A 72089-nucleotide genomic window follows, 5' to 3' on the forward strand; every position below is an offset into this window, starting at 1 on the left:
CTATGCGCCAACTGAGTTCCTCGCCGTAAGATAGACTAGATTGTCAGTACCGTACGGGAAAACCAATGTCGTGAGCAATTGAGCAGCGAAAAATGAGCAATTGATGATGAAAGCTGATGATTGTATTGATGATGATGAAATCTATTACAAGATGCAATGCGGTGTCGGGGGGGAGAGACACCAATACAGAGAATTGTTTGAATGCTTGAATGTTTGAATGCTTTGGTCCCCCTTAATAATGCTTAAAAAAAATAAACCAAAGTTACATGAGTTGATCTAAGAAAGCTGTAGAAGTACACTGACAATGAATAAAGTAAAACTACTCTATAATTACAATGAAAAGGACTTAGTCTTCTATGGAAGCAAGTCCGATGGCAGCAACTTTGTCTTGAGCATCAAGGTCTGCGCGCGCATTGCTGTGGGCGCGCGCGGCACTATTTTGATCTGCCAGTGGCAGGGCACTGGTGCTTGGCATTGGGTCTGCATGCGGAGCACTGTCTGTACGTGCGGCGTTGTTAGCAACATGATGGTTTTTGCGCGCGGCATTATCGGTACGCGCGACACTGATGGCATTCGCCAGCCGCTGGGCGCTGGCACTGATTATCGGTAGGGCGAGCATGCTCACTTGTCACTTGGCGCTGCCGAGACCACGGGGCCGACCGTGGCGCTAGGCATTGGGAGGCTTGCCGGGACGCCACGGGGAGCGTCCAAGGGGTCATGGGTCGATGATGGAAAGCAGCCCATGACATTCTCCCCCACCTGAGTTGGCGACGTCCTCGGAGCCTTACCTCCCGGATGATGATGATTGGTCAGGCTCTCGTTGGCTGGGAGGTATGTTCCCCTCAGTGTTGTGAGATGTCTTTCTGAATGATCTTCCATGCATTTCTGAAATGGCCTGAGGCAGCTGACATGGAAGACTGGATGGATTTTCCACCAGGCTGGTGTGTTCAGCTTGTATGTGGATTTCCCGATGCGCCTTTCAATGGAAAAAGGCCCGATGTAGCTTTGAAATAGGCGAGGATCTTGGGTCCTCTTTGCAAATAAGTTCCGCCTCGGGGTTCTTACCATCATTTTGTCCCCTGCTTGATGTTGGGCAAAGCGACGGTTTTGTTCGGCATACCTCGTTTCCCTCTCTTGGGCTTTGACAAGATAGCTCCGCACTATCTTCAAAGTTTGCTCCCATTCTGTCGAGAAACTGGCAGCTCGATGAGATGATGGCATGTTTGGTGCATTCACATTTTGTGGGAGTAGCGGTTGCTGTCCGGTAACAATTTCAAAAGCGCTTTTGTTTGTATGGGCGCACTTTTGTGAATTGAAACACAGCTGAGCAGCATCCAGAAGCTTCACCCAATGTGTTTGTGACCCGGTTGCAAATTGGCGGAGATATTCCTCCAGCATGTCATTGAACCGGTCTGTTTGATCATATGTTTGCTGATGATGATGGTTTGAGTTGTAACTCAATTTGGATCCGAGGCAACTAAAGAGTTGGGTCCAAAACTTGCTAGTGAAGCGTGGGTCGCAGTCACTAATGATGTTGCTGGGCATACCCCAATGTTTGACAACATGAGAGAAGAAGAGTCGAGCTGTATCTTCTGCCGATATGTTCTGTGGGGATGCGATGAAGGTAGCATACTTGGAAAATTGGTCTACTACCACCATGATGGTTGCATGATTTCCGACCTTGGGTAATCCTGTGATGAAATTCAGGGAAATGCTTTCCCAAGGTCTCTGTGGGACAGGTAGCGGCTCCAAGAGTCCCGCTTATGCTGAGTGATCCGACTTGTCCTTTTAGGATGCTTGACAAGTCTTCACACAATGAGGGGCGCCATGAGCTGTTGGACCCCGATGATGTGATGTCTGTTTGATGATGCTGAGGGCAGCCGGAACCGTGGGTTCAGGTCTATTGGTTCCCTCCTTAAACTGCATGGTCGTGATATTTCCAGCGGCCATCTTCTTGGATATGCACGGTATGGTGTGGGGTTTGGCCCCGTTGTCTCCCATCATTAGGAGCATGTTGGCATATGGTACTGGGATGGTGTTGGTCTGCCTGAGGAATTCCAATCCCACTATCAGTTCGAAGTCATCGATGATAGCTATGTGTAGGTCGAACATTCCCTTGTATGGGCCAAGCTTGATTGGCACTTCTTTGGCTATTCCACTCACTTGCTAAGATGGAGAGTTGATAGCCTTGACACGACCCTTGCATTTTTGCACTGCTAGACCGAGGCGTTGCACCTGAGTTGAGGCCAGGTAGTTGTGGCTAGAACTCGTGTCTATCAATGCCCGAATAGGTCTGCCGTTTACTTTCATGTCAACGAACATTAAGGTCCTCTTTTGTGATGTGGGAGGCCTCTCGTCCGCCTTTCCTTTCCCTTTCTTGTCGATTGGGAATGCCTTCTTCTTGGGGTTGCCAGTACTGGTTCCTGCCAAGGTATCATGAATGGAGCCAACAAATACGTTGAAGGCCCCTACCTGTTCTTCGCCGACTGAGCCGTCCTGATCTGACTCATCATCGTCAACAGTTTGTTGAGCATTGATTTGTGTATTGGGGCATTGATTGCTCCAATGTTCCCTGCCGCAATGACGGCATTCTGATGGGGGCTTTCTCCCCTGATTGTTGTTGACTGATGCAACAGTGTTGCTGCTTGAGGAAGGAGTCTTAGATTTGGATGCACCTCGATCTCCTCCGTTTCTGTTGGGGCCACCGTTGCTAGGTTGGCTCCCGTTGTATCCCCCTCGGACAGGCAGCTGGGGCCTATCCTTCTGAGTTTCCAACTGGTAATCCCCAAGGCACTCTGCAGCTTGAATGGCCTTGGGCAGGGTATCTACCCGTTGTCTTTGCAGCTCCATACGAGCATGAGGTTTCAAACCTTCTATGAATGCGAGCAGTTTGTCTTTGTCCCCCATATCCCGTATGTTTAGCATGAGTGCGTAGAATTCACGCACGTAGTCCCGCACCGACCTGGTGTGGCGGAGTTCACGCAACTTTCTTCGTGCATTGTATTCCACATTTTTGGGGAAGAACTACAGGCGTATGGCGGCCTTCAGTAATGCCCATGTCTGGAGAGTATCTTCACCGGCCCTGATGGCTTCGTATTTGACTCGCCACCAGAGTTTTGCATCGCCTTGAAGATACATGGCAGCAGTTGCTACCTTCTTGGATTCCTCCAACTGTCTAACGTCATCGAAGTATTGTTCGATGTCGAAGATGAAGTTTTACACTTCTTTAGCATCCCGGACTCCGTTGTATGGCTTGGGCTCCGGAATTTTCAGCTTTTGTGACATGGGGGCAATGTTCATGGCACCCCTGATGTGGTTTTCGCCTCCTTTGAGCAGGCTTTGAAGGGCAGCATTGACAACATTGAGCTGGCCTGTCAAGTTGTCTATAGTTTGCTGCATGACGGTCAGTCTGTCTGCCTCTAGTTCCCGATGGGCTAAATCCTCGGCACGCTCCTGTTGGAGGTCCTCGAATTTGCCATGAATTTTGGTTGCCTCGACGGCAGCCGTTTCTCGGTCTTCCTTAGAGTCTTGACTGATGTTTGCTATGTAAATTTCTGCCTGCCGCATTCTGCGGTCCAGGTCGTCCAACCTTTCCACTAGGCTGGTTTTTAGATCAGGCAACGTATCCATGATGGGCCGTAATGTGTCAACCGTCTCTTCTAGGGTCGTGATGCGATCCCCGTAATTCACCATGGTCAGAAATGGTGATGATGATGGAAATGAGTTCCCTCGTCCGATGTCGAGCCTAGGCTCTGATACCAACTGTTATGCGGCGCCTTCGTGAAGTTCCTTGGAAGGGCGGCATAAGGCTAAGCAACCGATGTCAGTGCGGTTGCTATGCGCCAACTAAGGTCCTCGCCGTACGCTAGACTAGATTGTCAGTGCCATACGGAAAAACCAATGTCGTGACCAATTGAGCAGCGGAAAATGAGCAATTGATGATGAAAACTGATGATTATATTGATGATGATGAAATCTATTACAAGATGCAATGCGGTGTCGGGGAGAGAGACACCAGTACAGAGAATTGTTTGAATGCTTGAATGTTTGAATGCTTTGGTCCCCCTTAATAATGCTTAAAAAAAATAAACCAAAGTTACATGAGTTGACCTAAGAAAGCTGTAGAAGCACACTGAAAATGAATGAAGTAAAACTACTCTACAATTACAATGAAAAGGACTTAGTCTTCTATGGAAGCAAGTCCGATGGCAGCAACTTTGTCTTGAGCATCAGGGTCTGCGCGCGCATTGCTGTAGGCGCACGCGGCACTATTTGGATCTGCCAGTGGCGGGGCGCTGGTGCTTGGCATTGTGTCTGCACGCGGAGCACTGTCTGTGCGTGCGGCGTTGTTGGCAACATGATGGTTTGTGCGCGCGGCATTGTCGGTGCGCGCGACACTGATGGCATTCGCCATCCGCTGGGCGCTGGCACTGATTATCGGTGGGGCGACAGAGGCACATGCTCGCTTGTCACTTGGCGCTGCCGAGACCACGGGGCCGACCGTGGCGCTAGGCGTTAGGAGGCTTGCCGGGATGCCACGGGGCGCGTCCAAGGGGTCATGTGTCGATGATGGAAAGCAGCCCATGACACAAACACATGCAATTTAGTTGTACTTTATTATTTTTTTTCAACCAAAACCAACTTTAATCTTCACTAAACTCCCTAAATATTATGATATAAACTCAAAAAGATATTCACAATCATTTACAACAACACCTAATTCAAATAAAAAATCATTTTACCAAACCCAATTTTCGAATTTAGAGGGTTGAAACTTTTTAATGACTGTAAATAAAGTTCTTAACGATGTTTATAACATATATGAACTAAATAGTCATTTTGATTGTGATGCTGATACTAAAATTAAGTCCAAAATTTTCTTTTTGCGCACACCAAATAGAATCTAAGGTTTGACAAGTTGGGTTACTCACTATTACAGACTTCAAATGAAACTACAAGATTGAAACACCACGACATCATTGTCACACACGAAAACGAATATGTAAGGCAGCTAGCAAACAACAAAAACATTGATCAACACTGCATAAAGAGTAAGGTATCCTTCTTTTATCATGATTTTGTATGTGTGTGTGTGTATATATATATATATATATATATATATATATATATATATATATATATATATATATATATATATATAATTTTTAAGAAATCCAAAAAATAATAAATATTTATCCTAATAGTATATCTAGGTAAAAATTCCTATTAATAATAATTTCAGTTTCTTTAGGCGGATGGATTTCGAAATTGACCCAATATCTAATGGATTTGGGTCATGTTTTGGGCTGATTTCACATGACCCATGAGAGGCATCCTCATTTGGGATTGAAGAACCGACCCGTTTCAGAGTCTCAACGTCGGCGATTTGCTTCTGATCTTTCTCCGGCGAATTCAATCTCTTTTTTTCCCGGTGATGTAAGTTTCCCTCTTTCTCATATTCACTTGTAATCAATTCATAACATTAAAAAAACCCCTTGTATTCGCTAACTTATATGTGATCCCTGCATATTGGCGGATGAATCAAAATACATAAATGGAATTTAGGGACAAATTTTCTGATTTTCTATGAATCAACGAACTCAAATTACAAATTAGAAACTGAAATTGAAATCTAATGGCTAAACGGTTCCCCACAATAGTTTCACTGCAAATGCCCCTCATGTGACGACCAATTAATTTGAAATTGACCTTGTCCTCAAGGTCACTGATGAGACATTCGACTTGATGCCAGTTGAGAATTGCTTGATTCAAGATAGGTAGAATTGAATGACTGTAATTCAAAGGAATCTGCTGTTCAAATGAAGCATATTCAAGGTTCAAGCTGGGCGGCGAAATAGCAAGTGTTCTCAGTGATCACTTTTTAACAATCATAATACTATAACCTAGAAACTCCTTCCTGCATTGTCTCAAGCTTTTCTCTAATCATTTCTAACTCGTTTTCCCATATCTCAATATATGTCTGTCTTAGTTTTCACCTAAGTTGCTCCGACACGGCAGTTTAGGTGCCGCACCTTTGTCGACACGACACTAGTATGGCTGTGGGTATGGGATCCGTTTCGGATCCACTCAAATAATTTTGGGTACTTTGACCATGACCGATGGAAAAATTCGAGATGAGATACAATTTGATTCCCAAAATCAGAACCAAAACTAGGATAAATTTGAAGGAAATGGCATACTTTATCTAGGAAATCAATCCTTTACTTATCTACAACTTGAGAATAAAAAAGAAATCCACACTTTACAAGCTATACGTAAATGTTTCACAAATTTTCTCATTATTTAGAGATATTTTTATATTTTTATATTTTTGAATTATTTTTAGCCAGATCCTCGCACCCGTATCCGTACTAGAATTCATATCCCTGAATCTTAGAATTTATATCTCGAAGGATCCGACCTCTAGATCTACACCAGAGTTGAACACCCGTACCCATGTCCGAGCAATTTAGGTTTTCAGAGAGTATTTTACAAGCTTTTAGAAACTAAAAAGGTGTCTCAATATATAGCGTTTTAGTTTTCCATCCTAGTAGACCATTTGCGCGAGCTACACTTTTTTGGTTGTAACTCTGTAGAGCCCTTTGGATGAGTCAAATATTGTTCTGATTTTCCCTTGGCTGCAGAACCCTTTTTACAACTGATTTTAAAATGTACAGGAAAGGAGGTGTTCACACTCGTTAGCACAGCGGCAATAAACTAGACTCTTTCTTGTTTCCATGGTTTTTGGAGTTTAGAACTTTGACGAAGTTGGATCCTACTTTGCTTTTCCTCTTTTTATTTTCTGGATAAGAGCAAATATGTTGATGTCTCCACTACAAGAAACTTAACGCTACTTAAATGTCCTTTTCTTGTGACAATGTTCTTTTCATTATACTTGTAAATTTGGATATTACAGTATCCTTTTAGCATTATTTGGTTGGACCTTTGGGTCAATGATACAGCAGGAAACTCAGTCATATGGTATTGGCAGAGCTGAGTTACAAGTTTGACAATAGAATATTATGAAATGGGGTTCAACGTTTTGTTTTGGGTTAATAATTTTTGCTTTGATACACTTAGGCTATTATCATAATCTAACTTATGTGCCATAATAACTGCAGATGGGAGAACTGCAGGTGGAAAGGCATGTTGCGTACATTTTAACAGTTGAAAAGGTACTCATCTTGTTTCACATCTACTTATTCTTTTTCCTTTTCATCTTATACCATATCTGTTATTGTATTACTTGTTCACCGGAAAGTTTCCATCTGCATCATTGTTCTGGTACGCATGTGGCTGGTAGTATCTGCTTCTTATGATCATATTTGTGTGGCACTGCTCAAACATACTACTGGAAGACAAATAGTCTCTTAATAAAATAGGCAAAAGTTAAATGGAATTCGGAACAATTAATTCATGTTGTAGAGCCTAAAGTTTGTCCAAGATATTTGGTTTATGTTAAATTGGCACTAATATCATTTCATGGCTTTTCTCCTCAAATATTGTATTAGTTGTAACTTGTGACTCATCTTTGAGTTCCAGTAGTGTTTGGAGTAGACGTCTACGTGATAGTTAGTAAGCACATAGAATGCCCAATAACTCTAGGAGAAATCAATCTCCTAACTTCATAAATGTGGCGTGACATGCAAGTATTTTACGTTTAAGATGAGTCAAATAGTTAATAATTGATTTTTTGTGGATCTGTTGCTTACTGTATCTCTATATAAGTATGTATGATATTATTTTTATTTCTAAAATGTGCTCATATAACTTCAGAGGAAAGATGATTTTGAATCTGTGGTGATGGAGCATCTGAGGTTAAATGGGGCATACTGGGGATTGACAACTCTTGATATTTTGGGAAAGCTTGATGCTGTGGATAAAGATGAAGTTATTTCATGGGTCATGCAGTGCCAACACGAATCCGGTGTGTTTTCTTGCACTTTATTTTGTTTTGTGACAGTAAATATTTGGGCCTATTTCCAACTTTACTGTCATACTTCACTGCAGCTAATCTGCCAGCTGCTCTTTAAAAGGATGCCCGTCTTTTTTTTGTTCTTTTTCTCTTTTTCTCTTTTACTCTCCCTTGTTGGATTAAGTTACTCTACATGATCTTTATGTAAAAGTTCACTTCTCCATTTGTCTAATATGCAGGTGGATTTGGTGGTAACATTGGACATGATCCGCATATGCTGTATACACTTAGTGCTATTCAAGTCTTGGCCCTATTTGGTAAACTACATGTTCTTGACATTGATAAGGTGTCAAGCTGTATCCTTCATCATGTCTGTAATTGCAGCAGAATTTCTGTCCATGGATCTCTTTAGATCTCATCTATATGTATGAACCTGTAGCACTAATAGCATTGATTGCTTTTGCCGATTACTTAGAAACCAGTACTTGGATATGTTTGGCTCGTTTGGTAGGATTGCTCTTTGATACCTAAAATGTGGTGAAACTGTTGTAGAAGGCACTCATCAGTTGATTAATATTAATTAATTAATTGGCATTGAGTCCATTAGACACCAATTGAGAATCCTGTGTAACCAAGGATAAACTTGACTTTTTCGGCCAGATATTGCAGGCCTGCAAAATGAAGATGGATCCTTTTCTGGTGATATGTGGGGTGAAGTTGACACACGGTAATAGCTGCTCATTTTGTTTACTGTTTACGTATTTCAGCATGCTTCAATGTAGAATTCGTTTCTTTTTATCCCCCTTAAATCTTTCTTATTCTAGCGGGGATTAGCTATAATTTTAGATATTCGTTGTTGGAAACTAATATTAGCAGTCATTTGAGAATGGTATGACCTAAATTAAGTCTTCTTTTAGGTTCTCTTACATTGCAATCTGTTCTCTAGCACTGCTGCGCCAGTTGGATAAAATTGATGTTGGAAAAGCAGTGAAATATATTGTAAGTTGCAAGAATGTGGATGGTGGATTTGGATGCACACCCGGAGCAGAATCTCATGCTGGGCAAAGTATGTTGAACAAAGAAATGATGAATTTTACCATACTTCCGATAGTTGTTTGAACTGAAACACGAACAAGAGCCCCTATCTTATTTGAGTTTTTTAATTTTGTTTCTATTCCACAGACGCATTTTTTTTTGCAAGATTTCCACATTTCATGTTCCACTTAAGGGTTCTGCTCCTAAGACATTGTGATTAGTGTCCCATAATAGCGCGCTATCATTTGATATCTAGATCAACAACCAAGACAATAAGCTCTTCTACCAGAAACCAGGATTAGTTGGCAATAAGTAAAGCGATAAAATCATCAGTAGAAGGTACTGGTGTTGCATGATATTTCAAGTTGTCAAAAGATTTGAAATAGTCACTGTTAATTTACAGCATGTATATAGTGTAGTATTGTCCCACATTGGTAGAGGAGTAGTATGTCCTTGTATAGTATAGCTATAAATAAGGACCTCTTGTGTAGTATTATTCATTCATTCAATATATCAATAACATATTTTCTCCCGTGCCTTCTCACATGGTATCAGAGCAATTGTGAGAGACTTATCGCTGTGCATAAATTCCAGCGATTCCGGGAAAGAGAAATCAGTATTTTTTTAAGGTTGTTTTCTATCTGCTTCATTTCTGTCAGTGTTGTGCAAAATCCAACACTACCACAAGAGTCGTCACTGTCCGGCGACCAAACCCCAGTGAACAACTCCGGCAGAAGCAGCCTCACGCGCCACCAAAAGCTCACGCGCGTGAGCTCACGCGCCGGCGCGTACGACCACTTCCGGCCATTTTTTAAAAATCTTCCTTCAGAACAGTTGGGTCGCCTGGTAATTCCGATCCTACCCCTACTGTTTTCATTTCATTCCGACAACTTTGAATTTTTTCCGGTAGCTACAGTACTATTCCGACAGCTACAGTAGATTCCGGCAGCTACAGTATTTCAGTATTCTGTTTCTGTGTTTCCGTACACTGTTTAAGTGGATTACAGTTGATTCTTTCTCCTATTTGGTAATAATTTGCAACAATGTCTTTGGGATTTGATGCTTTTGGGTCTAGAAACATGAGTTCTGGAAACTCTAGTGCTATTATTACCTCGGAACCTTTAATGGGAGGTTCAAACTACTTAGCTTGGGCTTCATCTGTCGAGTTATGGTGTAGAGGTCAAGGTGTTCAAGATCATCTAATCAAACAGTCTTGCGATGGAGATGAAAAGGCAATAGCACTTTGGGCAAAAATCGATGCTCAGTTATGTAGCATCTTGTGGCGATCTATTAATTCCAAGTTGATGCCCTTGTTTCGTCCATTCCAGACATGTTATTTGGTTTGGGCAAAGGCACGCACCTTATACACTAATGACATATCTCGCTTCTATGATGTGATATCACGGATGACAAACTTAAAGAAGCAGGAATTGGATATGTCTACTTACTTGGGTCAAGTACAGGCAGTCATGGAGGAATTTGAGAAGTTGATGCCAGTTTCGGCTAGTGTGGAAAAACAACAAGAGCAGCGACAGAAGATGTTTCTCGTTCTTACCCTCGCTGGACTTCCTAATGATCTTGATTCAGTACGCGACCAGATTTTGGCTAGTCCGTCTGTCCCGACAGTTGATGAATTATTCTCTCGATTAATCCGTCTTGCTGCAGCACCAAGTCCACCAGTGAGCTCATCACAGATACTTGATTCCTCTGTTCTTGCATCCTAGACAATGGATGTTCGGGCATCTCAAACTATGGAGTATAGACGAGGAAGAGGTCGTTTTGGAAGATCTAGACCCAACTGTTCTTATTGTCACAATCTTGGACACACTCGTGAAATGTGTTATTCCTTACACGGTCGTCCACCCAAAAATGCTTACATTGCTCAGACCGAGACTCCAGGTAACCAAGGATTTTCTTTATCTAAAGAAGAATATAATGAGCTCCTTCAGTATCGAGCAAGTAAGCAGACATCTCCACAAGTAGCCTCAGTTGCTCAGACTGATACTTCTGTTTCTGGTAATTCTTTTGCTTGTGTTTCCCAGTCTAGCACTCTTGGCCCATGGGTCATGGACTCCGGCGCTTCTGATCACATCTCTGGTAATATATCACTTTTGTCAAATATTGTATATTCACAGTCTCTTCCCACTGTTACTTTAGCCAATGGATGTCAAACTAAGGCAAAAGGAGTTGGACAAGCTAATCCCTTGTCTTCTATCACCCTAGATTCCGTTCTTTATGTCTCTGGCTGTCCTTTTAGTCTTGCATCTGTTAGTCGTTTGACTCGTGCCCTCCATTGTGGTATATACTTTATTGACGATTCTTTTATTATGCAGGACCGCAGTACGGGACAGACAATTGGTACAGGACGTGAATCAGAAGGCCTTTACTACCTTAACTCACTCAGTCCTTCCACAACATGTCTAGTTACAGATCCTCCAGATCTAATCCACAGACGTTTAGGACATCCGAGTTTATCCAAACTTCAGAAGATGGTGCCTAGTTTATCTAGTTTGTCTACATTAGATTGTGAGTCGTGTCAACTTGGGAAACATACCCGAGCCTCCTTTTCGCGTAGCGTTGAGAGTCATGCAGAGCCTGTCTTCTCCTTAGTTCATTCTGATATATGGGGTCCTAGTAGAGTCAGTTCATCCTTGGGATTTCGTTACTTTGTCAGTTTCATTGATGATTATTCAAGATGTACTTGGCTTTTCTTAATGAAAGATCGTTCTGAGTTATTTTCTATATTCTAGAGTTTCTGTGCTGAAATCAAAAACCAATTTGGTGTTTCTATTCGCATTTTTCGCAGTGATAATGCCTTAGAATATTTATCTTCTCAATTTCAGCAATTTATGACTTCTCAGGGAATTATTCATCAGACATCTTGTCCTTATACCCCTCAGCAAAATGGGGTTGTTGAGAGAAAGAATAGGAACCTTATTGAGACTGCTCGCACACTTCTAATTGAATCTCGTGTTCCGTTGCGTTTTTGGGGCGATGCAGTTCTCACAGCTTGTTATTTGATTAATCGGATGCCTTCATCTCCCATCAAGAATCAGATTCCGCATTCAGTATTGTTTCCCCAGTCACCCTTATACTCTCTTTCACCTCGTGTTTTTGGGAGCACGTGTTTTGTTCATAACTTAGCCCCTGGGAAAGATAAGTTAGCTCCCCGTGCTCTCAAGTGTGTCTTCCTTGGTTATTCTCGTGTTCAGAAGGGATATCGTTATTCTCCAGATCTTCGTAGGTACCTTATGTCAGCTGACGTCACATTTTTTGAGTCTAAACCTTTCTTTACCTCTGTTGACCACCATGATATATCTGAGGTCTTACCTATACCGACCTTTGAGGAGTTTACTATAGCTCCTCCTCCACCTTCGACCACAGAGTTTTCATCCATACCAACCGTTGAGGAGTCTAGTGTTGTTCCCCCTAGTTCCCCGGCCACAGGAACACCACTCTTGACTTATCATCGTCGTTTGCGTCCTCCATCAGGCCCAACTGGTTCTCGTCCTGCACCTGACCCTGCTCCTGCTGCGGACCCTGCTCCTAGTACACCGATTGCACTTCGGAAAGGTATAAGGACCACACTTAACCCTAATCCTCATTATTTTGAGTTATCATCGTCTGTCATCTCCCCATTATGCTTTTATATCTTCTTTGTCCTCAGTTTCCATCCTTAAGTCTACAGGTGAAGCGTTGTCTCATCCAGGATGGCGCCAGGCTATGAGTGACGAGATGTCTGCTTTACATACAAGTGATACTTGGGAGCTTGTTCCTCTTCCCTCAGGTAAATCTACTGTTGGTTGTCGTTGGGTTTATGCAGTCAAAGTTGGTTCCGATGGACAGATTGATCGACTTAAGGCCCGTCTTGTTGCTAAAGGATATACTCAGATATTTGGGCTCGATTACAGTGATACCTTCTCTCTCGTGGCTAAAGTGGCTTCAGTCCGCCTTTTTCTATCCATGGCTGCGGTTCGTCATTGGCCCCTCTATCAGCTGGACATTAAAAATGTCTTTCTTCATGGTGATCTTGAGGATGAGGTTTATATGGAGCAACCACCTGGTTTTGTTGCTCAGGGGGAGTCTCGTGGCCTTGTATGTCGCTTGCGTCGGTCACTTTATGGTCTAAAGCAGTCTCCTCGAGCCTGGTTTGGTAAGTTCAGCACGGTTATCCAGGAGTTTGGCATGATTCGTAGTGAAGCTGATCACTCTGTGTTTTATCGGCACTCTGCTTCAAGTCTCTGTATTTATCTGGTAGTCTATGTTGATGATATTGTTATTACTGGCAATGATCAGGATGGTATTACCAACCTGAAACAGCATCTCTTCCAGCACTTCCAAACTAAGTATCTAGGCAGATTGAAGTACTTTCTGGGTATTGAGGTTGCCCAGTCTAGCTCAGGTATTGTTATTTCTCAAAGAAAATATGCTTTAGACATTCTTGAGGAGACGGGGATGATAGGTTGCAGACCTGTTGACACTCCGATGGATCCGAATTCTAAACTTATGCCAGGACAGGGGGAGCCGCTTAGCGATCCTGCAAGCTATAGGCGGCTGGTTGGAAAATTAAATTATCTCACAGTGACTAGACCCGACATTTCCTATCCTGTGAGTGTGGTAAGTCAGTTTATGAATTCTCCCTGTGATAGTCATTGGGATGCAGTTGTCCGCATTATTCGATATATAAAATCGGCTCCAGGCAAAGGGTTACTCTTTGAGGATCGAGGTCATGAGCAGATCATTGGATACTCAGATGCTGATTGGGCAGGATCACCTTCTGATAGACGTTCTACGTCTGGATATTGTGTTTTAGTAGGAGGAAATTTGGTGTCCTGGAAGAGCAAGAAACAGAATGTAGTTGCTCGGTCTAGTGCAGAAGCAGAATATCGAGCAATGGCTATGGCAACATGTGAGTTAGTCTGGACCAAACAATTGCTCAAGGAGTTGAAATTTGGTGAAATCAGTCGGATGGAACTTGTGTGCGATAATCAAGTCGCCCTTCATATTGCATCAAATCCGGTGTTCCATGAGAGAACTAAACACATTGAGATTGATTGTCACTTCGTCAGAGAAAAGATACTTTCAGGAGAGATTGCTACAAAGTTTGTGAGGTCAAATGATCAACTTGCAGATATCTTCACCAAGTCTCTCACTGGTCCTCGTATTAGTTATATATGTAACAAGCTCGGTACATATGATTTGTATGCACCGGCTTGAGGGGGAGTGTTAATTTACAGCATGTATATAGTGTAGTATTGTCCCACATTGGTAGAGGAGTAGTATGTCCTTGTATAGTATAGCTATAAATAAGGACCTCTTGTGTAGTATTATTCATTCATTCAATATATCAATAACATATTTTCTCCCGTGCCTTCTCACATGGTATCAGAGCAATTGTGAGAGACTTATCGCTGTGCATAAATTCCAGCGATTCCGGGAAAGGTCCTAGATTGGTGAAACAACTGATGTAAAAAAAAGTGAGAATGAAATAAAAATCCTTCTATTTTGCTTGTCTCTTCTTTTGCATGGAACAAATAGGGTTTCCTGGAGGATTTAGTTTTTCTGTAGTAAAATCTTTTTCTTTAATCAGTCAATCTATATAACATTTAGTTAAAAGCCATAGTATTGGTGAAAAGTTAGAGGGAGGGATCAATGTTTCGGCTATTTGTTGGTTTTTAAGCTCTTTGTGTTACATTTAGTTTCCATCTTTTTCGGCTATTTGTTGGTTTTTAAGCTCTTTGTGTTACATTTAGTTTCCATCTTTCGCTAGTCTTCTTATCATATATAAGTCACTTTTTGCTGCATTATTGGACTGCAATCATTACTATGCCTCTTCATTGCAGTTTTCTGTTGTGTGGGAGCTCTTGCTATAACTGGTTCTCTGCATCATGTTGATAAGGACCTCCTTGGTTGGTGGTTATGCGAAAGACAAGTTAAATCTGGAGGTCTAAATGGGCGTCCCGAGAAGCTTCCTGATGTTAGTTACTCTTGCTAAATTGAAATTTCTATTTGCATGTTACTTGAGCTTTATTGATATTCCTGTTGTTTCCTCTCAGGTCTGCTACTCTTGGTGGGTTCTTTCCAGCTTAATCATGATTGACAGAGTGCACTGGATCGACAAGGAGAAGCTTGCAAAATTTATTTTGGACTGTCAGGTTACATCTGAATTTGACCATTTCTTTTAGTTGAATCCAATGTTGTCAAGGCTCATTTAAGGCGCTCAGCCCTGAAGCTCAGAGAAACTCGAGGAGGGCACTTTGCGTCGCTTAAGTTGCACTTCACTGTAGGCAAGGCACTAATGTGCCTCATTGCCCAGGAGTTCTATCTTGAATCGAGCAGTACTAAACAACAAATATAATCGGCAATAAGTGTATAAGTGTTAAGGAAAACATTATGAATGAATTTGTTATTTTTTCTTGGATTACATATATTTTTATCTTTTTCCTCATTGCGCCTTTTTTTTTATTACTAAAGCCCATACTTTAAGTGTGCTTTGCGCTTAAAGCCTCAATAGACCTAGAGCGGTTTTTAGAGCTTTTCGCCTTTGACAACACTACTTGAATCTTGGCCATAGATATCATATTTTCATGTAATTGTACAACTCCATCATCAACTTATTCAACTCCTTCGTGAATGTAGGATAAAGAGAAGGGTGGAATTTCAGATAGGCCAGATGATGCGGTTGATGTCTTCCACACTTACTTTGGAGTCGCTGGTAAGAGTTAGTTGACCATGCTGATTGCAAAATGCTTAGCGTATTTTTATCTGTAATGACATGGTGGACATCATGCTTTTGAGCATGCTAACTTCATATCTGATGCGAATTGAAAGATGGAAGCTTGGAAGTCCTATTTAGAATATAAAAAGCTGATCTAAAACATTTGTCAGTTACATGATGTGTTGTGGTACACGAGTCATTACCTGTAAGATTCTGAGCTAACAATGGTGTTCATAATAGGCCATTCACATTAACTTGAGCCATGATGCCAACCTTTCTGACTACTAATGTGGTATCTTGGAATAACACCCAACATGCGTTTGTTAGCCATGAACTTGATTAATGATCATGAGTTTACAAACACGCCCGCCATGGGTGCATTAGCAATTCAATCAATGATGCCAACCTTTCTGGTGGAGGGGTGGCGAGGTTAGGAATATAATGTGCATCACATGTTTGTTTCTAAAGAGATTGCAATGCGTGACTCCTTCTACATCCAAGATAATTTTAGATGGTATAAATATATGTTAAAAGGCAAGTGAGGAATAGTAAGACAGATTTATTAAGTGAACTCCTTTTGATCCATTTGATTTAAAGTTTTAACTGCATTACTAATTTCGTTATTGAATGAGCTTCTTTATACTTGCCGAGACATTTTCATAGAGACCGTACATGCATAGTTGTCAACTGTTTTTATACTGGTGCAGTATTTTACTCTTGGCTTCCATAACTTTCTATTAATTAAAGCAAAAGGCTTTGTAAGTAATAAAACTAGAAGCAAATTTTATAGGGAAGATATTTGTGGAAACTTTTTTTAACAGCTACTTCTGTTCTTTCCAATTGTTGGCAATGGCTAAATTTGACTTTTCTGACCTCAATTGTTATAACTTATTCCTTTATATTTTTTGCACTGCAGGGCTTTCACTTCTTGAATATCCAGGGCTGAAACCTATAGATCCTGCTTATGCCTTGCCTGTTAGTGTTGTAAATAAAGTTATCCTTGGGAAATAATGGATCTTGCTTTTGATATGAGATTACCGAAAATTTGTCATTTGGAGAAGGTGATTGGTGTTACTAAGAACTGAAGCATTTGTTTTCATTGCCGGTGCTGGGCAGATTGGTCTTATCTCTTTCTTGTTCTGGTGAAAGTCGGAGAAACAGTTTAATATATACATGATGTTGTCTCCATTTACATACTTTCGTGTCTTTGCGGGCTCTTGATTGCATTCTTGTGTTTTGTTTTTTATATCATCGTGGGTTTCCCTTGTGCTTCTTTCACCCTCGAACAGTAAGTAATCATAGAGTTTCTAGGACTTCCTATGTTAAACACATAAGACTATAAAATCTTTGCTCAATTAATATTCCTAGAAAAGATTTATGTTAAAGTAATTTGGGAATGGAATTTCATAAATGGAAATTAGAGTATTGATTACCTTATTTTCTCTGAAATCACATTAGAATTTTCTTGCACATCTCTCTAAAATATTTCGGCTTTTATTTAAGCAATTCGATGTCCAAATTTGAACTATCTGTTGCTTGTGCATCCTATTTTTTGAGTTTAACAGTGTTGGCAATCTGGAATTTGATATAGCAAGGAACTGAACTTGGGAGAATACACATTCTTGGAAAAGAAAGTGTGTCAAAGTATGTGCCTCAAATTGTCTAGCCTCTAGTTTATGTGACCTCTAGTTCATTTAGAAAAATATACTAAGTTTTAGTTGGTGCCAAGGTTCGTATCCGTGATTGAAAAAGAGTTTTAGAAAATATTTTTCCTTCTTTTTATAGGGAAAATATTTTTTTTCAATTGGAGGAAAATAATTTCATGATTAAAATATTTTTCAAAATATTTTAGCCAACAAAACATGAAAAAATTAGAAAATATTTTTCGAAAAATATTTTCGAAAAATATTTTCCTTCCTACCAAACACACCCGAGTTACTTATGGAGGGTTACTTGGGGGTACGGGTGAGGAGAGGGGAGTCCAAAATAAATGTTCAAACATACAAGTTCATGTTTAAACAACAAAAATCCAAACAAGTACCCAAAAAAATAAAATAAAAAATAAAAACTGTGACGGCAAAAGCCAAAAAAGGAAGCATATATTTACAAGAAATAGTTTTCAAACATACTGATATTGGGATTATTTGGGTCTGAATAGAACAAAACAATTATAAAGGATTGACATTAACCCGCTTCAATTTTGTTTGGAATTGAAAAGTATCCGCTACTAACTTTCAAGCAATTAGAAACGAAGGTGTATCCATCGATTAAGAGTCCATTACTCAAATGGTCACTCAATTATTCGAAATTACCTACTAAAGTCATCATTTTTCCATTTGTAACAGCAAAATCACGTAACTATGCCTATAACATTCGGAAGGTCACTCAACTAGATTTTCCAAACTTTTGATTGCCAAATATCTATTTTACCCTCTGAATTATCAACTTGTATCTTTTTTTAAAAAACTTTTTAATATTATTATTTTTTTCTCCTTTTAATTTATATTATGGACTTACCTATAGAATAATTAAATTTTATTTATAAATTAAAAAAATAAAATTGTTTTACCCATATATAATGTTGGAATAATAAAATATTGATCATAGTAAAAAATAATTTATTTGTAATAATAATTTTGATATTAACAATAAAAACTCAAAAATTTATTTACACATCATAATGAAAGAAAATAAATGTTTTATAATATATATATTCCATGCACGTAATATAAAAAATAATTATTTAAAATAAAGTTGTTTCTATAATATACATTATATATTCTTGAGTATTATGCTTAATTATTTCACTATTCCTACATTGTATATGCTAGAAAACTAATTTTTTATTTTATAAATAAAGCTTATTTTCTATAAGTTAGTCCATAATGTAGATTAAAATATTATAATATTAAAGGATAAAAGTTGATAATTTAGAGGGTAAAATAGGTATTTGATAATGAAAAGTTTGAGAAATCTGGTTGAGTGACCTTTTGAGTGTCACAAGCATGGTTAAGTGACTTTTCTGTTATAAGCGAAAGAAAGATGACTAGACTAAATAATTTCGGATAGTTGAGTAATCATTTAAGTAATGAACTCCACCGATTAATTGTGAGACTGCTTACCAAAAATTTTGTGTAAGCCATAGATTCCATATACTGCCTCAAATGAAGTTGATTTCTTACTCGATACAGATGCCAACAAGAATTATTGGAGATAGATTTAAGCCATTGATCTTACTCAACTGAAAACGAAGAATAATTGGATAATAGATAGAAAATGAGAACTACTTATTAAGGATAGCTAGAGTGGTTTCTTTTTAATCTTCCATGACGAATGATAAAGTTGTCTCCGTGTAATTTATAGGTCACAGGTTCGAATTGGAAAAACATCTTTAATGCTTGCGTTTGGTAGGTTGTCTACATCATACCCTAGAGGTGCGGCCCTTCCTCGGATCCTATGTGAATACAAGATACTTTATGCACCCGACTGTCCTTTCCTTCGTGATGGACGGTGTAAAGAAATACATACATAATTAAAATAAAAGAACTATCTACTCTAGATAAGTATTTAAACTAAGTATGAGTTGATAACTAGAAAAGGATACTAAATAGCTTGCTAAAATCGCTCGATCAAATTACGTGATCATTCAAAATTATTTTTAATATTTTCGTGGATAAAAACTTAAATTCTTTTTTTCCCAATAATCTTAAGAGATTAATCATTTAGCTTCTTCAAACATAAATTGAGAAAAACATGGATAGAAAGACTATGTCATATCGCTTTATCCGTTTGCCTAGTGGACAAGAATTAAGCATGAAACATATTAGACACCAACCATTGCCAACTGAAACTCTTATTTCTTGAAATTTCGTTTGTCAAATAACTATTCGTCTTTTGCTTCTCTTTGCACCTTCCCTCAATAAGAACAAATAATAAATATTCATTCCAACACCCTTCTCTTTCTTCTTTCTATAATTCGGAAGTCAGAGCGCCTGTAACGTAATCATGGTAAGTTTTACATGAACATTCTCTCTATTCTTGATCTCCTAATGTAATAGAAGATTATAATTTTTGTTTTTGAGAAAAGAGATATACTTGGGATTTTGTTGCCATCTTTAGAGTCAAGGAAGCATTGGAATTTTTATTTCTTTATTCTTTTTTCCACCATGAAAAGTGTTTAACAAAGTTTGATGAAATGTTAATCACTATCCAATTATATATTTTTATTCATTAGAACGAGTAGCATTCACATCAATTGAATCAGCATGTGAGAACTGATAGTTGCATGCAACTATATTATAAATTATTTTTAACATTGACATTAGTACTTGTTTAGGCCAATTATATTTATTTAAGGGGTTATTTTATTTGGATGCATTAGTAAATTTTTTAGTATAAGTTGGAAACAACTTCTCTATCTTTTTAAGGTAGAGATAAAATCTGTACATATTATTTTCCTCAGACCTCAGTTGTGAATTACACTAAATTTTTTATTATTGTTGTTGATTATTAGTCAACTTTAATTATTAAAGATAAAAGATGTCAAGTCATTGTGATTTGATTTGTGGGTAGATCTCTTTCCAAAATGGATTAAGATTCTTTGTTCCACTTGACTGGTCGTTGCTAAGCTCATTTCTAAATTGTAGTTTGCTACGATACATTAGATAAAATAATGCATGTATTAACTTTGTGTATTAATAATATTTTGTTTGGTATACTTTTTGAACATATGCATTAATTATGCAAGGATTAGTTATACACCTTATTTGGTATTATCATGCACATAACTAATGCATGGAAAACCATAGTATTAGGAATACAATGGGTTTTAATGCATGTATTAGCTTAGTTAAAGACAAAATTGTCCTTCACAATTTATGCTTGATTAAAATATGCTATTATATTAATGCAAGTTTAAAATAATCCAAATAGTGAGAAATAAAATTATATCCCTAGTAAATAAATAAATACTTAGCATATTTTCTTTTTTATAAATAAATATTTAGTTCTATACTACAATATAGGTAGACAAATCAAATAAATTTTTTTAAAAATTTTCATATAAAAACATTTTCCAACATATGTTTCTTTTAAAAAGATAGAGTGAAGGACTGGTTTTGAGGGTATTTTTGAAAATAAATAATTCTTTTAGAAATTGTGCAATACTTTAATACATCAAACCAAACAATAGATAAGAAATATGTCACCATAACTAATTTAAACATAACTAATACGAGCAATACTAATACACCATATTCACATTATCTTATGCACCCTACCAAACGACATCACGCGGCGTAGACCAAAAGTTTTTTTAAGAAAGATTCTTGTTACAAATGGGCCCTAAGAAGAAAAGAGTAACGTTTTATCTCTGCACTTTTTGTGCTGTCCTATCATATCTTTCGTCCAATATTAATCTTTTTAGCAAATTAAATTTTATATAAAATATATTATGTTTCATAAAAAAAAAGTGAGCTTGATATAATTGGTAGAGTTGATGACATGTGACGAGTTCGAGCCGTGAAAACAGCCTTCTGTAAAAATGCAGGGTAAGACTATGTACAATAGACCCTTGTGGTTCGGCCCTTCTCCGGATCCCGCCCATAACGAGAGCTTAGTGCACAACATTGCCCTTTATTATGTTTTATAATAAAAAAAGTAAACTAATTTTTTTCTGATTTACTCTTACTGTTTCAAGTAGTAAAGAATTAATTTAAGTGGGACATTTGAAGAAAGACAAAAAATTAGTAATACACAAAAACTTTTATTATTAAGTTATTAAATATTTTTCTTAAAAGGTATTCAAAAGTAAGAGTGTAATTCTCATTTTATATTCGGGAGATTCTGATGTTACGTAACAGTCTAACATACAATTCCACTATTTAATTATTTCTTTTCGAATAACTCCATTTTTTTTAATTTTTTTTTGGTGTGGTAGATTTGACAGATATCGAGTTTGAGTTGGTGGGAAGGGTGTTCGTGAAAAACGTTAGTGAAAAGAACCAATAATTAATTTGGTACGTTCATAATATTAATTATAATACTATACATATATTTATTTTTAGTATATAATATAAAGGAGGGGAGGCTAAAGATAAAAAAGACATGGAGTCATCACCAAAAACACCAGACAGCAAAGGAGCAGCAAGTGCAACAAAATCATTAATGGACAACCTTTTGGGACTTCTGAGAATCAAAATAAAGAGAGGAGTTAACCTTGCTGTTCGTGATGTTCGAACCAGTGATCCTTATTGTGTTGTCAAGATGGGTAAAAAACAGGTCTCATTTCTTCCCTCCTTTATATACTTCTCTTGATTTTAATTTAAGTTTTCCATCGGAGGTCACGTGTTCGAACCGTGGAAACAACCTCTTGCAAAAATGCAGGATACCCTTGTGGTCTAGTACCGAACTGCCTTTTTTATAGGATAATATAATTTCTAGATTCTACTTCTAGATATGTTTCAAAGCAGCTGTAAACATACACCTGGTCATAAATACGTACAATTAGCGGCGAAGTCAAGAATTTTATTAACAATATTTCATATTAAGATATACGCATAAAAATAGTATTGATCTACATAGGGACGGAGATAGTCCAAAGGTTACGGGTTTACGTGAACCCAAAAACTTTTTCATACACCCTATATTGTACTAAAAAAACTCATTAAAAGTATAAGAATAGTTAACCGAGTTAGTTGGTCCAGTTATCATGTATATTAACTTGAGATCGTTGTAGTAACCCACGAGCTTAAAATACCGGATCCGTCTCTGGATCAACATACACTGTAATTTTCATATACTGTTCTGTTGCATATAAAATATTCCCTGAATACTCGTAATTCAGGTTCAGTAGGAGCTGTAAAGCTTTGAAAATGAAGGATTTAAAGCAGCTATTTATTGAACTACAGGATAACTCATGGAAAAAACCCAACATCTAGCTCTTCTTTTCATTCATGGCTTTGGCTAATTTGTAAATTTTAAGCTGTTTGGGATTTGGAAGATGTTTGGTTGAGAACTTGGATTTTGGCAGTTACAAGAATTTTTTTCTCTTTTATATGTAGCCTATATTAATTGCTCTAACACAAATTTTGGACTTGCTTACGTTTTAACTTAATTGCAGAAACTGAAGACGCGAGTTATAAAGAAGGATATTAATCCTGAGTGGAATGAAGAATTGACCCTTTCTGTTTCTGATCCCACTCTTCCTGTTAAGCTGGTATATTATCTTGCTACATATAACATAAAATACCTAGAATATCTGTTTTTTAGTTTTATGAAAGCAGAACATATATTTAGTAGCATAACAAAACAACATTCCTCGTCATTAATTTCTTAGTTGAAGTGTGTGACCATCTCATGTAAATACTTAAACTGTTAGAAAGAACACACTATGTCTCCAACACACTCCTCACGTGCTGGCTTGATTCTTTTTAATGAGCTGAGCACATGGAAATTCTTTTTGATATAGGGTGGCGGTGGGGCCTCGAACTCAGGACCTCTGCTCTGATACCATGTTGAAATGTGTGACTATCTCGTCTAAAAGCTTAAGCTGTTAGATAGAACACACTATATCTCCAACACGCTCCCTCACGTGCGGACTTGATTCTTTTTTATGAGCCAAGTACGTGAAAATTCTTTTTGATATTGGGTGGCGGTGGGACTCGAACCCACGAACTATGCCTGCTCTGATACCATGTTGAAGTGTGTGACCATTTTATCTAAAAGCTTAAGCTGTTAGAGAGAACACATTTTTATTTACTTCATTATGTCTCCAACATTCTTTGTTCGCCTGCTTTTCGGGGGTATTAACATGACTAATTACTCTATAATGGTAAAGTATAAAAGAATAGAACGAATCTATATTCGATCACAAATAATTTGGGATTAAGAAGCATTTGATAGATCGATTGATGTTTGTTTATTATATCTACTTGCAGACTGTTTATGATCACGACACGTTCAGCATGGACGACAAAATGGGAGATGCAGAATTTGACATAAAACCATTTGTAGAGGCTCTAAAAATGAACTTAGATGGTCTCCCATCTGGCACTGTAATTACAAGAGTACTGCCTTGTAGGACAAACTGCCTCGCCGAAGAGAGTAGAGTTGTATGGCAAGATGATAAGGTTGTTCAAGATATGATCCTAAGGTTGAGAAATGTTGAATGTGGAGAAGTTGAACTCCAACTTCAGTGGATTGAACTCCCTGGCAGTAAAATTTTGTAGAATGCGCCGATATATCTTGTTGTCTATAGCTTAAAAAACTCTTTTCTGCTTCTACAATTTAATGGTTTGTGGGATATGGTAATGGAGTTTGATATATATAGGTCAAGTTTGATGAAGACCTCTTCACTCTGCACTTATGTGCACAAGAATTGTAGCTTAGTTGGATATGGGGTTTGAACTTTTTCTTTTGGTTATGTAATTCCCTGGAATTACTTTTGTTATGTATGCTGTAATAATGATAATGCATTTTTTTTGCAGAAAGTTGTATACGTTTTCTTTCTTTTCTATGCATAACTTATTGTCTTTCATCTTTATATTCTGGGATGTTATTGACTTTTGAAATATATACTAGCATTGAACATATACACGGTTTAACATTCAGTGTTCTTAACTCTTTTTTTCCTTTTTCCTTTTCTGTTACTTCTCCAATCAAGGGCGGAGCTAGAAGCCCGAATACGGATTCGGTCTGACTCAGTTACTTTTGCTCAAATAGTATACTACTAAATAATTCATTAAATATGATCAAATATTAAATTTAAAATTCAGTTATTAGCATTTAATATCGTCGTTCTAAAATTTAGAACCCATAACTTTGAAATCCCGGCACCGCCTCAGTCTCCAATGCTTGATTTCGATACCAATGTTTCAGGTTATTGCTGGTATCGTCAAGAGGATGGATAAAGGTGCTCAATTTGAGAACTAGGCTTTTTTTTTCTCCCTCTTTTGTTAGGTAATCAGAATTTTATTAATGTAAAGCATGAAAATGAGAGAGCTAGGAATTCTAACATGCTGTCTACTTAGGTTATGCTTTCCAGGTTACTACATAAAGCCAAAAGAGAAAAGACACTATTCTGCTTTTGTCCTAAAAAACATCTCAGAATCGAACCATATAAACCACCTAATACAAGCTGAAAGGTATTTTGCTGAGCACAAAAAACAATATGTAAAAGAAGAAAAAGAAATAAAATATGCACCAGCCGGGAATCGAACCCGGGTCTGTACCGTGGCAGGGTACTATTCTACCACTAGACCACTGGTGCTTGGTTGAGAGTTAACCTCATACTATATATAATTCTCCTCTTTAGAAAGGAGATGGAAAGGAAAAAGCTTTGAAAATGACATAATTTAAGCTCTACGCAGTGGCGAAGCCACATGCTTCATCAAAAAATTGCACTATGTATATAGATAAAATATTACATTTTAGAGGTATATAAAACATATTGAACACCCTTTGTCGGGAATATTTTTTCACTTCTTTCAAATTTGAATACCCTTGAAAAAATTCTTAGTTTCGCCATTGGTAGTGCGGTTCTATCAATCTCTTTCTTTCTCCTCATTCTCGTAGTATAGGGACTTCAATGCTTCCCATTAACGAATAATGTGGAAATTGATCTTCTAGTCCGTCAACAATGGCAAAAAGAACTTATTATTGGTGGTGATCAATAGAAACAGCTGGACGTAGCATTCACTAATCTCAAATTTATTGTATATTTTGTTAAGGCTCTTTATTTGACGTCGATCAAGAAATAGAGCAAGTAAAATAGGCCACGACGATCGAAACGACGCAAAACATCCAGATCCGTGTCTAATAGTATAGCATTGGTAGGCTAAAAATGTAATGAGTTCGGTTTCAAAATGAGACGGTCTTAACAATTAAACAAAATTTAACATATATACCCTAGTAAGATAAAAAATTTTACACTGTGACTCACTGAGTGTAATCCAACCTATTGTAGCAAATTATCTACTTTATTTTCCAAATGAATATTTTCACGTGTCATGAATAATTACTTTACTTGTCTTCTAAGTGACCTGATAATATAAAAATTATTTGACGTTGTTATTATATAGTAGTTAAACTCCACAAGATATCATTATATATTGTCATTTTCGCCTACTAACCAAGTCACTTGATATTACATGTTTTTCTTCGCCAAATTTTGTATTCATTTCTAATTTATGAATTGAGATTATATGTAATGCAATTGAAGGCCTTTCATACAATATATTAAAGATAAACACTCGTAATAATAGCAAAGACAACAGATAATATGGAAAGTTTGATTTCTCGAAAAAGAGTACACAGACACACTCAACACACACTACTGAAGACAAAGGACGAAAGGGAAAAAAAAAGAAGCAAATAACATAAAGCAAAACTAAAACAAAATCTTTAACTTTAGCCCATGTTTATTAACCTGCTGATACATAGGCCATATTCATGTGGTAATTTCTCTGTTTCTGCACTCAAATAGTCAAGTGCCTTAGACCAAGCTGGCCTTGCCAAGATATCAGCACACCAATCACTAACATGAGGTCTACAATCAAACAAACTCTTAACTTTAGTCCCCATCAAATAGTTAGCAACAGGTATATGGTGCAAATCTGCTAGTGTGAAACTTTCTCCACCCAAATATTTTGACTCCTTAAGTCTTGATTCGTACACATCAAGAACTTTGCCAAGTTTTTCTTCATTCTCTGTCACTGCTGCTTCATCTGTCGCCACGCCAAAGAATAATGGCTTAAGAGCTATCTCAAAGGATAGATTGAAACCTGGTGTGTCAAATTTTGTTGATTCTACTTCCATCCATACATACATGATTGCCATTTCCTTAGGATCATTGGGTAGAAGTTCATTCCCTTTGTCTGCATATGTGTGTGCTATGTATTGTGTAATGGCCCTTGACTCTGCATTTTTAGATATCAATATTGATAAATCTATATATAATAAAAGCAGAGGCAAAATCACATTATTAAGACAAGTGGTATAACCATAAAAGGCCAAGTGGCATTATTAAGACAAAATAAACTACCTTTTTAACTAAAAAAAATCTTTTTAAATTTTGAATTAATTGGTTACTTTATTTGAATTAATAAATATAGATATCTTACAATTAGCTATATTTAAAAAAAAACGAAAATATAAAAAAATAACTACTCATTCAAATTGGGGAGTAGTTTCAAGTTAGAGTTTTTATATTTAAAATTTAAAAACGAAAAATAAGAAAAATTTAAATTAGTTACAATAAAAAAACGAAAATATTAATAATAATAATAAAAAAACTACCTATTCAAGTTGGGGAATAGTTTTGGTTATTCCCTTTCTAATTAAAAACCTTTGAATTTTAAATTTTGAATTAATTGGTTACACTATTTAAATTAATAAATAAAGATATCTTATAATTAGCTATAATAAAAAATAAAAATAAAAAAGGAAAAAAAAACTACCCATTCAAGTTGGGGAGTAATTTCAAGTTGAAGTTTTACAAATATTTTAAAATTAAAAAAAAAGGAAAAAAAGAAAAACAATTAGCTATAATAAAAAAATGGAAATATATATAATAAAAAAATGAAAATAAACTACCCATCAATTTGGGGAGTAGTTTGAAGTTGAAGCTTTACAAATATTTTAAAATATATATATAAAATTAGCTATAATAAAAAAATGAAAATATATAATAAACATTATCCATTCAAATTGTGGAGTAGTTTCAAGTTAGAGTTTTAGAATTATTTTAAAATAAAAAAATAAAGAAACATTCAATTCAAATGATAAATACAAAAATATAAAGATACTATTAGGATATTATATATATATATATATATATATATATATATATATATAAATTCATCTCTTTATACTTTTGATGAATGAATTATAATTTAGTAAAAAAAAAAAATACATTATTTAAATTTTTAATAAACTACAAAATTTGAAAACTAATCAAATAAGTATTACAGTAGAAAGGAATGTACAAAAAGAGGGGGTAGAGATAATTTTATGATATTTATATTTTAAATTAGTTAAAAAATAAAAGATAAATAAATAACACTCAAGAGAATTATCAATAGTACTGAGTACTTACTAATTCAATAATAAAAATAAAAGGATCAAACAATTATCCATTCAAATTGTGCAGTAGTTTCAAGTAGGAGTTTTAGAATTATTTTAAAATAAAAAAATAAAAAAACTTTCATTTCAAATGATAAATACAAAAATATAAAGATACTATTAGGATATTATATATATATATATATATATATATATATATATATATATATATATATATATATATATATATATATATATATATATATATATATATATATATATATATATATATATATATATATATATATATATATATATATATATATAATTTAGTAAAAAAATATTACATTATTTAAATTTTTAATAAACTACAAAATTTAAAAACTAATCAAATAAGTATTACAGCAGAAAGGAACGTACGAAAAGATGGGGTAGAGATAATTTTATGATATTTATATTTTAAATTAGTTAAAAAAAATAAAAGATAAATAAATAACACTCAAGAGAATTATTAATAGTACTAAGTACTTGCTAATTCAATAATAAAAATAAAAGGATCAAATAATTTATTTGATTACAATATGATGTGTATCCTTTAATTTTGTATAGATTGTGCTATATTTTTGTACACTATATTAAATAATAAAATACAACTAATATTTATTAAGTTAATATGATATATTAGATCATAATTTTATAAGATTAATATTCTGTCAAATTATCCGCGTGCGGGTTCTTATACTAGTCAAAAAAGAATTTAAAATGATGGGTGCGATTGTGTGCAGGAGAGGCAGAATTTAGGGTGAGTTTTGTGGACACAGATGCAATGTAGTTTCAACGAGTTCAACCTAAACCAAATATATTTTGTACGGAGAACAAATATATATATACAAAATTACAAAATTGTCGACAGATACTAAGCTAAGAACATAAATATTGACCCATCAAATTTCAAATTAGGGTCCACTTCTGGTTCTATGAGTTCATTTCAATCTATTACTTTCAGCTTTTATGTGTGCATAGATAAAAGTCATTTAAAAAGTATATACATATAATAAAATTATGCTTATTCTATCATTGTGTAGCAAAGGAAAGTTAACTTACCAAAAAGCTTGAGATCTCCATCTTCGAATGCTGGAACTTGACCAAATGGCTGCATGAACCAGAGAAATTTAATTAAGTTGGTAATCTGATCAGATTTAGGCTGTCGACATACAATTACATCCAATTTTTGACTCGACTCACACACAACAACAACAAAAAAAACTCTACTAAAATTTCACAAGTGGGGTCTGGGGAAGATAATGTATACACAGACCTTACCCCTACCTTGAGGGTAGAGAGTCTGTCTCCGATAAACTCTCGACTCAAGGAAAGATGAAAAGAAAGCAGTAACAACAAGCACTAACAACCTCAAGATAATTAGAAAACAAATGGAATTATCAACATGTAGTAATAGAGATCTCACACACACATATGCGTATAACACAATTTAAAACACTGTGAATATATAAAATTGAATTCACCACCAACGAGTGTGATAGAATGGTAAAAGTTCGTTCACTCTTAATCAGATGTTTCAGGCTTAAGTCTTGCGAATGGAGTCACGAAATCCGATTAAAAAGGACATGAAAAAGGTACTAGCTAGGTTTAAGGTGTACATACATTGAGGGAAATGAGAGGTTCCTTCTTGTGATCACCAGCAGGCAAATTAACATGAACAAGCTCAAAATCAAGCTCCTTCTCTTTGAGGCACGCTATCACTTTCAACACCGCCGGTGACTGGACTGGACCATGAACCTTTATTACCATTATATAATATTGTTAGAGAAAATTTGCTGAATAATTGTGTTACAAATATGAAAGGACAAGTAGAAGGCAGGTGTTATATATAGGTGTAATATATGCACCTCATATTAGTGCTTAGGTGGTTTGGTTTGAGTCGATTTTTTAAAAAATTTAAAAAAGACCAAATTAACATTGTTGAATCAATAAACCAAATCAAATTAGCCTTTTTTTTTAATATACTTTTTCTGGTCTTTTTTCTAATTATACACATACACTCACATCTCATATACTTAAAAGTTTACTAGGATAATTGATGTAGAAAATAAAAGATTAGTAAAGTGCACTTTAGCAAATATTTTCAAAATAAACTGTTACAATATTACATCCAATGTAGGGTGAGGAAATTTATTAAGAGGAGCCGCATAACTAGAATGTTGCTTGTTTCGAGGAGAAAATGCACAGATAGCCAACTTTGGATTTAACCCTATCTAAGGCATATTCGTAGTTTATAAAATTTTATAAGTTTAGTCATTTCACAAACCAATTTGAGGCATACATGACTAAAGTTGCAAAAACCGGCTTTTGAAGTTACTAAAAAAAAAAAAAAAAAGTTACAAATTTTACGTGAAGTTTGGCATATTGCTTGTGCAAGCAAACTTCAAATACTAGTATTATTTTTTGTCTGAACTTCAGACTTACGCGACTAAAATTTTGGTTGGCTCAAGCCGAACTTCAAATATCTATGCCTATATATTAGTTTCCCAGCAAAAGAGTCTCTAAAAACAAAGAGCACACCAACTTCATTACATTAGACATTAGCAGTTAACGTTAATACGATACATGAAGTAAACATACCAACTTCATTACAAGAACGAAGACCAATCTTATCCACAAAATTAATTCTCCATATTGCTTATAACCTAAGTCCGTAATCTTTAAAAAACAGCAACTGACGACTACGTGCTCGCAATTACTATAGTCCAATTAAAAATTTCGCATGCGAAGACTGATGAAAAAAAGAGAGCAATAAAGTCACAACAACGTGTTGAAAACCTTCCTGTGCTAAATTTATGAGGATTGTTTTGTCTTAGAACTCTTTTAATCACTTTTGTAAGCGAACTTGAGTAATTGGTACAATAAACTTTTAGGGAGAAGATTAAGCAATATCATATTAATATTACATCAGTATCCACATAAAAGTGTTGGAAAAGAAAGTTATTTTAAAACATTAGAAAAGACTAAACAACAAAATGATGGAAAAAAAGTTACTATTTGAAAAACGGAATCGACCATAGCGTTTGGACATAAATTGAGTTGAAACTTGAAAAAATAATTTTTGAAGTAGTTTTGAAAAATAATTTTTGGAAGTTGAAATTATGTTTGGACATGCATTTTATTTGAAAAAAATTTGAAGTTTTGTGAGTAGGAACTTGATTTTCACCCAAAATCTACCATAAACTAGATTTTGAAAACTTGAAAAATATTTTCAAAAATTTTTCAAAAACAGATCACTAATCTATGCACAAACAATGTTTTCAAAAAAAATTTGAAAAAAACTTGCCAACTTGGGATACTAATTGCTTTGAAGAATTCAAACCACGTCTAAAATATGCTTCCCCACCCATTATGATTCCTAAGAATTTCTGTCCTAAGCAAAGCATTGGAATATTGATAAAATATTAAAAAATTTAATCATTTATATCTATATTAAAAACACGAAAGTCCTTAACGAAATGTCGTTTGCCTTTTTTATTCTTTAAAAATTAATTTTTGCACTAGACAAAATAGTCATTTAAATTATTTTTCTAATATTTAGGACTTGAAAATTAATTACTATATTTTATGTATTAAATCCTTCCTTATTTAAACTAGGTAGACAATCCTAATATTTAGTACTTTAAAATCAATTAAACTTTTACCTTATATCAATCACTTAAAAAAATAAAATACCAACATAACATACTTTTACCACGTTTTCTCCCATATCCTTTCATTAACAAGGGATACATTACCTATTATATATTTCCTTAATTCTACAATATTAATTAAATACTACTATCAATGAATTAATATTTACCTAGAATAGATGATTGTAAAACTAACGGTTTTTTCCCCATTTATTAATAAACAAAAACTGCCGTCCTTGGAATATGTGTCAAGTACTATAAGAAATAATTTATTGAGTAGTCAATTAATTGTTTTTTAATATTTAACAGTTTAAATGAATTAAAATTTTATGCATTAAAATCTTTCTTATTTGAATTAGGTAGAAAGTACTACAAAACCTTTAAAAATATTAAAAGTTTACTGCATGTAAATCTTACACTTAAAAATCGATAATATATTAAAAGTACAAAGTCCCTTGCAAAATGTGTTTGTTTCTTTTTATCCTTTTAAAATTAGAGCTTACACTAGACCAAAAAAATTATTTAATTAATTCCCTAAGGTTTAGGACCTTTAAATTAATTAATATTTTTAAGAATTTAAAATCAACAATTATACGTTGATTTAATTGTCCAACAAAAATACATCAAGTACCATATTCTATTTATCAATGCCATATAACCATATTCTATTTACCAACGCCATATCATTTAAGACAAGATAATTGAATTATGTTGTCTTTTAATTTTGATACAAAGCTGGAAAGGTTCTTGAGTCTATATGACCGAATATTATGTACCTTGGTTACAAAAAATAAATTTTATCACCAATTAATATCATTTTATAAAGATCTAAGAAAATTTGTTTAAAAAACATCTTCCTGAATACTGGCCTAGTTAGGTGACTAGAGTTTTATGAAAAATTGCATTATTTAGTCCATTAGAATTTCAAGAAATATATATTTGGGGATGTAGTGACGCATTTATCGGATAAACAATCAGGTAAAATATTTATATCCAGTAGTTAAGGTTTATAATATTTTGATAAAATAACAATTTTGACAAATTGTGAGCTAATATAATACTATCATTGGTCTAATTGATAGTCAAAATTTGTATTACTTGTATTACAAAGAGATGTTAGACCATATACAACAAAATGCATATTTATATCTTATTTATATTATAATTACAAATATTATATAACTAATTCAACTAAATTCATCATCTCTATATGTTAAGAAGATATTGTTTCAATGTATACACCAATTTATTTTTCTTGTATATATTTTATACTGATTGATGCGAAATACACGTGCAACGCACGCACACTAAAGCTAGTATTGTTAATCATATGAAGAAGCAACAATTATTAGATCATTTGAAATTTAATTACATATAACTATTTATAAAAGGAAAATTAGTAACCAGAAATAATAGTGTAAAAGTTATTTAAACTGTTATAAAGTTAAATGCAAAAAAATAAAAGGAATGGTTGGTTGACTTTCAAGTCAATCAGAAGACGCATTAAATAAACTTCCATTAAACAGGTTTGCAAAGTTAACGAGAAAGTTCCTACTTACTTATTTTAAAGCATAAGCTAAAAAAGGCAATATTTAGGTCTACTCTTTTTCCTAATTAGAGGCTTAACTAATGGACAATAAAAAGGAAAAGAAAAAAGAAAAAATCAAGGAAGATCAACGATTTCTAGGTCTGCTTTTTGATAAAAAATTCTCAACTTGTTTTTTGCTTTGAAGAGTACATAGATCATAATGCATTGTTTCACCGTAGTTTGCTTTTTTTTCTTTATTATAATATTATAATAATATAATAGGAGCAATGAAATAGATCTTTTTCTTTCTTCTTTTCCTTTTATTGTCCATTAGTTAAGCCTCTAATTAGGAAAAAGAGTAGACCTAAATATTGCCTTTTTAGCTTATGCTTTAAAATAAGTAAGTAGGAACATTGAGTCAACTTGTCAAGAAATAAACTAGACTCACATAAATAATGTTGGTTATGTGACTTATATAGTAAAATTTCTCGTGTCGTTGGGTTCAAATTTGGTGCGAAACATAAATTTTATAATATATTCCTCCATTTCATTTTATATGACACCATTTTATTGGATACAAATTTAAACCGAAAGAAAATATTTGAAATTTGTGTCCCAAACATGAAATTTGTGTCCCAAACAAATTAGTATAACATTTCTGTGTCATTCTTTAAGAATAAATTAAAAAAGAAAAAAATACCATACAAAATGGAGTAGAAAGGATAGCACCTATTTTCTTATTTCTTTACCTTTGCACGTTGCAATCGCATAATTGGAAAAACTTTCCTTCATGTGCTCCAGTTCGCATCAAACGTGGACACTTATGTGTAGTTGGCAGATAAATAACTAATTAATAATGTACAATTATTTACATTGTAATTGTAGAAAAATTCAACCTCCACCCTCCTCCCCTTGGCATCTCTCTCATTAATTTCAATTAGAAGCTTTGAAAGAGTAATTTGTGATCTTTTAAATGTCAATGATATGGTAAAACTAAAGCATAATTAACTGCATTAGCAACCCATATTACTAAGCGTTATTTATACACTAAGTTATAAATGTGTAATCACTATATAATATTTGTATAAACTAATGCATATACATTACACACTGATTATATACTGGTTTATAGATTTATTATATTGGTACTATGTATTATGTTCATCTTCTCCAACAACTGAAAATTTCTAGAATATTTGCATTTTTCGGTGAAAATTTGTATTTTACTCCTTTCTTTCATCCAAGTTTTCTCAACTTTGAATATAAATCTTTGGAGATAAGGAATGGTACAGTTGCTGAGGATATTTTTGTTGTTGGTAACGTTTGTGTTATCGCAACTGCATGTAGAGGGATTCTTTCTCTTTCCGTTTCTTTGACTTGAAACATTTATGGCTAAATTTTGTTAGGGTCAACTAAAGTAAACTATAGTAAGAGGATGGCTATTTATGTTTTAACAATCTTTGCTAATGATTTGTTGAGGAAAACTTAGAGGAGGCATAAGGTCTTAGGCCTGTCAATTTGTTAATGGGCCAAGCTTAGCTCAATAGTGGCCTAGTGGGCCATTCGTCACGTAGCCTGTTGGTCTGGCCTGGACGAAAAGAGACTAATGGGTAACAGGATAGAAGAATTAATCCGAGTAGCCGTCCACTCAATCACTTATACTAAAAATAGCCGACAGATATATATATATATATATAATATGTATAATTTATGTTTAATGTGTATATAATCCTATATAATCTATGTATATGGCTAGAAAAAGTAAACAATGAACATGACAGACTACTTGTCTAAAGATGTTTGATGCGAAATATAAATTTATGTGTAAAAATATATTAAAATGACCAAGAATAGTAGGTATGGACTCATAATATTAAAAATATAATATGTTCAATGACAAAAAAAACCTCAAAGGTTAAATCCATAGATCTTAAATTGTTGATCTACCTTTGCCTACATTACACGCCATTGATGTGCGACCTTTTTCAGAATATTTCATAAATTCGGAATACTTTGTGCATTGGATTGTCTTTATTTATGATTTTTTTTCTTTGACAATCTAATAACCGGCAAGAATTATCATCTTACGCAGCTCCCTTTCCAAAAGTTGTTTAAAATTACTCCTCGTTATTGAGGGTTTTTGGATTGACTTTTAAGCTGGTCAAATCAGCTTTTAAGCTGGTTTAACTTTTTTCAGTGTTTGTCAAAGTTATAAAGTGCTTAAAATAAATTAAAACAGTTTAAAACATGCCAAAAGTAATATGTTATGCAACCCCAACTTATTATTTTTGGGCTTAAAAGTTATTTCTGCTGAAAAGTCACTTTTTTTTTTTAATTCAATCCAAATAGACTCATTATCTAGTATAAAAAAAGGCACCATTCCCTCAGTTACTATAAAAGCATAAATAATAAATCTGAATGTACAAAGGAAAACAGAATACCGAGAGAGATTTAAAAAAAAATATTTGCAATCCAAATAGCAAATTATAGTATGCTCCAATAATTGCACTTGCTTGGTATATTGTATGGCACTGCTTACGGCAAACCCCACCAGAACCTGAGTGGTTCAATAAAAACAGAAAAGATTCTAAAAACAACTTACTCTTTCCAGAAAGGACAATAACTGTAGATAGACATTGTTATGAATAATCAAAAATGACTACATCACAAGCACATATATAGGCCTATTCTATTTTGTCCTTATTATAAATAATACTATCGCAGCATAGATTGACAATAATTACAACTGGACTATACCTATATCCTAAATAAATTCATATGGTGATTCAAAATTTAGAGAGTACACTAGTGGTCAGTACACTAGTGGTAAGTGCGATTTGGACTCTTCTATATATATATATATATATATATAAATGGGGGATCCAAGATTTTTCTGCGACGAGGACACAGTGTTCTGCTCAACCAATTTTCCCTAAAGGCTTTTAGTGTTCACGATGCCAAGTACGTTAAATTAATTAATTTTAAGGTATATACATATACATACACATATATATATATATATATATATATATATATATATATATATATATATATATATATATATATATATATATATATATATATATATATATATATATATATATATATATATATATATATATATGTGTGTGTGTGTGTGTGTGTGTGTGTGTGTGTGTGTGTGTGTGTGTGTGTGTGTGTGTGTGTGTGTGTGTGTGTGTGTGTGTGTGTGTGTGTGTGTGTGTGTGTATACAAAGTAAGAGTCGAATGTACGTATTGTTTACCCTTAAAAATGGATAACAGTTGAATTTATACGCGATTTTAAGGATATGGAGACTAATTCAATACAAATGATAAATATAGCTTTAGATGAGCAAATTAAAGACAGAATAAACAGCCAAACTAGTTGTAGTGTTGAGTCCGGGCTCGGTATTAGCTTAACAATTAACCTGCCTTCGGTTCAGAGCCAAACACTTATGATGAACTATGAGCAAAATTAAAAATTTTGAATCACTTTTGGGAGCAAAGACAATAAATGTATATTGCCTTGATATGCGTGTTACAATGTGTTTATTGAATAATCAGCTTCCCCTTTATATAGTATGAGAGTTTTACCTTAAGTACAATTCTAAGAAAGGTAAAAATCTTTCTTTTCGCTAATCTCTCATCCGCTGCCGATAAGAGCCGAGATTCACGCCGTGATATCTAATTGGGCACGAATATCACGGCCCTTTGTTAATCGTGTGCGGTCGTTTGGTAATGCTTGTCGAAGTCTTGGAACTCGAACCGGATCCGGGGGCGTGGCCTCGATGGCTCCGAGGGTAAGTGTTTTGTTCGGGCCTTGATACGAGAGGCTCCTGACTTTGATTCTGATTCCTTGTAGTTACGTCCTTGCTTCATTTGCCCCACTGAAAAATCAGGGTGCTCATTAACCTCGATTTTACTCGTATACAGATAGTCCCCTCATTTCTGAGAGAGTAGGTTTGCCGAAACGATAGATGTTCTCCGATTTCTTCCTCCGTACGTTACGACGAGGAAGTCGAAACGTTCCATCAGACGCGTCGTTCTGACTTCGGACGCGTGTCAATCATCAGTTGGTGCCTCCGAATACGAAGCGTCGCCTACTTCCTCTATAAAAGCTTCAATCCCCTCTTCTTTCTCCACTTTCCGATCAAGCCTCTACCTTCGAATTCTCTAGCTATTACCAACTACCTTCAAACTTTCATATCTTCAAATCCTCATAGTTGTTCTTAGATTTTTACCCAGATTTTCTTCGAACCTTCTTACTATGTTATTCAACCTTTAAACTTGTTCTTTCAAACCTCTATACTTTTGCTTTAAATGTTCAAACTTTCTTAGATAATAATGGCAAAAACTTCCAAGTCAGTCCTCAGTAGCTTGCCACTTCATCTTATCAGCCGGCCGCCGGTACTGAGGTGGTCGTTCCCGAAATAGTTGTTCTCGAGACGACTGCTCCAGAAGTGGTTGCCACCGAGTCGACTGTCACCGAACCAGCTCCCGATCCCCCCTTAAAAATGTTTATTCCCAGGGGCTGTTCAATTGCGAGAAACCTTTATCCAAACAGGATCAGGGTGAGGGAGCATCGAGGTATATATGCTCTGTCACCGAAAACGTCCTTCCAGCAGTTCGAGAGGATTGTAAATGGGAAGGCAAAGATGTAGTAGTCCATGGGCTTGAGGATGCTATTACTACCCACGTGGAGGGGTATTTAAGTTTTTACACTTACTCCTTCACACTGGGCCGGTAGACCCGGTTTCTTTGGATTTTTGCAAGAGGTACGAGATGTGCCTTGGGCAAATCCACCCATCTCTGTGAAGGATCGTGATCTTCCTCCGTTACTTCATTAACAACACCGAGTCTTGTTGGTTCACCATCGATCAACTGCTCCGTCTATACAGTCTTCGAATTTTTCGAGGGGGATTAATCAAGCTCACTTGGTGGACCAGCAAGGCCCCCTTCTCAAGTATTGACAAAGATCGAGACCGAGGCTGGTAGGGATACTTCGTTCGGGTGAAGACCGAAGATCTGATTCCTCCCGAGTTTATGCCATTCCCCGAGAAGTGGAATGCATCTCGTAAGTGCAGCCCTTCCTTAAATGTTAATTTTTCCTCATTCTCTTTCTCATCTTTCGTGTTTATAGTCGTGCAACTTTTGCTCGGGTTCCAAATGCTGTCCCCCGGCTTAAGGAGTGGATCGAAGGCATCTGCAAATAGATGTCATACTTCGATCGCTCATGGCGCAAGCTTTCTAAGGGCCTACGGGAGGCCCGTTCTCGTGGTAAGGTTCTCCTTCAAATAGCTATTATCGTGTCCTTAACTTACATCATACTAACCTTTCTTCTATCTTTTATAGGTTTGCCTAAGACTACTGAGCTTAGGCCTTTGGAAGGGGACGAGCATGTATCCTTGTTCGTTGATCCCTCCGTTACGGGATAGCCCGGGGCTACCGGGGGCTACCGGGTCCTAAGGTGAAACCAAAGAAGAGGGTGGCTCGCAAGACGAGGAAGAACACTAGCTCCCGGGTGCCAGACTCCGATTTGCTTCTCCGGCTCAGGGATGAGTCAAAAGAAGATGACATTTTTATCTCCCATGGATTGACCCCTCTTGGGGAGCAGGCGGCAGCTGAGGGGGAGACTCGTAAGGCTGACCACCCTCAGACTCGAGAGGCCGATATGGAGATGGGGGATGGGACCCCCAGGATGTCGGTTCTGCTCCAAAGGAAGCGCTCGGTGTAATAGAAATTATGGGGACGCCTTCCTACACTGAGTCCATGCTAGAGGAGGCCCAAGCTGGAATAGAGAAGTCCAATTAATGAGTTCATGGCACAGATGATCCCATTCTTTCTTTCTTTGATGGTGTGGACTCGTCTACTTTGGAAGATTTTTCCAGGTTGTGCGACCTGGAAGTCCCGAATAATGCTATATCTTCGAAAGTTGGTGGGCCGAGTTCAAGCCCAAAATTGATTAAATAATTTCTCGCTTCGAGTGTGGACCCCGGTCGTAAGAGATCGGTTATCCTTACTGTCCCGGAGGATGCCCGAATTCTGTCTGATCCCGTGGGAGTAGCCAGCTACCTCCGATGCCTGGTGACCGAGGAAGACCAAGCAAAAATGAGCGAGGTGGACGTGCCATGTCTTTTTCAATGAGGCCTATCATGTGCTGAGCCGGGTAAGGCATCGTTACGTCTTTTTGAATCTCACTTAGGTTTTGATATCTCTCATGACCTTTATTGTTTTGTAGGCCTCAATACTTCACCATGAAAGCTTCCTCTGGTGCCGTGTCGAGGTCAATCAACTCGAGCTTGAGCTCAAGGAGAATGCTCAAAAAAGGGATACGTACAACCCCCTCAGCGAGCAACAAGACGGGGTCATCAAGGACTTTCAGGCCGAGCTGGATAGGGCTCAGAAGGAAGCATCGGCCCTGAGGTGAGAGCATGCCGACTTTGTTAAAAAGGTAAAGGTCTTTGAAGTTAGAAACGAGGAACTAGTCGTAGTGGCTAACGACAAAACCTCACATATCCAACAGAAGATCGACTAGGTCGACCAACTCTGAAAGAAAATGAACAAGATCTAGGCCATGGCCGATGGGTGGAAGAGCAAGATGGATCTGCTGGCTTCGAAAAAGAAAATCGCCCAGGCAAAGCTGACATCGGTGGAGGTTCAACTTCGGGTGGCAAAGGAGAAAGCTGACAAGTGGGCTCAGCTAAATTAAGATCTCCGAGCACAACTGATCTCGGTTGTCGTAGAACGGGACACCCTCGGTAGAGAGCACGAGGCAATGAAGTCCAAGCTGGAAACAACCTCTGCCGATGCTGAGGAGATGGTAGCCCAATACAAGGCCCATGTCGAAGCATCCAAGGCCCTTCTGAAGACCAATGCTGAATATATGAAGTGGTTGTCTTGAAGAGAGACCCACGAGGAAATCCACGCCCGAGGGTTAAACATGTCGGCCGAGATCGAGGAAGCAATAAAGCTTGAGGCCGAGGTGAAAAAACTTTCCAAGCCTGAAGGTGCCAAAGGCTCCGAGGGTTCTGAGGGGTCCGAAGGCTCCGACGGTTCTGGCGACGAGTCGGGCCCCGGTGAATATCGGGCATGAATGCCTTAGAACTTTTTAAGTTTTTGTCATGTGTATATTTTTTGTTTATTTTGCGGCTGTTTTTGTTGGGCCTTTGTAAATACATTCTGGAATATATAAAATTTCCCTTTTTGGCAATTTCAAGTCTCCACGTTTTTAGGATCTTTTCATAATCTTTATTTTTGCAAATATTTCTAACGCCTTAGCATAGAATCAAATGAAGTAATAAGTTGTTCGTTTTTCATATGTCTGAATAGGGCCCAACCTCGATGTAACTTTATTTGCTCGAGGCCTTGAAAACTTAGTATGACCGGTAGTTTCCCAAGATGCTTAAGTGATTTTAGACGATATGTTTTCCAAGGGTAACCTTTTAGCATGTTTTGAATTTTTATAAAGGCCTTATGTTCCAATTACGTGCTTCAGACGTCTCCGAGCTATTTTTTGGGGTAGCCGTAGCCTTTCGTCTTTAGGCACTACATAATAGGTTTTGTGCCTCCGAGATTTGGTAGCCCGAGTTGCTCGAACTTATTTTGATCGACATTCCCCAAGTAGGGGTAGCCCTTGGGCTCGATAGTCCCCGAATAGGGATAGCCCTTAGGCTCGATAATCCCCGAATAGAGGTAGCCCTTAGGCTCTATGTTTGAAGAGGCAAAAATACATAATAGAAAGGTGGAAAATTTCTTTCATTTTTATGTGTAGAGTACACGATCGAAAGCATGTAAAAGCTCGTATTATGGATAAGGTGGCCAACACGAGCACAGTACATTTGATCGTTTGTCCCTTAGAATAAATCCTAACCATCGAGCCTAAGCTGTTCAAGTACAAAGTTTCCTTCTTTCCTTGCTTAAAAACCTAAACCCGAGGGTGATGGCCCCAGTATTCGAGATTGATCTTGAGAGGGCTCGGATACTGTTGATGCGCCCATTGACTCCGATTTAAAACTATTTTTCGACTTTAAGTTAGCACAATTTACTATTGCCTTATTAAAAACCTTGCCGAAAAATCCATTTGGGACAAAATCGGATCAAGGAAAAAAGAGTGAAATGCGTGCTTTCAGACCTAATAGTCACATTCTCCTTCGGATGTTGCCTGCAAATGTTAGTCTGATTGATAACATTATAAGAAAGTAAATGAGATCGTACCTTAGTAGTAGTACCACTTTAAGTGTGTCACGTTCCAGTTGTTCGGTAGCCGTGCACTGTTTCCTGCTTCAAGATTGTACGAGCCCTCGCTGGTAATTCTGACGACTCGATATGGTCCTTCCCAATTCGTCCCAACATTCCCTCATTAAGGTTTCTAGTATGTAGTGGTACTTTTCCTCAACACCAAGTCCCCGATCTTGAAGTGTCGGAGGTTGGCTCTTTGGTTGTAATATCTTTCTATTCGCTATTTTTGGGCGGTCAACCGGACTTGGGCGGCCAACCGGACTAGGGCGGTCTCTCGTTTTTCATCCAATAGTTGCAGGCTCATACTCATGGCCTCACCATTTGATTCTTCGATTGCATATCGGAACTTGAGGTTCAGTTCTCCTACTTTGACCGGTATTAATGCTTTATCACCGTAGAACAATGAAAACAGGGTGGCCCTGGGACTAGATTTCGATGTTGTACGGTACGTCCACAAGACTTCGGGCAGAATTTTCTTCCACTTCCCTTTGGCATCGGTCAACCTCTTTTTCAAGTTTTGGAGTATGGTTGTTATTGTAGATTCCGCTTGTCCGTTCCCACTAGGGTGATAGGGTGTGGAGAGTATCTTTTTAATCTTGCGGTCTTCGAAAAACTTGTTTACCTTGATGCCGATGAATTGCTTCCCATTATCACACACAATCTCGATCGGTATCCCGAACCGGCATATTATGTGGTCCCAAATGAAGTCAATGACTTCTTTTTCCCAGACTTTCTCGAACGCTTGAGCTTCGACCTATTTAGAGAAATAATCGATCATAAAGAATATGAATTAAGCCTTGCCAGGTGCCCACGCCAGGGGACTGACGATGTCTATTCCCCATTTCATGAATGCCCATGGGGACAAGACCGAATGGAGTAGCTCTTCGGGTTAATGGATCATCAGTGCATGTCTTTGGCAGTCATCGCATCTTCGTACAAAGTCCTTTGCATCTTTCTCCATATCGAACCTGTAATAGTCAGCCCTGATTATCTTCCAAACCAAAGATTTCTCCCTCGAATGGTTTCCGTAGGTGCCTTCGTGAACTTCTCTCAAGACATATTCGGTATCTCCCGGCACCAAGCATATGGCGAGCGGGCCGTCGAATGTTCTTCTGAACAAAGTCCCTTCGGACAGGCTGAACCTGGGTGCCTTCGTGCGTAGCGCTCTCGATTCTTTAGGATCCAAGGGTAACTTCCCAGTCTTCAAATAGTCAATGTATTCGTTTCACCAATTCCACGCTAAACTTGTTGAGTTTATTTCAGCATGGCCTTCTTCCACTACCGATTTCATGAGTTATACTACTGTTCCTGGGCTGAATTCATCATCATCAACCGATGACCCAAAGTTAGCCAGAGCATCGTTCCTGCAATTTGTCTAAATACCTTCGCATTCATTCCTCCTTTACTTCAAACGTCCCATTGACTTGATTTACCACAAGGAGGGAGTCACACTTGGCATCGACCACCTCGGCCCCAAGGATTTTAGCTAATTTGAGACCTGCAATTATGGCCTCATACTCAACCTCATTGTTAGTCAATTTCACGGTTTTAATAGACAGCCTAACTACGTTACCCGTAGGCGGCTTCAACACGATGTCGAGTCCAGACCCCTTTGTGTTCGAGGCACTATCCGTAAAGAGGGTACAGATTCCCGAGGAAGTCTCTGAGGTTAACAACAATTCCTTTTCTACTTCGAGTATTAAGGCCGGCATAAAGTCGGCCACGAAGTCAGCCAAAATTTGTGATTTGATGGCGGTTCAGGGTCGATATTTGATATCGTACTCGCTAATTTCTACGGTCCATTTCGCCAACTATCCCGAGAGCTTAGGTTTGTGCATTATCTTCCTTAGTGGGTGAGAAATTACGACACATACGGGGTAGGATTGAAAATACGACTTTAACTTTCTGGAGGCGCTTAACAAAGCGAGTGCCAATTTTTTCAGGTGAGGATACCTTGTTTCGGCCTCGCCTAGAGTTCTACTAACATAGTAAATAGGAAATTGCGTACCTTTCTCTTTTCGGACCAGGACTCCACTTACAGCTACCTCAGATAGCGCCAAGTACAGGTACAACTACTCATCCGCCTTCGGAGTATGGAGCAAGGGTGGACTCGAAAGGTACTGTTTGAGTTCCTCCAAAGCTTGTCGGCATTCCGGAGTCCAAGAAAAGCTATTCTTCTTCTTCAATAATAAGAAGAACCGATGGCTCTCATCGGAAGACTTCGATATAAACCGGCCCATGACGGCTATGCGGCCGGTTAGCCTCTGAATAGCCTTGACACTGTCCACCATGGTTATGTCTTCTATATCTTTGATTTTATTGGGATTGATCTTAATCCCTCGGTTAGACACCATGAATCCAAGGAATTTCCCGGATCCGACCCCGAATGCGCATTTCTCCGGGTTCAACTTCATATTGAATCTCTACAGTATGTCCAAGGATTCCTACAAATGTTTCAAATGGTCCTCTGCTTGCAGGGACTTAACTAACATATATTCAATATTAACTTCCACTGATTTTCCTATTTGTTTTTCGAATATCTGATTTACTAGGCATTGATAAGTAGCACAAACGTTCTTTAGTCCGAATGACATTACGTGATAACAATAGGAGCCGAATTTAGTGATAAATGAAGTTTTTTCTTGATCGCCCGGATTTATCCGGATTTGGTTGGACCCGGAATAGGCGTCGAGAAAGCAGAGTATCTCGTGCCCGGCCATTGCATTGATCATGCAATCAAAGTTAGGCAAAGGAAAAGAGTCCTTAGGGCACACCTTGTTCAAGTCTTTATAATCTATGCACATTCTTAATTATTTCCCTTTTTAGGCACTACCACTACGTTAGCTAACCAATCCGGGTACTTAACTTCCCGAATGGAACTTATTTTAAGGAGTTTGGATACATCGTCTTTGATGAATGCATGCTTGACTTCGGATTGAGGCCCCCTCTTCTGTTTAACTAAGTGAAAATTCGAATCCAAGCACAACTTATGAGTGGTTATTTCTAGTAGGATCCCTGTCATATCAAGATGGAACCAAGCAAAACAATCTATGTTAGCTATAAGAAATTTAATGAGTTTTTTCCTGAGCTCGGGAGTTAATCCCGTGCCCAGGTATACCTTCTGATTAGGCAAGTGTTCGACCAATATGACTTTCTCCAGCTCCTCAACTGTTGATTTGGTGGCATCGAAATCATTAGGGGTGATGAACGACCTAGGGACTCCGTAATCATTATCCTCGCCTACTTCTTGCTTCTCCGGTTCGGTCGGGGCTGGTATCGGTGACTGCTATTTAGTTTCTTCCTTCCAAATCGGTTTCGTGTTCTTTGATGTCGAGAGTGCGGACAACGAGATCACCTCATCGACCGTGAATATTTCTTTTGCGACCGACTGCTATCTGTAAACCGTCTTGATTCATCCCGTTGTGGGGAACTTTAGTGCCTGGTGTAGTGTCGACTGTATTGCCCTCATGTTGTGAATCCATGGTCTTCCGAATAGATCATTATATCTCATATCCCCTTCCATCACATAGAATTTTATTTCCTGAATGGTCTCGATGGTGTTTACCGGTAGGGTTATCTCCCCTTTAATAGTTTCGCATGCCATGTTGAATCTGTTTAAAACTCGGACTACCGGCACTATTTGGTCTTGTACATCTAACTGCTCTACGAACCTCGATCTGATGATATTGGCTGAGCTACCTAGATCAATCAACACACACTTAACTCGAAATTTATTTATAAGTACAGATATTACTAGTGCATCATTATGCGGTTGCACGATGCCTTCAGCATCTTCATCGTTGAATGAAATGGTTCCCTCCGGGATATAATCTCGGGTTCATTTTTCCCTTATGATGGACATCTTAGTGCGCTTTAGCATTGGTCCCTGGGGGACGTCGACTCCACCAATGATCATATTAATGACGTGTTGAGGTTCCTCTTGTTCTGTCTATTTGTTGGAGTCCCTATTCCTGAAGTGATTTTTGGCTCGATCACTCCAAAATTCCCGGAGATGCCCATTATTGAATAGCCGGGCCACTTCTTCTCTTAAGTGTCGGCAGTCCTCGGTTCTATGGCCATGAGTGCCATGATACTTACACATTAAGTTAGGGTCGGACTGTAATGGTCGAGGCCACTTGGTATCTTTGATGCGCCCGATGGTAGATACGATATTGGCAACATCGACATTAAAGTTGTATTCCGATAACCATGGTGCTTCCCTGGCCCTGAGTGGCCTGTCGAAACCGGTTTTGCTCAAGAGTCCCTGGCTACTGTGGTCTCGATCATTTCTCTTTTCGTTTCTCGCGGGGTTGCCCCCAGATTCGTTACCCCTTTGATCTTTGCTATACGGTAGATACCAATATCTGCTCGGTCTTGGTCCATGATCAACGACCCTCTTAGGCCTGTCATTAGTTCTGATGGGATAAATGGACCCGGAGGGGGTCCCTAGCTGATCGTCCTCATCTCTGATTTTTGATTGGTACATGTTATGGACGTAGGCCCAAGTTACCGCCAAATACTCTATCAAATTCTGTTTCAACTGCTATGAAGCCAAGAAGCTTCGGGGGGTTGAGCCCTTGAGTGAACGCCTGAACGGACCAATCATCCGCAACCGGGAGAAGATCCATCCGTTCCATTTAAAACCTCGATACAAATTCCCTGAGCATTTCGTTATCTCTTTGTTTTACCTTGAAAAGGTCTGATTTTTTAGTTTCGACCTTGATGGCCTCGGCTGTAACGCCACGACTTGTTGTTTTAAGAATTAACATTTTGTTCAGTGGCTTAATGTCCCGATCATCTTTGTAATGTGTATTATGAATTGCGTGTGTGATCGAGTTTGATTTTAGGAAGATTCAGAACTAAACTGAAAGAACAATTCTTATTGTTGAAGCTTAAATAAAAAGAGTTGATCGGAGTTGGCTTTTGAGAAAATGACTTCGAAACAGAATTTTGATGATGTCAATAGCTTAGTATGGTAATTTTGGACCTAGGCATATGTCCGGATTTGGATTTGGAAGTTCGTAGGACAATTCGGCATATTTCGGCGAAAAGTTGGAAAATGAAGTTCATAAAATATTCTTAAATTCGACCGTAAGTCGATTGGTTGATAACGAGGTTGGATTTCGAATCTGGAAATTGGAACAACTCTATTACGTCATTTATGACTTGTGCGCAAAATTTGATGTCATTCCGGGTTAATTTGATATGTTTTGGCACGAGTTTTGGAAGTTGGAAGATTTGGAAATTTATGAGTTTGATTCCTGGTGCGATTTGTAGTTTCGACGTTGTTTGATATGGTTTGAGGCCTCGAGCAGCTCCGCATTATGTTTTAGGACTTGTTGGTATGTTTAATTGAGGTCCTGAGTGCCTCGGGTATGTTTCGGGTGAGTTTTGAACGAGTTTGGATATTTCGGCACTCTAATGATATTCTAGGAACAATAGGAGTGTGGGGGCACATTTTGGAGTGCTAAGGCAAAGCCTCATGTGCGGAACGCAGAAGGAAAATTGCGGACCACAGAGGTGAAGTGGGGACCGCAGAAATCCTCTTGCGGCCGCAGAAATTCTCTGGCGGCCGTAGAAAGGGAATTCTGTAGGTTCGATGGTCTAACTTCAAAAGCTTATATCTTTTTATCTATAAGGAATTTGGTAATGATCCAAAAACGAAAGTTGTATCCCTTTGAGTCTAGTTTTCAGAAAGATAAACTAATCATCATTTGTATATTTGTACCGAAAGTTATAGTCAATTTACTAAAGCCTTGTAGTGCAGTGGCTGCTGAAGTGCGGCCGCACAATTTGGATTGCGGTCGCAGAGTACTTAAATGTGCGGACCGCACAATAATTTTGTGGTCAGCACTTTGGAGGTCAGATGTGGTACCATATAAACAAGATTTTCATCTCAGTTTTCATTTTTGGACCTAGAGAGCTCGGTTTGTAGCGATTGTTTTCAAGAAAATTATCAGGGTAAGTGATTCTAACTCGGATTTGGTTAATATACATGAATATATCATTATTTTCATCATTTATTTAGTATTTTGAGATAGAAATTTTGGAAAAAAATGTAGAAGTTTCATAAAATAAATTTTTGGGATTTGAATATCGATTTAGAGTCGGATTTGAGTGAAACTAGTATGGTTGGACTCGTATCGGAATGGGTGTTCAGATTTTGTAAAAATTCTGTTGGGTTCCGAGATGCGGGCCCCGCATTGACTTTTGGTTGATTTTTTAATGTAAAATTTTAAGTTGACGTTTTATTATCCAAAATTATTTTCGATGAATTTTAATGAAATTATACAATTAATTTAGTTAGATTTGAGCTGTCCGGAGGTCAATTCAAGCAAGAAGGCAATTTTGGAATATCGGCCTAACTTCAAAAATGTAAGTATCTTGTGTAACCTTGAGTGGAGGAACTACCCCTTAGGCATTGAATCTTATGTGGAAGTTGTGTGATTGAAAGTCGTGTACGCGAGGTGACGAGTACGTACTCGCACTTATATGTGCAAATTTTGTTGGTTTAAAGTCTTTGGCGTTTTTATGTATTAAATTGGATAATTTTTCTCATTTAGTAAATCCTTGAATTTGTCATGCCTCATTCCTTATTTGTCGAGTTTGTATTTTATATGATAATTTGGTGTGATTGTCACTTAGATTTTTATGTGAATTACATGTGCTTATTGATTTGATATTTTCTTGAAATTTAATTCCTTATGGATTTTCCATCTGCAAAAAAAATTAATTAAATAACTTTAAATTGAGGTGTTAATATAATTATCAAAAATTTGGATTTAAGAAGGCTTTGTTCCTTGATGAATTACTTTCCAGTTCATGTTGTTGAAATTGGTATCAAGTTATAAAGTCGTAAATCATATTGAGGCAAAGTGCTAAATTGTGAAATATTATTCTGTTGAGTTGTTCACTCCCGGATATTTTTGTTAAGATTTTGTGCACATTATGGTCGAGCCATGAACCCCTTTATTGTGAAAATTAATGTATTATTGATTTCTGTGGCAAGTTATAATATTTGAGCACTTGATGTACAATCTATAATATGTTGTAATATTTGAGCACTTGAGGTGCAATTTATGAGATGTTGTGATATTGGCACGTGATATTATTGGGAGGTTTGTTCGGGTGTTTGCACGAGATTTCTGCGTGCTATTGTTATTATTGATATATGCACGTGCGGCGTGACAAGGCAGGCTATATATGTGAGTTTGCGCATGTGGCGAGACAAAGTGGGAATATTATTATGCGCGTGTAGGCGAGATAAGGCGGGCATTTATTTTATTATTGCGCACGTGGTGAGACAAGGTGGGCTATATCGGGGATTGATTTGTGATGACTGTGATGGACATGGGGCATTGTTGTTTGTTGAAATTTATTTATGATTTGGGACTACGAGGCGGTATTTCGGGAGTGCCCTTTTATTGATATTTCTCTATGGCTGCTTTTGCCTTTGGTTATTTTATTTTTCCGTAATATATAAATTCATGTGTTCTCCGTGATGTATTATTTGACTTAATATTAAGTGTTTTGTATTTCTTGTAGTATTGTGTTGGCTTTGGCTTTTTCGTACGAGACTCTGAGGATTTGTATTTATGGCTTGTACTTGTTCTTGATGATTAAGTTATTTTAAATAAAAGAAATTACTATTATATTTTAATTTAATAAGTTATACATCCAAATCAGTAGCTTATATGATATTTTATTTAAATTGAAATGTCATTTTTTTTTACTCAAACTATTTCTAAAATAAACTCATTTCTTTGTTGAATTCTTACTTGGTTTAAAAATGGTAACCTTACTTTATTGAAAATAAATTGATCGTGCGGATTTTTTTTTGTATTGACATATTTGGCACGAGAGTTGTTCATGCGGTTTTGATAGAGATATGGGTACGAGGTGCCATGAGAATGTGAAAGGGGGCTGAGACCCGTATTTTATGATGATGATATAAGATATTTATTTGAAAAAGTTTTATATTCGAAGGATATTTATTTGAAGAAATATATTTGGAGGGCATTTATTCGAAAAAATTATATGTGAAAGATTTATATTTGAAGGACTTGTTTAATTGGTTGTACTTGTGTTTCTTATTCTTTTGAGTAATAATTATGGTGTTCTTGCTGCCTTCTTGTTACATCACTAGTTGATTATTGTTGCTATCACTGCTATTTGTTTTCTATTATTTTTATATACAATATTGCACAGGTTATTAGACTAGTGAGTGCCTTGACTGTACCTCATCACTACTCCACCGAGGTTAGTCTTGATACTTACTGGGTACCAACCGTGGTGTACTCATACTCACTTCTACATATTTTTGTGCAGAGCCAGGTATTGGAGATATCAGACTCGGATAGAGTTAGACCGTGATCGCAAGAATTCAAGGTAGAGTTGCTTGGTCATCGCAGTCCCTTGGAGTCTTTTCATTTTATTGTACTGTTAATTTTTTATTCGAACAGTATTGTATATTCGACTCTCGAGATAATTTCATGTATTCAGTTAGAGTTCATTACTCAATATTATCAGTCTTGAGAATTTGTTATATTTATTTTCGCTTTTGGTTTTGACACTTGTATTAAATTATATGTTTAAAAAAATGGCTTGAAATGAAATTGTAATCGACTTACCTAGTCTTAGAGACTAAATGCCATCACGATGCCTGAGGTGGGATTTTGGGCCGTGACACCGGCATGCGCTTTCACAAAGGCGTCTGCAAGCATAGCAAATGAATCAATAGAATTTGGGGGGTAAGTTGTGGTATCATATCATTGCTCGGGTTTCCCCAAACGTTTTTAGCAAAACCGACTCGATGTCGTCATTTTCTACGTTGTTTCCCTTGATGACACACGTGTAGGAGGTCGTGTGCTCATTTGGATCTGTTGTTCCATTATACTTCGGAATTTAGGGCATGCGAAACTTCTTCGGGATTGGCTTCGATGCCGTACTCGGAGGGAAAGGCTTTTAGACAAATTTCTTGGAATCCAGGCCTTTCAATATCGGGTGCGCTCCTGGGATTTGATCGACTCTGGAGTTATAGGTCTCCACATGTTTGTCGTTGGCCTCAATTTTCTTTCCCCCCGATCCCAACCGCTTTGTCAGTTCCTCAAGCATTTTTATTATTTCGGGGTTGGTCCCGGGCTCAGCTTCACCCGGCCTTCCTGTGACTTGCTCATTTCTTCGGGTATTTTCCCGGGATGGTTCGGGCTCAACTCTGTTGGAGGCGCGGCTTTGATTCTACAGTTGTGCTATTACCGCTTGTTGGGCCTGTAACATTTTGAATATCACCCGCAGATTGATCATGTCACCTTCACCTTCGGGCACACCTCGAGTTGTTAGACGGGTTCATCCACGAACGTTGTTCTCAGGGTCGGTTGGCAGGTTGGCGTCGATTACCATATAAGAATTGGCGTCGACTGGGTCTGCAACTGGGACTTCGTTAGGATCAGCAGGGGGCACCTTGTTGCTAGGCACTATATTATTATTTTCGCCGTGATGGCCATATTCAACATCAACGTTCAAGTGAGCAAACTAAGAGTTTGACATTTTTAGGTCGACCTAAAATTAAAATCTCAAAGAACAAGTGTGAAACATGGTGTGTTATGGAAATTTGTATCGAGTTACCATTATTATCCTTAGCCCCACGGTAGACACCAAACTGTGTTACCCTTAAAGATGGATAACAATTGAATTTATACGTGATTTTAAGGATATGTGAACTAATTCAATACAAGTAATTAATAACATTAGATGAGCAAATTAAAGACAGAATAAACAACCAACCAGTAGTAGTGTTGAGTCAGGGATCGGTTATGAGCTTAACAATTAACCTGCCTTCTATTCGAAGCCAAACACTTATGATGAACTATGAGCAAAATTAAGGACTTTGAATCACTTTTGGGAGCAAAGCAAATAAATATATATTGCCTTGTTATACGTGTTACGGTATGTCTATTATATGATTAGCTTCCCCTTTATATAGTAGGAGAGTTTTACCCTAGGTACAATTCTAAGAAAGGTAAAAATCTTTCTTTTTGCTAATCACTGATCCGCTGGCGATACGGGCCGAGATTTACACTGTGATATCCGGTTGGACACGGATATCACGGCCCTTAGTTAATCGTGCGCGGTCGTTTGGTAATGCTTTTCGAGGTCCTGGAACTCGAATTGGATCCGGGGGCGTGGCCTCGATGGCTTTAAGGGCAAGTATTTTGTTCGAGCCTTGATACGAGAGGCTCCTGACTTCGATTCCAATTCTTTGTAGTTACGTTCTTGCTTCGTTTGCCCCACCGGAAAATCGGGGTGCTCATTAACCTCGATTTTACCCGTATACACGTATCATATATAATCATTTTACCTTTTTTTTATAAATAAAACATTTTACTGCCAAAAGCATTATGTACAGTCAAAGATAAAAAAAAAACTGCAGATGAGCAACTACAACACACAACTAGTACAACAAACATCCACTCATCCAACCCATTAATTAATACAGACTATACTAATAGCCTGTTTGGCCAAGCTTTTTTTGGGGCCAAAAGTGCTTTTTTGGGCCAAAAGTATTTTTGGCCAAAAATTGAGGTATTTGGCCAAACTTTTAGATGGAAAAAAGTATTTTTGAGGAGAAGCAGAAGCAGTTTTTGAGAAGCAGAAAAAAGTAGCTTCTCTCCAAAAACACTTTTCTGAGAAGCACTTTTGAGAAAAATACACTCAGAGCAATTTTCAAAAACTTGGCCAAACACTAATTACTGCTCAAAAGTGCTTTTCAAATTAATTAGCCAAACACAAACTGTTTCTCACCAAAAGTATTTTTTTGAAAAGTACTTTTGAGAAAAGCACTTCTCAAAATAAGCTGATTTTAGAAGCTTGGCCAAACATGCTATAAATTGGATAATAATTCAGGTTATCAAGCTCCTTAGTAAGTCTGCTTCTTTGGGATCCTCTATAGAATACTTTCTGTATGATTCTTCTGATAATGCTCTTGGGATCAACTTATTTAGCCTAAAAGGTCCTCTGACTTCTCTCAATTCAGAGGTGATATAATCATTTTTATCTTATTCAAGCTCAATTTAATTCCAAATCATTTTGCTTCAAATAATTTGTCTTTTATGCCAAATAAGAAGTTCTGATTAGTTTTTCGTAAATATCATATAGTATTTATTTATTCACTATCATACAAGTTTTTAAATAGAAATTTTTTGACACCAGGCATCCGAGCTAATTTATGCACACTTCAATTAATCCATAGAAAATTAAAGAATTTGTCCGGCCCACAAACACAAGTTGCAAGGTAGTCCCCCCCCCCCCAACCAAAGCAAGATTGAAGCATACGAGCTCAAACCAAGTGTTGCAGTTGAGATCAGACTAGAAATCTTGGAGTTATTTCTTCCTCCTTTCGCTTTTACTTGTTAATTATACTAAAAATATATGTTGATCATTTTAGTAAATAAAGAGAAAAATAACTTTTCTACCTATTTTACCCTTATTATTAATTAATCATTCCCAAATTATTTTTCAAGACTTTTGAGATGTTATCATTATTTAATAGTATTAAGAAAAAATTACTTTATTTATGAATTTTTAAAGGAAGTACAAAGTCACTTATTATTTATTACTTCTAGTTAAACCTGTTAAATGGGCCTGGCCAGCCCACTGACAACTCGGTTCAACCTGGTTCAGCTCGGGTCTGTCTGGTCCGCTAAGGGGGTGGGACAGGTTGTTTAGGGTTAGGGGTTTATAACAGAATCAGGATCTGTCACGACCCAAACTAACCCTCCATAAGGTGTCGTGATGGCACCTAGTCTTTACGACTAGGTAAGTCTAATATTACGAAAATATAAAGAAAACACAATATTTTAAAGATAAACAGCATGTTATGAATAGCCAAGAGTAGTACCACTCGACATATACAAAATAATTTTCCAAGACCCGGAATATCACTAAGTCACAAGCTGCTATAATCTATGTATCTCTATACAAAAGTCTGAAGATAATAAAGAAAATCTCTAGGCGAGGGAGTAGAAGGGGACTCCGAAGATCTGCGGACACAAGCAGTAGTACCTTGAAGTCTCCTAAAATCAGCAGCACGCACTAACCCCGAGGCTGATAGCTCGCACCTGGATCTGCACACGAAAATATGTGTAGGGAAGGGCATGAGTATACCACAATGGTACCCATTAAGTGCCAAGCCTAACCTCGGTCGGGTAGTGACGAGGTCAGTTCAAGGCTCTACCGGAGTAAATATAATAAATTAAAACAGTAAAAGATATAAGTAAAATTTACGGTAACACAATTAAAGAAATCCCTAAAAATTTAACAGCTAAGGGAGCCCTCGGCTCAGAACAAGGTAAACACAGTGGGAAATCTCCCGGGATACCGTCCCGTAGTTCCAAATGAATATGCAGTACATAGGGATCTCTCGGAATACGTCCGTAGTCCCAAAGTAAATATGCAGTGCTGGGGGATCTCCCGGAATACGTCTATAGTCCCAAAGTAAATATGCAGTGCTGGGAGATCTCCCGAAATACGTCCGTAGTCCCAAAATAAATATATAAGATAGGGGGATCTCCCGAAAGATGTCCGTAGTCCCAATTTAAATATGCAGCGCAAGATAAAATGGCAGGTATGGCATCGAGTTATACGGTTTATACTGAACACAGATAAGGAAAATAGGGACTTAACTAAGCATGGCGCAGAGAATGTCAAATAGGCAGTTAAATCACATAAGCATGCTCTTCTAATCTAAGCTAAATAATTAAACGTATTATTGCAATTTAATAAGGAAAAACGGTTTATAAATTAGAAAGAAAAAATGGGATTTTTGCAATAAAAGCCCATGTACGTATTCGTCACCTCACGTACACGGCACCCACACATCAATTAATATCAAACACCTTAAGGGAAAAGTCTCCAACACAAGGTTAGGCAAGCCACTTACCTCGAACCGCTCAAATCACCTCGATAATACGTTCTTGCCACGAGTATCCGACTCTAAATGACCCGAATCTATTCAAATTAATTGCATAATGTAAATATAACTATAAGTAACTAATTTAGCTAATTAATTCGAAGCTAAAGCGTAAAATTAGGAAAAACGCCCAAAAATGATTCCCCGGACCCACATCTCGGAATCGGATAAAAATTATAAATTATAAACACCCATTCACTCACAAGTTCACTCAAACAAAAATCATCTAAATCCGATGTCAAATTCCCATTCAAATCTCAGATTTTCAATTGGGGAACCTTTTCTCCCATTTCCAAACTTCTACCCTCAATTTCCTTAATTAGACGAGGAAAACAATAATAGATTAATGTATTATGATCAAAATAGAGTTAAAATTAGTTACCCAATAGTTCTCCTTCAAAATCCCTCGAGCAATCGTCTCCCACCGAGCTCTAAATCAAATTTTGTGTTATGAAATTTCAAACCCTCGAAATCCTCTTTTCTGCCCAGCGATTTCCGCACCTACGGACCTAGGACCGCACCTGCGGACAATCTATCGCAGGTGCGAATTCCACTTACTTGGGCTGGGTCCACACCTACGCGCATGAGTCCGCACCTGCGGATGCCCTTCTGCGCTCAATCGTTCGCTTCTGCGGAACCTTGGGTCCTTCTCACCTCTGCATCTGCGACTGTCCTTCCGCAGATGCGGCTCCGCTCCTGCGGCTCACTCGTCGCATCTGCGACCACTGACTCCCTGGCCTAAAAGTGCACCTACGATCCCAACCTCGCTTCTGCGAGGCTGCACCTGCGGACTCCCCACCGCAGGTGCGAAAACACCAGAACCAACAACTCCAAAAATTCCTCTAAGTCCATGTTCATTCCGTTAAGCATCCGAAACACACCCGAGGCCTCCGGGACCTCAACCAAACATATGAACCAATCCTAAAATATCATACGAACTTAGTCGAGCCTTCAAACCACATCGAACAACACCAAAATCATGAATTAAGCACGGATTCAAGCATAAAAATTTAAAATTTTTCAAATTCTACAAACAATGCCGAGACACCTCAAATCTAGTCCGAATGACCTCAAATTTTACATACAGGTCACAAATGATACTATGAACCTAAAGCCACTTTCGGAATTCCATTCCGAGCTTGATATCAAAATTTTCACTATCGGCCGAAATCGCCGAAAAATTAACTTTCGCCAATTCAAGCCTAAATCTACTACAGACTTCCAAAACACATTCTGGACGCGCTCCTAACCCCAAAATCACTCAACGGAGCTAACAGAGTCGACAGAATTCCATTCCATATCCGTCTTCATATAGTTTTGACTACAGTCCAAACTCTAAGGCTTAAACTCACAACTAGGGTCTAAGTGTCCCAAAACTTTCTGAATTCCATAACCAATTATTCCGGCAAGTCCCAAAAGCAGAAACAAATATAGGGAACGCAGATATTAGGGGATTGGGGCTCTAATTCTCAAAACGACCGGCCGGGTCATTACAGGGGGTATTTTTGCTAATCGGTGCCCAGGGTCGCGGCAGGCCCGGTAACCCACTAACGGGTTTTTACCGGGTTATAGCCCATCTAGCCCGATCACCATTATGTAAATATATATTTTTTGATCGATGCCAACGGTCAAATTCAAAAATGAAAGTTGGGCTACGGCCATGTATTGCTTTTTTGGCTATTTCGGCCTACTCCTTAAGAAAATAGCCTTCACACCCCTAATAATTGATAAATTATATTTTTATCCTTTTAAAAGCTATAAATAGCCCCCCAATAGCCCCCCTTCTTCTTCATTTTTTCTCACAATTTGCTCTCTTACTACTCTAATTCTCTCTTGATTATTGAATTGCTTATTGCTCTCAAGTTCTCCATTACTTATTATTTTAAGTTTTATCAAATATTTACGGTAGCCACTACAAAATTATAATTATCAAGTGAAGTGTGGTATCAATATCATCAAATATCAATTGAAGTGTGATATAAAATTTAGCGTAGCATCCGGACTCCGGTACACTCGTTTTATCTCTTTCTCTTCATTGTTGTTTATTTTCATTTTATTATTTAAAATTATTAATTTAATTTACATAGTGGATATATTTAGAGCAGCCAAAGCGTGTACTAGCAGGGGTGATACTAGTAAGAGTAAAATTCCTAAAAGATCAAGAGGTGGTACTGATTTTTCTAAGTAGCTTTACACATATTTCTGAAAGTTCACCTGAAAATTTAAATGTAGATTATGAGCAACTTCAAGAAGATTATGGTATAGATGATAATTTAGATGATATTCAATTATCTGATAATCTTGAAACACCACCACCTATACCTGGTACTACTAGTCAAAATACTGGGGGTGACGGTCGTGGTAATACAGGTAGTCCTCCCCTCCCTATTAAGAAGAATCGAAGATTAAGAAGTAAGTGTTGCAATTTTTTGAAAGACTAAAAGAAGATAAAAATTATGTAAGATGTACTATTTGTAAGGAAGTTTATAAACATGAGACCAGAGGTAAGCAAGGGGAACGGGTCAACTTTGTAGGCACATGGTAGATAACCACCCTATTGCATGGGGTGCTGATGAAGAATCTAGCCAACAAAAACTTAACTCGGATATTGGCGGTTTAATAAATAAATACGATATAGTGAAAGATAGGGAAGAATTAGCTAAAATAATTTTTTTAGGTTATTTACCTTTTAGTTTTGCTGCTTCAACATATCATGTTACTTATATTCAAAGAATTTATAACTCTTTGTTTAATGTTATTCCTAGAAGTACTTGTAGAGCTGATATCTTTAGACCTTTTGGACAATATCATATATATATCCGTTATTTGTTCGCTAGTCTTTCTTGTAGAGTCTCTCTTCTGATATTAGTCGTGGTGTTAATGAAATGATTATTTGACTGTTACATGCCATTGGATAGATGATAATTTTTGTATACAAAAACGTATTATTGCTTTTAAATATGATGAAATTCAAAGTCATACTGGCGCATTTATAAGTAATATTAATCATGAAGTTGCTATATTTTATAATCTTTCAGAAAAGGTTGTGTATGTCATTTTATAATGCTTTTAAAACAATGCTGCTATTACACTATTAAAATTGCATCTACACCCACCATTTTCTGAAATATTTCATGTGAGGTGTGCATGTCATATTTATAATTTAATTGTTAAGAGTGACCTTTAATTTTTTAGAAATGAGCTCACTTTAGTTAGAAGAGTTATTGGTGTAATTTAAGAAAATAATAAAAGTGCTAGACTAAATGCATTTAAGGATAAATGTGTACAATATGGACTAAAACAAAGACTCATGCCTGAAGAAATAGTTACTAGGTGGAATTATACCTATTTATTCTTAAGATGTTGTTATAAATATAAAATGTCTATAACTGAAGTTGCTAATTCTCATTGTACCGATCCTAACCATTTGTTAACATCTAGTACTTGGGATGTCATTGAAGATGTAAAAATTTTAGAAAAAATTTATGTAGCTATGCTTGAGCTTTCTGGAGCTTATTATCCTACTATTGCAAATGGTTTAGTACATATAACTGGAATTTCTCTTTTACTCCATAATTTCAAGAAGAAACAAGGATATAGTTCTGTTGTTGAATATGTACTAGATAAATTTAAGAAATATTTATATCTTATTCCCCATATTTACCTAATTGATGTTATTTTAAACCCTTCTATCAAAATGGCCACTTGTCGCGAATTAATCACTGCTTTATATGTTTATATGGATATTGGACCAACTGAAACCCCTAATGTTGAAACTTGTATTTCTGATCTACACAAATATTTACAAACTTTATATAATTATTATGCTAACATTGTTGATGCATCTTCTGCTGTAGATGCAAATATTCCTTCAAGTTCAATTTCTACATCTGCATCCGGTCCTTTGGAGGATAATCATGGTATTGAAAATTATTTAATTTGGTCTACACTAGGAGAGTATCGACAAACCAGTAACAGGAATATTGATAAACTCCAATTTTACTTGCAAAGGACAACAAAAACCCGCACAAAGAAATTTCTACCGCTGGGTTGGTGGAGGACCAACTCAAATCTATTTTCTGTTCTTTCGGCCATGGCTTGATACATGTTAAATGTGCCGATTTTAACAGTTGCATCAGAGAGCGCATTTAGCCAAGCAAGGCAGCAATTAGGAGATACCTGTCATCCATTCGATAGCAACGCTTTGGAAGTTCTAATGTGCTTCAGAGATCGGATAAGATTAGAACGGCGAAATCAAGGGCGTGAAGAGGTAGATGAAACGGAGGACCAAGAAATTAGAGATATAATAGTTTATGATTCCGATTCAAGCAATGCCGGAAATCAATAACCTCATGTTGACATAGATGAACTTACAAAAATGATACAAAGCATGTGATGAACTCTTTCTTATTTTTTATAATTGTTGTAAAGTTTTTAATTTGCAAGTTCAAAAATTAAAAAAATCAATATAGAAATTACAAATTAATTTGAAGTATTATTTATTATTCAATGAAAATATGAAACGAAAGCCTTCGGAGTTTGATCCTTATATATTGGTCTTATTAAATAATTTTTTGTAGCCACTTAGTTTCAATTTTAAAATTTAAATTTCAAATTTCAAATTTAAAACTTTAAACTTTAAAGTTTAAAAGTTTAATTTTATGCCTTAAAATACTTACTTTATTTTTTAAAAGTTTGCAAATATTTAAGTATCAATTACATTGAATAAGAAAAATATAATACACTAGAAAATAAATAAAAAACTTGGCCCGGTCCGGACCCAATAAGCCCGAACCCGGACGGGCCCAATTTAACTCGAAAATTCCCAGCCCACTATCAGCTCGATAAGCCAACCCACTACCCAGTCCGCCCCCCTAACAGAACAAGCTATTTTTTTTCATGTCCAGCCTGGACCAGGTTAACACCTTTACTTCTAGTCTAGCAAACATTAGACTTACCATAAATAATAACTGACTATTATTTAATTAGTTGGTGCTATTATCTGTTACTATTATTTTTCTCTTCTTTTTCCATTATTTAGAAAGTGTTGGCATTAACTTTTATACGTTTGTAGTCCAAATAGCAAATACTTTGCACCAATAATTACGCTTGTCTGTTACTAATGTATGGCGCTACTTACACCAAACCCCACCAAAACCTTACATTGGTGGTTCAATAAAAAAAAACAGAAAAGATTCTAGTAATATTGTTTCAACAACATATTTAAAAAGGACAACAACTATACAGACACTGTTATAAAAAATCAGTATAAAAGAAAACGAACGGCATTGCAAAACATATCTCCTACTGTATTTTGTCCTTCTCCCTTATTAATCCATTCTAAAAAGATAAGTATATTTTTAAATTTTAAAATAATTAAATTTAAATTTATTTTTACCTTAATAAAAAATTTTATATTCACACAAATATTTATGATATCTTTAAAATATATGTTTCAAAAGTTTTTTTCTTAATTTTTTGCCAAGTCAAATTATGCCAAGTAAACTAGAACGAATGGAATAATATAATTGCAACATAGAGTTTAAATAAATACTAATATCCTTAGAGTAGATTCATAATGACGATTCAAGATTTAGAGACAATAGATCAGTGATAAGTGCGATTTGGACTAACTAGTTTCCAATACAATGTATTAGGATGAGTTTGTCTTTACCATGAAATTTTACATATAAATATATCTACAAATTCTTTCTTGTCGTAGCATTCAATTACTCTTCAAACCTATAGAAAGTAAAAATGGGCTGTATAAATCACCTGTAATCATTTTATTTTGTTCAGGCTCAATTTGTTTTAGTGATGGCAAAATGAATAAAAAATAATTATTCATTCATATTATTCACTTAAAATAAGTTGAATAATAAACTTTTTAAAAACGGTCAAATATGGATAAAATTCATATTATCCACTTAAAAAATGGATAACCAATATGTTTAACTTTTACATTTGTAAAAACTCAAATTGGAGATTCCTCAAGGGAAAACTAGATATTCTCCCAAAAGTGATCATATTCAAGAAGTCATAAATAATATGGATATATGGGTAAGGTCGGATATTTTATCCATTTTTTTATTACCTATTCTTTATTATCCGTTTTCAGCCCATCCATATTCGACCCAACCCACCCGTTTGCCACCCCTAATTTACTCCAATATTACTTTGCCTCAAATAATTTGTCTTTAAGAAAAATATGGGGTCTCCTTCGTGTTTTATATATCTCATTTTTATGATTTTATCCATTCACTAACATACAAGTTTATAATTAAAATAATGTCTTGCACAAGTGGTTTGCATCGACTGATCTACCAAGCAATCTGTTCAGCTCACGAGCACAAATATTCAAGTTTTGTAGTTAGAATCTTAACTTGGAATCTACAAATAACATTCGATTCGATCAATACTAAGCATCCCTTTGAGAACATCTCTAATTAGATTTTCAAGACTTCTAATACAGTCTATATATATAGACATTGACATCTATTACTGTATATCTATGTAGTACTCTCTCCGTCGCTTTAACTGTCAAATATTTTAAAATTAAATTTTTATTTGTACTTGTCATTATTTTGTATTAAGAGAAAAATAATTTATTCATTTCAAATCTATTAGGACTATATACCACCTAATATAAGTATCATAATAAATTATATATTTTATTTATTATTTTTTAAGGGTATAAAAAATTAATAGTGAATAAGTAAAAGTGAACGACTCAAATATTTTCTGCCTCTTTTTTCCCCATTATTCTGAAAAGCGTTAGAGAATAATGACCAAAAATTGCGGAAGATGAAAGGCATGTAGATTAGACGAGGCCACTTGTAAACAAATCACACATTTCAAGATATACCCAAACACCAACATAATTTATCTCCAAAAACTAGTGATATCTTGGATCCATCAAAAGACCTCTTTTTACACGCCCTTACACTTCTTGGAAGGACCAATTTCCTAGGCACATATATAGAAAAATAAGAATGGTCCCATTAAATAATACGTAATAGAGGTTTTAGGTGTTAGTGTGACTAGTGGTGTCAACGAAAGAGCAAAATAAAATTAGTATGTACAATGATTGATGGGCTCACAATGAAAATTTTTCGCGGCATTTGTCGAAAAAAGGAGGCGTGAGGTATTTTAACTACTGTACCAAAGTTATACATATTGTTTATTATAAATTAAAATTATTTTAAAATATTATTTTTTATAGCTATTTTTTATATTTTATAGCAAAATAAATATTTTATGCTATATATACTACCATTGAGACATGAAATAAGACATGAAATACGCTATTTATGTTTTTCCTTTCTCTTAGATAGCTGAACATACCTAATTTAAGAGATTGTTGTTACTATATTCATTAATACATGGCGCGAATACATGTAAATACATGCGCGTATAGTTATATTCATGAATACAGCAGTGCGAATACATGTGAATACATGCGCGTACAACTGAACTGCCCTAATTTTAGACTTTTTTGGTGTTGTATTCATGAATACATGGCGCGAATACATGTGAATACATGTATGTATAATTGGACTGCCCGAATTTTAGGCGCTTTTTACTGTTGTATTCATGAATACAGCGGCGCGATTACATGTGAATACATCTGCGTACAACTGGACTGCCCTAATTTTAGGCGTTTTTTGCTGCTGTATTCATGAATACATGACGCGAATACATGTGAACACATGCACGTACAACTGGACTGCCCGAATTTTAGGCATTTTTTACTGTTGTATTCATGAATACAGCACTGCGAATATATGTGAATACATCCGCGTATAGCTGGACTGCCCTGATTTTAGGCAACTTTTACTGTTGTATTCATGAATACATGGCGCGAATACATGTGAATACATGCGCGTACAGCTGGACTACCCTAATTTTAGTTGCTTTTTGCTGCTGTATCCATGAATACAGCAGCGCGAATACATGTGAATACACTACCAGTGGCGAAGCCACGAAATTTAATAAGGGTGTTTGTCAGTGAGCTATGCAAGGGTGTTCAAAGTCTATTTTTAATCAATAATAAGTAATATTTTACCTTATACATAATATAATTTTTCGACAAAGGCCGAAGGGTGGTCAGTTGACCACCCTTGGGCCAACATAGCTTCGCCCATGTACATTACCGTAACAACTGAATAGTAGCTATAGGAAGTAATTATGTATATGGTAGCTATAAGAAGTTAATAGCTACTAAACAATAGTGGTTTCTTAAAATTCCTCTATTATTAATGTAGGGTTGTAATACTTTTCTATGATGGAGAATTGATAATGCTAGTAATATTTTCTTTATAATTGTAGTGTCTGAATTTTTGTGAGTGCTTTTTGGAGTGAATTTTGAAAATCGTATTTTGAATTCAATTTCAAGTGAAATTTTAAAATTTCATGGTCAAACCCCGATTCCGAAAAAAATAAAACTTTTCTGAGTGATATTTTTTTTATGGCCAAATGGGCCCTTAATTATTTGTCGAATATTTACCGGGTAATTCTTGGCTTCTGGCCATCAAACTTAACTTGAAAAAATGGAAAAACTATCAGCTATGTCTATTTATAAGTAGTTTATTATAAAAATTGGTTAATTCATAGAATATTACTAATATTAGCCAAATATTATAAATATTATCCAATTAGCTATTTGTAGCAAAATAAAAAGTCAAATTTTGTGCTTTCTTTTGAGTGGGTGTTATTAGAATAGATTGGGTACATCTTAAGGAGCTTGAATCTTAGTTCTGGGATGATTTGGTGGAGTTTTGAGGTAGTTTGAATTGAAAATTCGAAGTAGAAGATGAACATGAAAAAAAATGATATGTGTATCGTATATGTATCGTATTTATATCAAATGTGTATCACATGTATAACCATGTTACCTGTGTGTGAGATAGTTGCGTGATACATGTTTGATACATGTGTCGTAGAAGAAATTTTTTGAACTCGATTTTAACTAGGAAATTCGATACCAAATCTGTCCAAATCACTTGCAACCTTCCTCAAATTTTGTATATTGACTCATCTATATGTTTTCAATGAATTTCAACCATACCCATTGAAAAAGGTCCATTTTTGCTTAGACTTTTGGAATTGTGTGTGTGTGTATTGTATTTCATCACCTTGTTTGCTATCTCATCCATGATATTTTCTTTCCTTCTTGTATCTAATGTTGCTGATCACGTTTAAAAATATGGAAGGAGATCTTTGCGTGTGATTCTTGGAGAGAAAGAACCTTATTTATTTGGGTTTTTAATTTTTATATGTGCTTGGCTAGTTTTGGTAAGTCTATAATTAATGACTAGAGGTTGGTAACTTGAGACTTATTTGGAACATTTCTGTAAGATGCCAAAATTTATTTTTATCTCTACCAAGATTTAACGGATTTTTACACAAATAGCCGGCCATATTAATTGTTTACTTTTTCTAGTCATATACATAAAATAATTATATATTAATTATACATAATTATATATATTTAATATATTAATTATGCATATAATATATATTTACTGGCTATTTTTAGTTTAAGTTGTAGGGTGGACGGCTAATTGGGTTAAATCTTCAAGATTTAACTCTCGGCTCTCATCATCTTCACCTATTTCATTGACTATGGTACTATTGTTATTTATGTTCTAAACTAATGGTCCCAATTAATGCCCTTTTGCAAACTCTTCTCTTGTCATGCGTGATGTTGTGCAGTCATACTTAGATCTTTGACAAATAACGCCCATCTACCATAAGTCTTCAGTATTTGCCACAAATAATTCACAAACCTTTCAAGTTTGGATTCGAAAGAAAGCTTGAAATGGATGGAACAGCATTTATCTCACTTGGGCGTTCTTATTTATTCTTTTCTTTTTTTGAAAAATTCCCACGAAAAACCCGCACAGCCGCTACCCATCGAGTGCGCACTGTGATTCTATGGCTTTCGCAAGAGCTAGCTGCTGTTTGAAACTTTTTTTCAAGTTTTTGCTAGTTGTTGCTGCTACTACTACTACTATTCCCTCTCTGCTAATTATGTCGATTAACCGAAATAGCAGCCCACTCAATTAATTAAACTAAAAATAGCCGGTAAATATATAATATAAGTATAATTTACGTACAATATATGTATAATCAGTGTATAATCTATATATACCGACTAGAAAAAGAAAAAAAATAATAAAATTGGCCGGCTATTTGTGTAATCCCTTTAAAATTTGGCTTTCAAGCCTCTATCAAAATACCAAAGCTGAGGAATAGAGTGATTTGCAACTTGGAATACTCGATCAGATGTATGATGTAGCAAGTGATCTTTAAAAGCTTTCAAAATTTATCAAGCTGTTACTAGTTGCAACTATTTCTACTTTCCTTAGTTATCTATTATGCAAAGTGACTAGGCTAAAGTTTTTTTAAGGTCTACGTACCACAGTACCACTTGGAGTTGGAAATATATGGTGATTCACAGGTTGGAATAAGTGATGAAATCAGCATTTTCACTGCATGAATTCATAAGCTACGGAATTCATATATAATATATTTATATTAGAAAAATAGTTTGGCTTATCCACATAATGTAATTTTGCGGTAAAACGATGTTATTTGACTTCCTTTGAACAAGGATAGTTCAGCCCTTGATTGGAACACTCAAATTGTATGACGTAAGGTGTTAAAAAATACTTCATAAATTTTCAATAGTTAATACTTTCTTTCTCTACTAACTTATACTTGATTGCGACTTTTGAAACCTCTATCATATATCATTTGAAGCGATATATATTTTTCGTGTAACAAAAAAACCTTGAGAATATGATACAAAAAGGATCGTTATATACATTAATTTATGCAAGAAGGAAAAAAGAAAAAGATGAAAGGATCAAGTTGTCACCTCTTCACCTATTAAATTATTTAAATAAACGGTGTAGGTTTGATATATGAATATAAATATTTGTAGTACATAAACTTAAACGTACTAAATAACAATTGAGTTTACAAAACTATGTGAGTAGGTACACTAATGAATTAACTTAAGTACAACAGCATATATTAATCGATAAAAATATCATTTTTCGGTACCGTAAACTGTCCCACTAAATACATTAAATGGAAGTGTTTTCTTATTTTATTGGATGGCTTTAACAATTTATTTTAAAAAGCAGGGTACTGTTTTCGTTCTAGTTTATGTGAACTTATTTTTTTTAGTTCATTTTACAAAGAATAATTTTTTTAAAAATTTGAAAATAATTTAACTTAAATTTTTAATTTTATCCTTAATGCGAAGCTTTTATAGTCACACAAATAATTTAGCATATTTAACACCATAAGTTTAAAAAAAATTATAGTTACACAAATGTTATAACTTGTTTAACAACACACATTTTAAAAGTCTTTATTTATTTTAAAATTCTATGTCTAGTTAAATATGTTACATTACAATTGTAGGTAGCTAGCTTTTCTCTTCAATCATTTCTTTCTTTGTTGCCTTCTCTTTTAAAATGAAAATTTCAGAAATCTCCCACCAAATATTTTTGTAGCACTAGATCTTTTATCATGATTGAAGATTTGTGCACCTAAATTTAATATTTTCTAATCGAGATTCCCAGAAAAGACAAAAGGATTGCTTGTTAGATATTTAATGTCCCACATAAGATATAAAAATGAAAATTAAAATACAAATACAAGTCTAGCGCATTAAAAATATTAGGATACGGCGTTTAGTATTTAAATAACAACATAAATATATGTCCTTGGATCATGTGCACAAGAAAGAACACTAGCACGTTAATATGTTCTCTGGCTCCAAGGTGAAACTCTTAAAGTAAAAAATTGCTACAAACAGTAACCCAATAGCGAAACCAAGTGAAAGAAATAGAGATGTTGGTAAAACATCACTTAGTTCCAAATTATTCTATACGTCGAACAATTAATTTGATGTTGTTTAATTGTTGAAAAAAAAGAAGTATAAATGCGGTTCATTATTCTTTATTCAATGTATATATGTTGCATCATAAAAATACTTATCCTTTAATTATTAGGATCGGACGCAATGGCGGATCCAGAATTTTTATTAAGGGGTGTCAAAATACATAAAAGTAAACATACCAGAAAATTAAGGGAAATCAATAAATAGTATATATATGTCACGACCGAATTTCACATATAAGTCGTGATGACGCCCAACACTACAGTTAGGCAAGCCAACTAATAAATTAAGCATACATTGAAAAAATTTAAAACCAAGAAAAATATAATAAAACCCAAACTCTACCAATGTGCGTGCCAAGACCTGGTGTTACAAGTGTATGAGCATCTAGTAGATTATACAAAACCTCAAATACTGTCTGAAATAAAAATAGACAGAATAAAAAATACAAAGAGAGACAATAGTAGCTGCAGAACGGATCAGAGAAACAGCTCACCACTATGCCCCTGGATAACGTGGGTGCAAGACGATAGGTCCCCCACTAGTACTTGCCTCAGTTCCTGCACAAAAAGTGTACCAAGTGTAGTATGAGTACGTAAACAACGTGTACCCAGTAAGTATCAAGCCGAATCTCGAAGTGGTAGAGGCGAGATGACCGACTTTGACACTCACTATGGGTCAATAATAATAATTGAAATACAACTAGGATATTTAAATCAGCATGATTTACAGAGTTTAAAATAATTTATTTAATCAGCGGAAATAATCAAATTTCTTCAAATGCAACAATTCTCAATATATTAATTAAATTCATTCAATTCAAATAATTTTCAATTGATCAATTAAATATCATTTACAGAAATAACAATTAATTCTTTAACAAGCAAGAATAATAATTCATTAAATTCTACGGATTTTTCCAATTTATCAATTAGCTTCGCAAGCTGAAATAAGCTATTAAAGTATCGTGTAATTATTATTATTATTAAGCACGATTTCTGCCGAGGACGTACGGCCCGATCCAGAGCGTCGTGTACACTGCCGAGGGACGTGCGGCGTGATCCATAGATGTATTTATCTTGCCGAGGCGTTCGGCCCGCTCCACAAGAAAGGATAATATTTTCTTATGTACCTCCGGAAGGAGAGTATATTTATTATGAGATAAATTCGTGAGGAAGAATACTTTCTTTTAATAATTAATTAATTTAAACAGAAAATCAAACATATAAATTTTCCATCCTTTAATATTTTGATCTAACAATTCACAATATATATATATCAAATAATATTAATTAAACAAGAAATATAATTTACACAAGTAATTCATTCTTTGAGTCCTAAACTACCAGGACTTTAGCATTAATAGTAGTTACGCACGGACTCTCGTCACTTCATGCGTACGTAGCCCCCGCAATTATCAATAATTATTCAATTTAATCTCTATGGGGTAATTTTTCCCTCACAAGATTAGACAAGAGACTTACCTCGTCTCAAAGTTCACTTTTCGATTATCGCGTCGCGTAAAATTCTCGATTCAATGCCCAAAAATCCGAAACTATTCAAAAGTTCTATAAAATAATTAATATATGTTCAATATTTTCAAATTTATCTATTAAATAAATTACCCTATACAAAATGGTAAAATTTTTAAAATTCGCCACGGGCCCACGTGCCCGGATTCTGGAAATTTTCTGATGGAAACGTTACCCATAATCTCAAGAACTCAAATATATAATTTCTACCCAATTCCATAATTTTTTTCGTGGTTAAAATCTCATTTTTATAAAAATCTAGGTTTTTCACCTAAACCTTTGATTTCTAAGATTTACTAGTTATAATCTACTTATAATCTATGTATTTAACTCAAGGGGTGTAGAATTAACTTACCTCCAAATTGCTAGTTGAAATCTCCTCTCAAAAAGCTCTGAAATCGCCCAAACATGGAAGAAAAACGAACAAAAATGGACTGAGCTTCGTCTGTTTTTAAGGTTATGTCCAGACAGATTTTTCGCACAGGCGGAACATTTTTGCATCTGCGGCTTTCGCACCTGCGGAAAAGCCTCGCAGGTGCGAGATTTTTCCTCTTGGACTGGCTCCGCACCTGTGCCCAAAGGACCGCACCTGCGCACAATTCTTCGCATCTGCGATGGCCGGGCAGATCCTTCCCTTCGCACCTGCGGTTGGTGGCTCGCACCTACGAGCTCGCACCTGCGGCTGACCATGCACAGGTGTGATCATACCAGAAGCTGGAAGCTTCAGCTCTTCTTCAAAATTCAAAAATTGATCTGAGTCTCATTCGGTTAATACTCGGGGCCCCGCCTGAACATACCAATAGGTTTGAAATCATAAAACGGATTCGCTTGAACTTACGGAACGTGTAAAAACAACATCAAATCTAAGAATCATACCCCAAACTAAATTGAATCAAACTTAAGAACTTCAAGTTCTTTAATTAACTTCCAATACGCCGAAACGTACTTAAACTACCCGGAATGACACGAAATTTTGTGTGCAAATCTTAAATCACTATACGGAACTATTCCCAAATTCGGAAGTCCAAACGGACTTCAATTTCTCAAAAATCTACTCCAAACCAAATTTAAAGAACTTCAAATAGTTGATTTTCATTATTAAGCGCTAAAACACTCCCTGGTTATCCAAAACCCGATTCGAACATACGCTCAAGTCCGAAATCATCATACGAACCTATTGGAATCGTCAAATCCCGATTCCGGGGTCGTTTTCTAAAAATGTTGACCGAAGTCAAACTTGGCACTTTAAGGCCAACTTAAGGAACTAAGTGTTCCGGTTTCAACCCAAACACTTCCAAATCCCGAACCAACCATCCCCGCAAGTCATAAATCATTAAAATCACATACGAGAAGTTCTTATTTTAGGGAACGGGTTTCTAAAAGTTAAAATGACCGGTTGGGTCATTACATTCTCCACCTCTTAAACAAACGTTCTTCCTCGAACGGGTTTAGAATAATACCTAGAAAGCTAAATAAGTGTGGATATTTACTCCGCATGTCCTCCTCGGCCTCCCAAGTCGCTTCCTCGACTGGTTGGCCCATCAACTGGACCTTTACTGCAGAAATCTTCTTGGACCTCAACCGGCAAACTTGTTTATCAATAATGGCAAATGACTCTTCTTCATAACCCAAACTCTTATCTAGTTGAACTGTGCTGAAGTCCAACACATGTGATAGGTCAACATGATACTTCCGGAGCATAGATACATGGAAAATCGGATGAACTCCCGATAGACTCGGAGGCAATGCCAGCTCATGAGCAACCTCCCCAACTCGTCTCAACACCTCAAATGGGTCTATAAACCTTGGGCTCAACTTGCCCTTCTTCCCGAATCGCATAATCCCCTTCATCGGCGAAACCTTCAAGAGAACTTTTTCACCTACCATAAAGGATAAATCACGTGCTTTCTGATCCGCGTAACTCTTCTGTCTGGACTGTGCTGTACGAAGTCGCTCCTGAATAACTTAACCTTTTCCAAGGCATCCTTTACCAAATCAGTACCATATAACTTAGCCTCACCGGGATCAAACCATCCGATAGGTGAACGGCATTGACGACCATATAAAGCCTCAAATGGATCCATCTCGATGCTGGATTGGTAACTGTTATTATAAGCAAGCTCGGCCAGAGGCAGGAAACGATCCCACTGACCTCCAAAGTCAATCACACATGCCCTGAGCATATCCTCCAAAATCTGAATTGTCCGCTCTGATTGCCCATCGGTGTGCGGATGAAAGGCTGTGCTGAGCTCTACACGGGTCCCCAACTCATTCTGCACTGCTCTCCAGAAATGTGAAGTAAACGGAGGGCCTCTATATGATATGATGGAAATTGGCACACCGTGCAACCGAACTATCTCCTGAATATAAATCTGGGCCAACCTCTCTGAAGTATACGTAGTCACAATAGGAACAAAATATGCCGACTTGGTCAACCTGTCAACAATTAGCCAAACTACATCAAACTTTCTCAAGGTCCGGGGTAACCCAACTACAAAGTCCATGGTAATTCATTCCCATTTCCACTCTGGTATAGTCATCTGCTGAAGTAGGCCACCTGGCCTCTGATGCTCATATTTAACTTGCTGGCAAGTTAGACACCTAGCTACATACTCAACTATGTCCTTTTTCATTCGTCGCCACCAATAATGCTGCCTCAAGTCACGATACATCTTCGTAGCACCTAGATGAATAGAATACAGAGAACTGTGTGCTTCCTCCAGGATCTTTTTTCTCAGTTCATCCACATTAGGAATACACAGACGATTCTGGAGTCGTAGAACACCATCCGCACCAATAGTAACTTCCTTGGCACCACCTCGTAGTACCATTTCTCAAAGAACCATTAAGTGTGGGTCATCATACTGGCAAGCCTTGATCTGCTCAAATAGTGAAGACTGAGCTACGACACATACAAGAACTCGGCTGGGCTCTGAAATATTTAACCGCACAAATCTGTTGGCCAAGGACTGGATATCCAAAGCTAATGGCCTTTCTTCTGCTGAAATGAAAGCCAAACTACCCATACTCTCTGCCTTTCTACTCAAGGCATCTGCAACTACATTTTCTTTACCTGGATGATATAGGATAGTAATATCATAATCTTTTAGTAATTCCATCCATCTGCGCTGCCTCAAATTTAGGTCCCTCTGCTTGAACAAATGCTGCAAACTGTGATGATCAGTATAAACTTCACAGGACACCCCATAAAGATAATGCCTCCAAATCTTAAGGGCGTGAACAATCACAGCTAACTCCAAATCATGTACCGGATAATTCTACTCGTAGGATTTCAATTGACGTGAAGCATATGCAATAACTCGCCCTTTCTGCATCAATACATAACCCAAACCAACGCGTGAAGCATCACAGTACACTGTTTATATCCCCGAACCGGAAGGCAACACTAACGTGCTGTAGTCAATGCTGTCTTGAGCTTCTGAAAGCTCACCTCACAATCATCAGACCATCGGAACGGAGCACCCTTCTGGGTTAATTTGGTCAAAGGTGTTGCAATAGATGAAAATCCCTCCACGAACCGACGATAATAACCTGCTAAACCTAGGAAACTCCTGATCTCAGTAGCCAAAGTGGGACGATGCCAATTCTGAACTGCCTCAATCTTTTTGGGATCAACTTTAATACCTTCACCCGATACAATATGTCCCAAAAATGCTACAAACTCTAGCCAAAACTCACATTTAGAGAACTTAGCATATAGCTTTTATTCCCGCAATGTCTAAAGCACTACTCTCATATGCTGCTCATGTTCCTCCTTACTGCGCGAGTAGATCAAAATGTCATCAATGAAGACAATGACAAATGAATCAATATATGGCCTGAATACCCAGTTCATCAGATCCATAAACACTACCGGGGCATTAGTCAAACCGAAAGACATTACCAGAACCTCATAATGACCATATCTAGTACGGAAAGCAGTTTTCGGAACATCTGAATCTCGAATCTTCAACTGATGATACCCTGACCTCAAGTCGATCTTAGAGAACACCCTAGCACCCTGCAACTGGTCAAATAGATCATCAATACGCGGCAACCGATACTTGTTCTTAATAGTGACTTTGTTCAATTGGCGATAATCAATACACATCCGCATTGTTCCATTCTTCTTTTTCACAAATAATACCAGTGCACCCCAAGGCGATACACTCAGTCTGACGAACCCTTTGGCTAGTAACTCCTCAAGCTGCTCTTTCAATTCTTTCAATTCTTTCAGAGCCATGCGATAAGGTGGGATAGATATAAGATGGGTATCTGGAGCCAAGTCAATACAAAAATCAATATCACGATCATGTGACATACCTGGAAGATCTGAAGGAAATACATCGGAGAACTCCCGAACTACTGGCACTGAATCAATAGCTGGAGTCTCTGCAGTAGTATCCCGAACATAGGCTAGATAAGCCAAACAACCCTTCTCAACCATGTGTTGAGCCTTTATAAAAGAAATAACCCGATTAAAT

General features: G+C 36.5%; 3 protein-coding genes and 1 non-coding gene across 7 annotated transcripts; 2 read left to right on the forward strand and 2 right to left on the reverse strand.

The window, feature by feature from the left end:
• Positions 1 to 5218: 5218 nt before the first annotated feature.
• LOC107818131 (geranylgeranyl transferase type-2 subunit beta 1) lies at positions 5219 to 16857 on the forward strand. Of its 2 annotated transcripts, none has more exons than XM_016644074.2 (10): positions 5219 to 5436; positions 7122 to 7175; positions 7777 to 7927; positions 8155 to 8232; positions 8576 to 8642; positions 8833 to 8981; positions 14794 to 14927; positions 15007 to 15105; positions 15590 to 15665; positions 16585 to 16857. In XM_016644074.2, exons 1-10 carry the CDS (start codon positions 5317 to 5319, stop codon positions 16677 to 16679), a joined length of 1023 nt encoding a protein of 340 aa, XP_016499560.1. In that variant the 5' UTR covers positions 5219 to 5316; the 3' UTR covers positions 16680 to 16857. The 2 variants fall into 2 exon arrangements, with proteins under 2 accessions (XP_016499560.1, XP_016499559.1); XM_016644073.2 differs by having other exon boundaries at positions 5221 to 5436; positions 8155 to 8271.
• A 2672-nt stretch (positions 16858 to 19529) lies between these two features.
• On the forward strand, positions 19530 to 24163 carry LOC107818132 (protein C2-DOMAIN ABA-RELATED 4-like). 3 transcript variants are annotated; one of them, XM_016644076.2, is made up of 5 exons: positions 19530 to 19676; positions 21607 to 21656; positions 21748 to 21947; positions 22789 to 22884; positions 23606 to 24163. In XM_016644076.2, exons 3-5 carry the CDS (start codon positions 21774 to 21776, stop codon positions 23894 to 23896), a joined length of 561 nt encoding a protein of 186 aa, XP_016499562.1. In that variant the 5' UTR covers positions 19530 to 19676; positions 21607 to 21656; positions 21748 to 21773; the 3' UTR covers positions 23897 to 24163. The 3 variants fall into 3 exon arrangements, with proteins under 3 accessions (XP_016499562.1, XP_016499561.1, XP_016499563.1); XM_016644075.2 differs by having other exon boundaries at positions 21607 to 21947; XM_016644077.2 differs by lacking the exon at positions 21607 to 21656 and having other exon boundaries at positions 19538 to 19676; positions 21734 to 21947.
• A 702-nt stretch (positions 24164 to 24865) lies between these two features.
• On the reverse strand, positions 24866 to 24936 carry TRNAG-GCC (transfer RNA glycine (anticodon GCC)). The gene has a single exon. It is a non-coding gene; the product is annotated as a tRNA-Gly (tRNA).
• Positions 24937 to 25901: 965 nt separating this feature from the next.
• LOC107818133 (glutathione S-transferase-like) lies at positions 25902 to 29563 on the reverse strand. Its single transcript, XM_075231863.1, has 3 exons — positions 29394 to 29563; positions 28833 to 28881; positions 25902 to 26584 (listed from the first exon to the last, which is right to left on the reverse strand). Exons 1-3 carry the CDS (start codon positions 29538 to 29540, stop codon positions 26076 to 26078), a joined length of 705 nt encoding a protein of 234 aa, XP_075087964.1. The 5' UTR covers positions 29541 to 29563; the 3' UTR covers positions 25902 to 26075.
• Positions 29564 to 72089: the final 42526 nt, after the last annotated feature.

This window comes from Nicotiana tabacum, chromosome 15 (assembly GCF_000715075.1).
Source record: "Nicotiana tabacum cultivar K326 chromosome 15, ASM71507v2, whole genome shotgun sequence".
NCBI lineage: Eukaryota > Viridiplantae > Streptophyta > Magnoliopsida > Solanales > Solanaceae > Nicotiana > Nicotiana tabacum.

What these genes read in the sequence shown, in the direction of transcription:
- LOC107818131 (XM_016644073.2), top strand. Translation starts at nt 5,317, where the DNA reads ATGACCCATGAGAGGCATCCTCATTTGGGATTGAAGAACCGACCCGTT. An exon ending in AGAATCTCATGCTGGGCAAA is followed by an intron (nt 8,982 to 14,793) that starts GTATGTTGAACA and finishes TCTTCATTGCAG; the next exon opens with TTTTCTGTTGTGTGGGAGCT. An exon ending in AATTTATTTTGGACTGTCAG is followed by an intron (nt 15,106 to 15,589) that starts GTTACATCTGAA and finishes TCGTGAATGTAG; the next exon opens with GATAAAGAGAAGGGTGGAAT.
- LOC107818132 (XM_016644075.2), top strand. Translation starts at nt 21,774, where the DNA reads ATGGAGTCATCACCAAAAACACCAGACAGCAAAGGAGCAGCAAGTGCA. An exon ending in TCAAGATGGGTAAAAAACAG is followed by an intron (nt 21,948 to 22,788) that starts GTCTCATTTCTT and finishes ACTTAATTGCAG; the next exon opens with AAACTGAAGACGCGAGTTAT. An exon ending in CCACTCTTCCTGTTAAGCTG is followed by an intron (nt 22,885 to 23,605) that starts GTATATTATCTT and finishes ATCTACTTGCAG; the next exon opens with ACTGTTTATGATCACGACAC.
- LOC107818133 (XM_075231863.1), bottom strand. Translation starts at nt 29,540, where the DNA reads ATGGTAATAAAGGTTCATGGTCCAGTCCAGTCACCGGCGGTGTTGAAA. An exon ending in AACCTCTCATTTCCCTCAAT is followed by an intron (nt 28,882 to 29,393) that starts GTATGTACACCT and finishes TGGTTCATGCAG; the next exon opens with CCATTTGGTCAAGTTCCAGC. An exon ending in TGGAGATCTCAAGCTTTTTG is followed by an intron (nt 26,585 to 28,832) that starts GTAAGTTAACTT and finishes CTAAAAATGCAG; the next exon opens with AGTCAAGGGCCATTACACAA.